The 72,089-nt window shown below is 37.7% G+C and overlaps 4 protein-coding genes and 1 long non-coding RNA gene across 6 annotated transcripts; 1 reads left to right on the top strand and 4 right to left on the bottom strand.

Annotated features, from left to right (window-relative positions):
• Positions 1–5,990: 5,990 nt before the first annotated feature.
• Positions 5,991–7,760, bottom strand: LOC107766169 (uncharacterized). Its single transcript, XM_016584914.2, has 2 exons — positions 7,351–7,760; positions 5,991–6,677 (listed from the first exon to the last, which is right to left on the bottom strand). Exons 1-2 carry the CDS (start codon positions 7,619–7,621, stop codon positions 6,337–6,339), a joined length of 612 nt encoding a protein of 203 aa, XP_016440400.2. The 5' UTR covers positions 7,622–7,760; the 3' UTR covers positions 5,991–6,336.
• A 20,825-nt stretch (positions 7,761–28,585) lies between these two features.
• On the bottom strand, positions 28,586–40,706 carry LOC107790090 (uncharacterized). Of its 2 annotated transcripts, XR_012704416.1 has the most exons (5): positions 40,474–40,706; positions 38,247–38,482; positions 36,929–37,017; positions 29,109–29,141; positions 28,586–28,994 (listed from the first exon to the last, which is right to left on the bottom strand). It is a non-coding gene; the product is annotated as an uncharacterized LOC107790090 (long non-coding RNA). The 2 variants fall into 2 exon arrangements; XR_012704415.1 differs by lacking the exon at positions 29,109–29,141.
• Positions 40,707–42,492: 1,786 nt separating this feature from the next.
• Positions 42,493–44,208, bottom strand: LOC107790089 (chlorophyll a-b binding protein 13, chloroplastic). The gene is made up of 3 exons (NM_001325487.1): positions 44,083–44,208; positions 43,220–43,381; positions 42,493–43,002 (listed from the first exon to the last, which is right to left on the bottom strand). The coding sequence occupies exons 1-3, from the start codon at positions 44,206–44,208 to the stop codon at positions 42,493–42,495; spliced, it is 798 nt and encodes a 265-aa protein (NP_001312416.1).
• Positions 44,209–50,014: 5,806 nt separating this feature from the next.
• On the bottom strand, positions 50,015–53,348 carry LOC107790088 (large ribosomal subunit protein eL20z-like). Its single transcript, XM_016611989.2, has 4 exons — positions 52,961–53,348; positions 52,041–52,122; positions 50,628–50,742; positions 50,015–50,305 (listed from the first exon to the last, which is right to left on the bottom strand). The coding sequence occupies exons 1-4, from the start codon at positions 53,196–53,198 to the stop codon at positions 50,258–50,260; spliced, it is 483 nt and encodes a 160-aa protein (XP_016467475.1). The 5' UTR covers positions 53,199–53,348; the 3' UTR covers positions 50,015–50,257.
• A 12,682-nt stretch (positions 53,349–66,030) lies between these two features.
• On the top strand, positions 66,031–66,366 carry LOC107783446 (large ribosomal subunit protein eL30-like). The gene has a single exon (XM_016604412.2). It carries the CDS (start codon positions 66,031–66,033, stop codon positions 66,364–66,366), a length of 336 nt encoding a protein of 111 aa, XP_016459898.1.
• Positions 66,367–72,089: the final 5,723 nt, after the last annotated feature.

The raw sequence follows: 72,089 nt of genomic DNA on the forward strand, positions 1-72,089 counted from the left end.
GTTAAACCAATGAATTGAAAATGGCACGGCATAACCCTTCGTGTTTTTACTCTCGTCCTCACCATATAATGATGATATAAGAAAAATAAAATGGCACGGCATCACCCTTCGTGCTTTTACCCTCATCCTCACCATGCAACAATGAATAAATGAGATGAATGGCACGACATCACCCTTTGTGCTTGTACTCTCTTTCTCACCATGTAATAATCAATAAATGGAATAAATGGCATGGAATGAACCATTCGTTCTTTTACTCTCGACCTCACCATGTAATAATAAAAATGTAAATGCAATTGCAAAGCTTTTACTCTCTTCCTCGCTATGTAATGATGATAATATGAATTCGAGTAATAAATAATGCGGAGAATATATTTAATGTCAAACATGATGCCAAGTATCCAAACTTTAACTTCCGAAAATATTTGCTAATCATAAAAGAACAATAATTACGAAACGGATAATCAAAGAAATAATAATCTAACCTAAACATGGATATCATAAGTAACAAAGCAATAAAATACAAGGAAACAAGTTTCACTTGCATGCTTTAACCCAATAACAACGCATAAGTACTTGTCACCTCACATATAAATTGTTCCAACACATAAAACACGTAGCAAATAGTCTAACAAGTCTCAATCCCTCAAGTCAAGGTTAACCACGACACTTACCTCGCTCCGCAATCAAATCAAAGCTCAACGGTGCTTTGCCTCTAGAATTAGCCTCCAAACTCATCAAATCTAACCAAATAAAGTTCTAACAATTAAAAATAAGCTTTAAAAACTACCTACGAGTGAAAAAGATTCAATCTTTAATGATTTTGAAAAAAGTCAACAAAAGTCAACCCCGAGCTCGCTTACTCAAAATCCGAAAGTCGGATCAAAACCCGATTACCCATCCCCCCCCCCCTTCCCCCCCGAGCCCGGTTATGTGATTAGTTTCGAAGTCTGACCTCAATTTTAGGTCTAAATCTCGATTTCTCCAAATCCTCATTTTTTACCTAAATCCCTAATTCTACCATGAAAAGGCTTAGATTAAAGGTTAGAAACCATTGGGTGTTGATAAAAATGGAAGAAAACGAGTTAAAATCTACTAACATATGAAGTTGGGATGAAATTTCTCTTCAAAATCGCCTGTAGGCTGAGCTCAAACGTGGAAATGGTGAAAAGTGAAGAAAATCCCGACATTTGGAAGTTTTAAATCACTAGCGTCGGGTCTTCTTCGCGTTCGCGAAGGACCTAATGCGATCGCGAAGCACTGCAGCCCAATTGGCCTTTCGCGTTCGCGATGGCCCTTCCCCCTGTCCTTCGCGTTCATGACCCTTGGTTTGTGTTGCGTAGAATAGCCAACAAATCCCCTCTGAGGCCCAATACCCATCGCGTCCGCGTGGTCTTGGTCGCGTTCGCGAAGGACGATCCCACCACTGCTTCACGTTCGCGAAGGACCATCCCACCACTGCTTCACGTTCGTGACCTCACCCACGCGTTCGCATAGAAGAAATCCCATCTCATCCTAGGTTACCCTTAGCGATCGCGAAGAACAACGCACCAGACACTAGAAATCACTAAAAACCAGCAATCTCCTAAGTCCGAAATGGTCTGTAGCTTATACGAAACTCACCCGAGCCCCTCGGGCTCCAAACCAAATATGCACACTAGTGTAATAATATCATACGAACTCGCTCGAGCGATCGAAACACCAAAATAACACCTAGAACTATGAATCAGACATCAAAATGTATGAAATTTTTAAAGAAACTTAAGAAGTTTCAAATTTACAACCGGACAATCTGAATCACGTCAAATCAACTATGTTTTGTACCAAATTTTACAAACAAGTCATAAATAGTGAAATGCACATATACCAAGTTCCGGAATAGAAATCCAAACCTGATAGCAATAAAATCAACCGACGGTCAAACTTAGGAATTCTTTAAACCTTCAAATTACTAGTTTTCAACAAATCACGTTAAATCGAGTTAGGGACTTCCAAATTTAATTCTGGGCATATGCCCAAATCCCAAATTACGATACGAACCTACCGGGACCATCAAAATACTGATTCAGTTCCGTTTACATAAAATATTAATTGTAGTCAACTCAAATCATTTTCAAGGCTAAAATTTATATTTTCTTTATTTTTCACATAAAACATTTCTGAAAAAACACGGATTGCGCACACGAATCAAGAAACGCTAAACGAAGCTATTTAAGTCTCAAAATACAAAAATAAAGGTTAAAACTCAAAATGACCTATCAGGTCACCACATACCTAACCTGACCCCCTAGGCAAGCCAAACAACATATAATACAACTCAAACATGAAATCATAAATAATCAATAAATAAGATTGCGAAAATTCACATAATTATCCCAAGGACTGGTAGTACAAGTCATAAGCGATTAGGAGTAAGAATATGAATATAACTTTGATATGAAGAAAATCTACATCATCTGTTTGAATATAAGTCATAAACACTCACGAACAAGTGGTAGCTTGTAATTGGAATGATGGTGCATCTTCAATGCTAGCCTTCGTCGTCCAAGCAGCTCAGCTCCAAAAATCTGCACGCAGGGTGCAGAAGTGTAGTATGAGTATCACCGATCTCATGTACTCATGAGTAAATATCTTGACTAACCTCAATGAAGTAGTGACGAGGTTTTAAGTCAAAAAGATACTCACTTTATATAACATGTGCAGCTCAAAAGCATAGATATTACAAAGAAGCATCCAAAAATAGTTATAGAACAACAAATATCAACAATGAAAATGCATAATAGAAGAAGAAATAATACCCATGATTTTCCAATTAAACAGGCCGAGGTAGATACAACGTGCACGAAAAAAGTAGTTACTCAAATATTCCATATGAATGTAAAGTGTCTGATCTGATTCCTTATCAATTTCTAAAGGTCATTTATATGAAAATCTTTACATGAGTACAACATGTTAATGTACAATGATGACTCTCCATTTACATCAATCCGACACTCTCCAAGTATCCAACAACTCACTAGCAAGTCTTGTACATATGTATAATGCTTCAACTAACATATATAAAAGATATGCATGAATAAATCATGTAAAATGCATGAATATGTACAAAGGATTCACTTGAATAGTCAAAACTTTTATCTTTGTGCTTAATAACTCATCACATAGGATCCCACATCACGATCAACAAGAAACATGTCGGTTTCTCACAACATGCTTGTATGCCATCAAGAGAGAAATATGAAAGTGCGATCCTAGGGAGATGTATCCATACCCACAAGATGCATGGCCGAACCCTCGTGCATTGCACGGTAGAAACCTCATGCTATAATAATATTAATACCATCATAATCGCATGACGGAGACCTCGTGCCACATCATTAACTATATCACAATAACCCTACTATAGAAACCTCGTGTCTTAGCGATAACAATATATGCACGATAAAGACCTCATGTCATAACCCCGGTCTATATCAGAGAACCATATGCATGAATATATGCATATGAATATGAGATAAACATATATAATGTACATGGACGGAGGAATAACCATGCATAAGTGTATGCATGTCTACAAGAGATAATCTCAAGATAGGATGTATGTATGTATGTATGACTATGGACCAAACATGTAATATGTCATCCAAATAATCATCGTGCCCAAATAAACATCAAAAGTTAAATCATAGTCTTTAATGTGGGTAAAGAAACTCAAGCAGTCATACAACAGTTTAAGGCATAACACAAGAATAACAAAAATGGGTATATGTTCATAATATTCGGGTGACTACGTCTAAATCAATTATGTTAGGAATCTCAAGAATAGCTCCTCATGTTCAAAATAAGGTATCACTAACCTAAAAATTAACTCTAGCATGGCTCATTGAGCTCACATAATCATTCAATCAAGTAAAGCATAGAACACACAACCAAACAAGGGATAAAGTAATCTAGAATCTACCCCGAGCATGAATAACCATCGCACATGCATATGCGCTGGTCACCTTATACATCACCCCCGCATGTAGCAAACAATATCATTTAATAGGAAAATTTTTTCAAACCAAAGTTGGCAAGATACTTATCTCTTCTAGGCTATAAAGCTTTAAAATCACTTTTTTCCTTGAGAAATCACCTCTAACCGGCTCGAATCTAATCAAACATCATCCAAGGAAGTCAACTAATTCTAAAGGAAGCAATTCCAATCAATAACACTTCCATCTTTAAAGAATTCATAAAAAGTCAACAAAAGCTCGTGCCCGCATACTCGAAATCCAATACCAATACTAAATTTTGATGATGATCTTTCAAGTTCAAATATGTGATTAGATTCTAAAATCGAGTTCCAATCGACCCTCAAATCCCCAAAATATACTCTCTTAAGTTGTATACAAAAACTCTAATTTTCTCTTCAAAAATCCATGTTTTAAGTGTATAAATCCATGGGGAATCAAGATATATAATTAAATCCAAATATAAATTACTTATCCACAAAGTAGTAGTAAAAATCTTCTCCAAAATTACCTTTTTCCGTACTCCAAAACTCAAAATAGTAAAAAATGAACAAAACTCTTGAAATAAGTAATCTGAAAGTCAATAGAGCATCTGCGACAAAAGCCTCGCACTTGTAGCCTTGCATTTGCGAAAGATATCTCGCTTCTGCGAGAACCCTACACTCACCTCACGCCCACATCTGCGACATAAACCACGCATTTATGACTCCGCAGATGCGACACCATACACGCAGGTATGATCCTGCCTCGCCCGATCAAATCTCGGAGAAGCGCAAACTTCACCGCAGAAGTGCCTTCGCATTTGCGCCTCCTTCATTGCAGGTGTGACCAACCACTGGACTAGCAACACTCGCAGAAGCAGCCTCCTTCTCGCATGTGCGACTTTGCTCCTGCGCTCCGATTTTCGCAGGTGCGATACACAGTACCAGCCATACCCAAACACACCCGAGCCTCCGGGCTCCCGTTCAACCATACAAACAAGTACGAATATATTATTCAAACTTATTCAAATACCCGAAATACCACAAATAATATCAAAACCAAGAATTGAAGATCAAAATTCATTCCTTAACTTCTAAACTCATTGTTTTCTCTATTTTCTTTCCCGGGTTTCCCTATGTAATTAAAAGGGTTTAAAGAAAAATAATGTAGCCCAACCATATTTTCAGGCTATGCTACTAAAATAGATAAGGATAGTTTATCTACAGAATGTCTTGGGTTAATCTAGCGAATAAGTTATGAGTTCATTTAAATTTAATAGTTTCAGCTTAAACCATATATGTGCATTAAAAATATCTATATCTAATTCCGCCGTTTCAAATTTATATAAATCTATTTGACTGAAAATGGAATTTTAACAAAACAAAGACTTTAAAACTTAATGATTACAAACATGTCATAACATTTGTGTAACTATAAATCTTTTGAAACTTATGAGGTAAAATGACATACCATTTGTGGCGTGAAAACTTCTCGTTAAAGGTAATATTGAAATACTAAAATTAAGATTTTCCTTATTAGGAAAAGATTCTAACTGACTAAAAAGGATATTGAGACGTAGATTAGTATTAGATAAGTATAAATAAGAGATTTTGAACTTAGTAAATTAAATGGGATGCGGTAAACTTCAGAAATTCAAATCTATAAAGTTGAAATCATAAATCCGTAAATTAGATGGGATGTGGTAAATTTTCGAAATTCAAATCTGTCTATGTACTTGCATGCTTAAGCTCAAATTGCAATTTCTAATTCTTGCCATTTGTGCATGAAAAATCGAACCTCAAGCAAGTCAACACAAACATATTTTCCAGCATAGCTAACAAGGAAAAGGACTGGCCTCTATTGAGATTTGAACTCATGATACTCCAGTTCAAATTTTTTACCCTTTGTAGAGGCATCTATATAGCTCGCTTCCCATCATGTGAATTTCAAATGAAACACAACAAATCGATACCTCAAATCTAAATTACAAGCATATTCAAACTCGTGATACTATAGTCCATATCACATCACCGTCATAGACGCATCCATAAATTTGCTTCCCACCATGAGAACTTCAAGGGGAAGGAATAAAAGAGGTACTTAGATCTAATTACAAGCATATTCAAACCCATCATAATGTTGCGGAGGCATCTATAAAGTTCGCTGCCCATCACGCGAAATTCAAAGGAAACAAAACATAGAGGTAATTTAGATCTATTTACAATGCATAAACTACTAGCAGAGCAATTAACACGAACACATATGAGATTTCAGATACATACTTAGAATTAAACTCTGCTGCATGCGTTTAGTTCGTGATTCCAGGTATGTTTGCTGCAAATTACGGCTTCTTCTTCTGTTGTCGATGATCAGGAACCAATAAATTGTCGAGATAACGAGTGCCCATAAATTCCTTCATCATGAAGACTCTTAGGACATCTTCAGGTGTTTGATGTGCAAATGAATCAGCCTCAACTCTATTTTCAGAACCTAACTTCAGCTCTCTGCTTTCCAGCATCTTTTCCCCATCTAGCAATCTCAGAGCATCACTACGAACAGTGGTACTCGTACTTGAATTAGTACCAATGTTTTCCTTGATACATGACTTGTCTTGTTTCTTTTGACACTCAGTTTCCATTTCACGAACTGTGTCGGAGTAAATTTTGGCAACTGCCTTCCCACCTGCACATGAGAAAATAGCTTGGACATTATACAAATTTCACCATGAGTTTTATGTAACAATTCAACACGTTTTCATTTTTCCCAATTTCACTTTAGAGTTTGCTAGTACTTTATTTTCAAGTGCTTGCAATCTATGTTGAGCAGACTCTCCAAAATGTTGTTGCACCCGTATCGAATCATTAAAAATAAACATTACTTACCACATATGTTTTTGAAGTGAGTTTGTGCGTGCTTGAACGACCCTCTTGTTTTGCACCTACTCCATTTTGTCTCATTTTACATTGCAACTCTTTATTTAGAAGTAAAGAACTCTTTGATTATAATTGTAAAACTATGACTTAGGCTAGTCTTTCTTTCTTTCCTTTTTTTTTTTTTTTTTTGGGAGGGGAGGGGAGGGGGCGAGACAAATAGTCAATATAACTTCTAGATGCTGTCTATAATATCTCTGCTAATCACTTGTCATCGAGGGGAATGAGACTTTTGCCGATTTGATATGTATCAACAATGATGGTAGCCTAACTTATGTGATTGGAGATCCTATGGAATAAGTTCATATGGGTAATAACAAGTCATTAGTTGATCAAATATGCACTATTAAATTACGTCCCGTCTATGATGTGTGTGTGTGTATATAGTGCACGGCAGCAAGGAATGTGAGGTTGAGTTGGCAAACCAGGAATGAAGATGTTAGCTGCTTCTTTGACGGCAAAAAATGAAGCATTTTTGACGAATTTCGTGCTGAAACTAACGATCTTAGCTCGACCTTCATCATCGGGTATGTACTGACCCAGCTTCTGTATGCCGTTAACTCTAACGATGTCGTCGATCTTTCTAACGGCAGCATCACTGTAATAATAGGTAGTATTATAGACCTTCTTCACCGGATCCGGTGTGTATCCTTTCACCGTTTCTTTGCCGGAATTAATGAAGTCCCAGATTCCCATTTTTTCCCCTTGCTACTTACCTCGGAAACTAGGGAAGACTAGAAAAATGGTAATGGTATTACTACACTGGAAAGGAGAGCCAACTTTTGTGCTTTTTAGTGGGGCTTTTAGTCATTGTCTCCTGGTAGTCTTGGAAAATTGCAACACTAGTCTCTCGGTTATTACTATTCTGTATGTTACATTAATACTCCTTTCATGTGATATTTGACTAGAGTCAAAAACTCCAAGGTGTCTGATTGAGAAATAAGTTATTAATTATTTCGGGAATAACTATTACATTCTCTTATGAGAATAAAAAATATTATAATTTTAGTTAATTAATTTCGGAATTAGTTATTTAACGATTTCATCACAATCAAACGTGGTATAAACTCATCTCAAATTTAATTTCGAAATTAATTATCCCTTATTCTGCGTATCAAACGAGTCCTAAAATTTCCTCATAGTTTATTTGGATGGTTGTTATTTATTGTATTGTATTGTATCATATTATTATTATTATTTTAAATATGATATTTATTTTAATTATTATTTAAATTTTATTGTATCGTATTATTAAATTCGTTGTTATGTAACGATTAAAAGATCCCTTTTATATAACTACCAATTTGGTTTAATTGGGTTGTTACCTTAAAAAAATTCATCTGTCCATTATTATAATTCTATTTTACTCTTTACCCTATCTTTTTTAATAATTGCTCTTTACCCGTAAAATAATACGGTTGAATTTGTAATGTGGTTTATAGACACGCGAATTAGTTTGATCAAGAATATTAAAATAATAAGAACAGAAATAAGATTATTGAAATAACTTAAAGAAAATACAATCCTGGCTGTGAACTAAGCTTCTCCGGAAGCGAAAAAAAAAAAGCAATGTTAGGAACAAAAGAAAGAAAATAATTTGATATAGTAAGAGCAAATGTTAGATTTTGAGTAAAGATAATTTTGTGTCCAACTATGAATACAAATTTTTCTATTTATAGCTTTATTCAGGGAGACAAGATCCTCAAATCAAACTCTTCTTTAATGAGAATCAAATCCTTCTTAACGACTGCATAACGGTCAATTCTTTGTAACGGATGCTCATTAAATGCTATCTTTTCCAACCGATGTCTTCCTTCCAAATCTTCGTTCTCGGTTCTCATGCCTTCGGAATTTATTCAATACCGATCACATATTTGCATCTGGTGTCAACTATTCACTGACTCATATCTGATCTGTCTCCAGTTTCACGTGTCATCTCATAATTCATACACCGGTCGCTAATCAATCTTACCACATACATGCTCTACCTATATACTCTACTTTTTTGTAATATTCTACGCTTATTGTCGGTGTGTGACATTATAAAACGATGAAAAATAAAATAATCCATCCAAATATTATATTTATTAAAATAATACAATACAATATTATACAATACATCAAAAAGAATACGTAACAACCATCCAAACCCAAAATTGTCATGCTTTGGTATAATGGCATATAATGCAGTGTCTGCGACTAATTCCTTTTCAAGGACAACCAATGAATGAGTTTTTTTGTTCGTGACTAAAGATTACATCTAAATTAGTTTGTAAGGCTAACCACTCTACATAACATAAGAATTTCAAAATTTTGGGCTTATCAGGTTTTTCAGACTTCTCACCCACTCTTTATCGTCTTATTGTAGAGGCATCTATATATAAAGTCTGCTTCCAAGTCCCAATAAAGTCAGAGTAATTCATAAATTAAATATGATTGCTAACGACAAAAAAAAATTAATAGGAGTACAATTTATGCATTTTTACCTTTGGTAACAGGTAATTATACCATTTGACCTCTTTTGTAAGTTAACAATTCAAATTCGCTATCAAACACTACGGTTACTTTTCACTGTGAATATGCTATTTAACTTTAAGCAATATTTACAACATACTCTCTTGTTCTATACTTTTTCATACAGTACTACTATCACTATATCAAGCAATTCCTTTATGCCCCTCCTTTTTGATCAGTAAGACTGCATAGATTGAGGGCAATTCTGAAACAAATGGTGCGGGAAGCGAGGCTTAGATGGTTCAGACATGTTCAAATGAGAAGCCTAGATACTCCGGTACGGAGGTGTGAGCGGCTGGTTGTGGAGGGCACGAGAAGAGGTAGAGGGCGGCCTAAGAAGTATTGGGGAGAGGTGATCAGACAGGATATGGCGAGGCTCCAGATTTTCGAGGACATGACACTTGATAGGAAGATGTGGAGGTCGAGTATTAGAGTTGTAGGTTAGGATGTAGTTGAGTCTTGACTTACTTCGTACCATTGTGGGACTGGCCACGTAGGGTTTTTGTCTAGGGTAGCTAGTGACAATGTTGTGTTTTACTACTTCGCTTTTCAGTGCATGTCCTATTTACTAGCTATCATTTTTGCTTTGCATCTTTCTTCTGCATTTCATGGTGTTCCTATTTTTTCTATGATTGTTGTGGTGATACTAATGTTGTCTCCTCTTGTCGTTTTATCTTTTTGTTTTCTTGAGCCGAGGGTCTTTCGGAAACAGCCTTTCTACTCCTTTGGGGTAGGGGTAAGGTCTGCGTACACACTACCCTCCCCAAACTTTATTAGTGGGATTCTACTGGGTTATTGTTGTTGTTGTTATTGTTGTTGTTGTTGTTGTTGTTTATTTATTTTTTGGCAAAATGGCCTCCTGACCACTTAAACTTACACCTAATTGCCAACCCGGTAAATAAACTTATAATTTTTTCATTTGAACACTTCTACTTGATCATAACCCATATTTTAAACACCTTTATCAGAGCGTGAACCTCAACTGCGCTGACAAGGATTACACATCACATACTAACCCTTTTATTGTTTGACATGTGTAATTAGTGAGTCCCACTTTTAATATTTTTAATTAATTTATCAAATTTTTAAATTCATTATCTTTCTCTTCTTCTCCACCTCTATCAAAACAATTCCATGGTGAACCAAAGCACCACCAGAAGATCCGGAACCACCAACTTCGTCTATCACCACCATAATTTATAGGTCCCACTTTTTAATTTCAATTTATCAAATTTTTAACATATTTTTTTCATCTTCTCCTCCACCACAACTGGGACCAGCAAGAATCATAAACCAACAAAAAGATTAGAAATTCCATTTCACTCTGCGGCGATCATATCGGAAAGCTTCTAATAGCGACCTCAGCCATAAACTACCACCACCCCCTTCATTGACAAAAATCATACTCCAAACACTTAAAATGTGAAGAAGAGAGCCTTTTTCGCCAGAACTTCATAACGAAATCAACCATCGCCATCAGAGTAATGCCCAGATCGAAGAATCGATGCGATTTTCTTCACCCGAAATTCGAGTTATGAGTTACCTTCTTCTCTCTAGATCTTTATACTAAATTTAAAAAAAACTCTAATTCCTTTTAGCCAAAATATAATAACGAAAAGAATGAAGAGGGGATGGAGAGGAAAGGTTGGGGTGAGCGATGGGGTAAGAACGAAAAGAATGGGGCGGGGGGAACGACGGAGATGGAGAGTCTGGGAACGAAGGAGATGAAAGAAAGTGTTGGGATCTTAAATTGTTTTAATTATTTTTTATCTTATGTTATTATTTAAATATTTTTATTTATTTTATTATTTTTCTATCATAACTACTACATTCACGCGACATTTAAGTGTGAGTTGTACTTAGTTTGGCCATGTCAGCAATGTTTCTTCTACGTATGCATAGTCAACAATCAGAGGTGTTTATTACTCTTCACTTTGTAAAGTAAAGGTGCTAAATTGGGAAAATTATAATTTTATTTACCGGGTTGACAATTGGGTGCAAGCTTAAGTGGTCTCCATTTTGCCTTCATTTTTTACATGTGACTTAGTCTGTAAATTACAAATATTAATATAATCCATGTCCTATTTTACGATACTATGAAATTAGATATTTTGAACATTGTTCTCAAATCCCTCTTCTTTTTTTTTCTTTTTTTCTTTTTGGCATTGCAATGCAAAGAACTTTACTTGGAGACAGAGAAGGAGAGTAATATGCAATACCTCTGCTTGCAAGCTAGGAATTTATAAAAGGGAATTAAAGAAAAAAAAAAAAGAATAGAATATCATATATGGGAATTGAACATGTGATCTAAAACAATTTTTGAACCTCCTATGCCACTTCAATATAATAGACCTTTAGGATTTAACAATTTATATATAAACAAAAGAATTTGTTTTTGCACTATTTATATAAGTACAATTTTTCAACAAGGGGATCCCCCCACTCAACTTAGCTCCGCTACAGGCTGCTTGGTATTGTTTATTAGAATAATATTTGTATTCATCCAACCAAAAACCACATCTAATTTCAATTTGTATTTGTATATGGATTAAAGAAAGCTTACAAGTGTGTCCTACAAGTAGACAGAGTTAGCCGACATATGCAATGTTGATATATTTGAGGATTGAGGTGACAGGTTGACCGGATAACACCATATTTAAATAATTTTGAGAATTAATCACTTGCTATCACAATAATATTTATTTACCCGAAAAATCAGATATAGTTAAATTTATAAGTAGTTCTAAGGATATGTGATATAACTTAACATAAATCATACGTAGAAGTGAAAATATTTAGATTCTTGGCTATAAAAATGGGATATAAATTATTTGACTAGAAGAGCGAGTGTGCTGAGTAAAACAAGCTTAAGAGATTTATTTTTCAATAAATAGAAGTAGTCTTTTCTTACAATGTGTCAACTTACTTGTGCTTACAAGGATTTTCTCCTTTTATAGTAGAGAGATCTTACTTTATTTATAATAAAAAAATATATAGTGAAGAACCCATGATGAATTATCTCTTCCTAGATTCCTGCCAAGATTCCCTCCCCTAGTACGGTTGCAACGGCTCATGTCTGCGAGCTCGATACTGGCTCGAGCTCGGTATTGGGTCGAGCCCTCGGCCTCGAGTTCGAGTTCGACATTCGGGGTGAGTGTCAATCGGTCTGTGCATCTCCGACAACCTTCTCTTTTCCTAGTGGTTCGATTCGGTCATGGGCTTGATAATGATACCGAGCCGATTCCTCGATCGGTCTTGGAGCTCGAGGCTTGTTTGTACTATCCTCGGAACTCGTCTCGAGCTCTCACTTCGATCGCTTACCATTCGAACTCGATCAAACGTACGGAGGCCGAAATTTATTTCGACCGTATATAGATAGTCCCCTCGTTTCTCAGGAAGAATGTGGTGAGAAGCGATATGATTTTTGACGGCTCAATCGGATTATAAGCTGACGTTTTCACTGGGCTCGATCATGACGTACATGATAGTTGTCCCGTCGATTTAGTTTTTCAAGGTATTTAATGCACGTCAGACGGCGGTTGGCCACCGCTGATACTGAACCGCCAAGGTATAAACCTATAATTAACCCTTCCATTTATCATTTACCACTTTTACATCTTCAATCTCCTAAAATTTCTTACTCTTTTTGCCTCTATTTCGCCGCTTGTAGAGCCACCTTCATCAGCGTTAGGCACCATCAACCTTTCATCTTTCTTCGCTTTTCTTTCTTACATCAATGGCAAAAAATTCAAAAACCATACCTTAAAAGGAGAAAGCTTCCTCATTAAGGCCGTCCGACGATAAGACGCCGGTGGAGCCGCCTCCCCATGAGTATGTTCCTGGCTCGTGTACTCTGAAGATCGATTTTAAGGTTGAAAATCCTTCGTCTGTTCCGGGTCGATGTGAGCATGTGTCGATGTATATGTGCTCGATAATAGAGGGCCATCTCGAGGATGTGAGGAAAGACTGCAACTGGGGTCCCGAGGTTGTGTTGCAAATTCACTCTCCCGAAGAGAGCGTCATCACTCATGTAGAGGGGTTTTTAAATATTTATACTTACCCCTTCACGTTGGGTCCCGTCGACCCAGTGATAATTGATTTTTGCAAAAGATATCAGGTCACCCTCGGTCAAATTCATCCTTCTCTATGGCGTATAGTAACCTTACTTCGCTTCTTCTCCAACAAGGCCGGGGGGCTGGATTTTACCCTAATTCACCTCATACGATTGTATCGGCCTCAAATTTTTCGAGGATTAATCAGGCTTCATCGTCGGGCATCGAAAGCTTTAATGTTGAGCATTGACGAAGACAAGGATCGGGGTTGGATGTGCCATTATATTCAGGTGAATACCTGTGACCTCATTCCGGAAGAGAAGATGTCGTTCTCCGAGGAATGGAATTTCAACCGTAAGTGGTTTTCATAAGGCGTTGCTTTTCGTATCTTTCTCCGATTCTATCTGATATCTTTCTCCGATATACAGCTGCCCCTTGGATGCCACAAGCGGTTCCCGACCTCGAGGATTGAGTTCGGAAGTTAGCATCGACTTCCTCTTATGCCGAACGCGCTTGGCGTGATTTGGCAAAAGGTAGTTGGGAGGCCAAGAATCACGGTAAGGGTCACTTCTCGTGTTCTTCGAAATATTTTTTTATGCTCCATTCGTTATCGATTTCCTTTCATGCAGGTGTAACCAAGGATACCGTTTTGAGGCCTTCGAGTGGTGAGGAAGGAACCAAGTCCCCTGTCCCGAAACCGGGGAAAGATAAGAAGTGAAAAGCTGTCTCTCGGACAAAGGACCCCAAGCCCAAAACTCGAAGGGTGAGGAGGAAGGCAATCGCTCTTTCGACGGACTCGGTCCAACGACTGAGAGAAGAAGAAGAAGAAGAAGAAGAAGAAAATGATGCCTCGACTTTGGTGATCCGATCTGTGAAAGCTATCGAGGTTGCCATACCTTCTGAGCCGATGATGGCTATACCGGTCGGGGTCGGTTCTGATACCCCGAGTCTTGATCAGAGCGTCCCGAGCGATTTGCTTGGGACTATGACAATGGGTCATTTGCCTTCTCTTCTGACCTTTTCCGAGGAGGCGTTAAAGGAAGCTCGAGAATTGAAGACCCCCGATATGGGCAGAGGCACTAGTGTAGGGGACCCTTTTCGGGATTGCTTTACTGGAGTCGATGATGCCTCTGACATTAGTGACGTTTCTCTTCTCCTAGAAGAGGCCCAACGTTTCATTTCTCGGGTAACGACTTTACTGTGCTTGGTTTCTTCGTTCTTTTCTAAACTTGACTTGTGTTTTTTCCCTACTGTGCAGGCCATTTGAAGGTTTCGAGTCGACCTCAGCCAGTGTGAGGTTGAGTTTCGGAAGGTCTCAGGGGAAGGTCTCAGGGGAGAGAGATGCTATGCGGTTTCTTTGCAGCCAAAAGGACGAGGCTATAAAGGACCTCCAAGTAGATTTGGCTAAGGCTCGTGATGAAGAGGCTGAACTAGATAAGCAGGTGAGTCTCGTTCTGTTAGAGTATGGGTTTGACCCAACTGTGGAAGCTAACCCTTCGTTATCTCAGCTGCAGCAAAAGGTTGAAAAGATCGGGTTGCTTCGGGAAGAAGTCAATCAGATCAAGGCCGAATGTAACCGGTGGAAGGAGACTATCGACCGTCTGGCTGCAGAAAAAGAAACCATCTTGGCCAAATTACAGTTTCAACTAAAACTGAGTTGAGCTAAAACTTAATCTTCTATCATTCCATATTTATACTAGCTAAAAAGTACCATACTTTGGTCATTTCATGTTACTACTAAAAAGTATATATATACTAAGTGTATAGTATATAAGTACTTTTTAGTATATATATACTTTTTAGTAGTAACATGAAATGACCAAAGTATGGTACGTTTTAGCTAGTATAAATATGGAATGATAGAAGATCAAGTTTTAGCTCAACTCAGTTTTAGTTGAAACTGTAATTTGAGTTGAGCTAAAACTTGATCTTCTATCGTTCCATATTTATACCAGATAAGAAGTACCATACTTTGGTCATTTCATGTTACTACTAAAAAGTATATATATATATATATATATATATATATATATATATATATATATATATATATATATATATATATATAGAGAGAGAGAGAGAGAGAGAGAGAGAGAGAGAGAGAGAGAGAGAGAGAGAGAGAGATCATAGGACCGGCCCACGAGACCGGCTCAGGCCCACTAAAACCGGGCCAAACGGTCCTGGCCCGCTTAGCCCATTTGGCCCGTTTGGTCCGCGGTCCTGGGCCGGTCCCGGGCCTGGACCGGCCCACTTGTCACCCTTAATATAGTATAGTATAGTATATATACTAAATGTATAATATATAAGCTATATATATATATATATATATATATATATATATATATATATATATATATCGAATATAGCTTATATATTATACACTTAGTAATAATAAAGTAAATAATAGTAGCAATTATAGAAGAAAATTAGAGAGAGATTGTGATAGATTGATGATTTTGTAAGAAAATATGAAAGAATGATGGGGTATTTATAGTTGAAAATAGGGAAAAAATATAATTATAAAAAGTTTGGGATTAAAACAAAGTTTGGGAGGTTAAATGGCTATCAGCCCAACGGCTATTTTAAATTATAAAAAAAATAGCCGTTGGGACTGTTTTGTCCCGCTAAGGGACCGATCCGGTCCCGGACCGGTCCCTGGCTAGCTAAATGGTCCCGGACCTAGCGGGCCCAAATCATAGGACCGGCCCACGAGACTGGCCCAGGCCCACTAAAACCAGGCCAAACGATCCTGACCCGTTTAGCCCGTTTGGCCCGCGGTCCCGGGCCTGGACCGGCCCACTTGTCACCCTTAGTCCCGGTCCCTGGTGGGCTAAATGGTCCCGGCCTGACGGGCCCAAATCATAGGACCGGCCTACGAGACCGGCCCAGACCCACTAAAATCGGGCCAAACGATCATGACCCGTTTAGCCTGTTTGGTCCGCGGTCTCGGGCCGATCCCGGACCTGGACAGGCCCACTTGTCAACCTTATATGGGAATTTAACATATAATCTACAACAACTTTTGAACCTCCTGTGCCACTTCAATATAATAGACCTTTTGTATTTAACAATTTATATATAAACAAAAGAATTTGTTTTTGCACTATTTACATAAGTACAATTTTTCAACAAGGGGATCCCCCACTCAACTTAGCTCCGCTACAGGCTGCTTGGTATTGTTTATTAGAATAATATTTGTAGTCATCCAACCAAAAAACACATCTAGTTTCAATTCGTATTTGTATATGGATTAAAGAAAGCTTACAAGTGTGTCCTACAAGTAGACAGAGTTAGCCGACATATGCAATGTTGAAATATTTGAGGATTGAGATGACAGGTTGACCAGACGTCAACAACACCATATTTAAATAATTTTGAGAATTAATCACTTGTTATCACAACAATATTTAAAAGAAAGAAGACAAAAGGAGAAACAGTTGTTTTAGGATGTGCGGAAATGAGAAGGGAGCAAATTACCAGGAATAAATATGTAGCCGATATGACATTCCTTATTCCCATCTTCCCTTCATTGTCTCGCACTAAAACGTTTCTTAATTGGAAAGCGTTTTGTGTACGGTCAAAATCGATTCTCAGTCATAAAAATCGGCCGAGACAATGACGTTTCAATCGAAAGGTATCCGCATGGCGAGCTCAGACGAATTCCGAAGTAGAGACGTCCAACTTCGAGCTATAAGACCAATCAACCGCAAAATTCGATATCATTATCGAACCCGCGTCCGAATCGGACTAGGGGTAATGACGACCAACACATGCCCCGAATATCGGTGCTCCAAGGTAGAACCGAGCTCGAACTAAGACTGGGGATTCGATCTAGCACCAAGCTCGAGTCAGTGCCAAGCTCGCAGACAAGAGCCGTTACAACCGTACCAAGGGAGAGAATCTTGGCGAGAATCAAGGGAGAGACAAACCATCATGAGTTCTCTACTATATGTATTATTTTATGTTGTTACAAATAAAGTAGTGACTCTCTACTATAAAAAGGGAGATAGACTGCAATAGGGAAGGGGACATTAAGATTTCATTGTGCTTGTTCTTCTAATATTTTTCAGTCTTCCCGTCCATCATTTCCCATTTCATAGCAAAAAATACCTGTATCGTCATTTTGTATCAAAGAAATTTGCATACCTTTAGAACCATATCTAAATTTAACGTTATCCGATTTTTCGGGTAAATAGTTTGGCGCCCACCGTGGGGCTAAGGGTAACGGTGATTGTTTGATATAAATCTACAGTACACTCCAGCTTACAACTTCGAATCAGCCATGGCTCTACTTATCGACCTCCAAGCCGGCCTTCAAGATGAAATCAACAACTTGGTGCCCGGGGCCGGAAGGCTACCTGACAACGGCAACGAGGCTCGAATCGAAGAGCCCGAATTCGAGCCGAAGTACCACTGGATATCAATTCGCAAATAGCTCTAGAAGTGAATCAGCGTTCTGAACCGGAGAGGAGCGTTCAGGGCGGTGCTCGATCCATAGCCCGAGACACCTACAGCACGAGGGAAATCGGGGTCAGCTTGCGTATGATTTTCGAAATGTTGCAAGTCCAACAAGCAGGAATAGCTCAGTTGCAGAACCGAAATCATACGCAAAGCGGGCCGAACTCCAATCCGCTTCTTCGAGAAGTCACCCCCCAGAACGGAACCCGCTGTAGTGAAATCAAACGAGCAGGAATCGGGGACTGCTCCTGAAATTGCTAAATTGCTCGAGGAACTCACAAAGCGAGTTGAAGCCAACGACAAAAAAAGTAGAAACGTATAACGCTAGGGTCGATCAAATTCCGGGGGCTCCGCCAATGATAAAATGGCTCGATTCGAAAAAATTCATACAAAAGCCTTTTCCCTCGAGCGCGGCCCCAAAACCAATCCCCAAAAAATTCCGTATGCCCGAAATTCCCAAATATAACGGTACGACAGATCCTAACGAACACGTCACCTCCTACACATGTGCCATCAAAGGCAACGATTTGGAGGATGATGAAATCGAATCCGTGTTGTTGGAAAAGTTCGGAGAGACCCTCGCAAAAGGAGCGATGATCTTATATCCCAACTTACCACCGAATTCCATTGATTCTTTCGCCATGTTAGCAGACTCGTTTGTAAAAGCACATGCTGGTGCCATAAAGGTTGCAACAAGAAAATCGGACCTCTTCAAAGTAAAGCAAAGGGGTAACGAGATGTTGAGGGAATTCGTATCCCGATTTCAAATAGAGCATATGGACTTGCCACCGGTCACAGACGATTGGGCCGTACAAGCTTTCACCCAAGGACTGAACGGGCTAAGATCGACAGCGTCACGTCGGCTGAAATAAAATTTGATCGAGTACCCAGCAATAACTTGGGCAGATGTACACAACCGGTACCAATCAAAAATCAAGGTCGAAGATGATCAATTGGGAGCTTCGTATGGGCCCGTACGTCAGAACCACACAACCACTAAAAATCAAAGGGAAACCAACAGAGAACAAAGGTCGAACAGAGATCGATACCAATCGTATGACACAGATCAGATGAACAAAGGTTCAGCACGTGACACGGTTGGGAACAACCGAAGGATTGATCGGGGGCAAAATTCTCGGGGACTTATGAGCAAGAGCGGCTTTGATAAATATACAGATCCTATAGAAATCCCTCGACTATCGGAGTATAACTTCAACATTGGTACATCCGCCATCGTATCGGCCATCGGATGCATCAAAGACACTAGATGGCCTCGACCCATGCAAACCGATCCTGCCCAAAGGAATCCTAATCAAATGTGTGAATATCATGGCACCCATGGTCACAAAACGGAAGATTGCAGGCAACTAAGAGAGGAAGTGGCCCGCTTATTTAACAAAGGGCACCTTCGGGAATTTCTGAGCGATAGGGCGAAGAACCATTTTAGAGACAAGGAATTCGGTAAGCGAAACGAGTTAGAAGAACCGCAACACGTCATTCACATGATCGTCGGCGGCGTCGATGCCCCCCAGGGACCGATGCTTAAACACGCTAAAACGTCGATTGTGAAGCGATCTCGAACTCAAGATCATACACCCACAGGGACTTTATCCTTCAGTGATGAAGATACAGAGGGAATCATCCAACCCCATAACGACGCGCTGGTAATATCCGTACTCATGAATAAAATTAAAATTAAGCGTGTGTTAATTGATACAGGTAGCTCGGCCAATATCATCAGATCGAAGGTCGTAGAACAGCTCGGCCTACAGGATCAGGTCGTACCCGCAACTCTGGTTCTAAATGGATTTAATATGGCATGTAAAACCACTAAAGGCGAGATTACCCTACCGATAAACGTGGCCGGAACCATCCAGCAAACAAAGTTTCACGTGATCGAAGGTGATATGAGATATAACGCCCTCTTCGGAAGGTCATGGATCCACAGCATGAGAGTCGTACCCTCGACCCTACACCAGGTCCTCAAATTCCCAACATCAGGACGTGTCAAAATAGTGTACGGGGAACAACCGGCCACAAAGGAAATGTTCTCCGTCGAAGAAGCAAAATCAATATCCTCACCTTCACCAATAAAAGGATCAGGTTCAAAGCAGAGCGCTAAATAGCAATCACAGACATCGGCTTCGACCCGGCCAGGTAAGCAAAACGTTGAAGAGGATGATGATGATCGATGGATCCCTCGATCCTTCTTAACCCCTGATGATTTCGATGCCACCAAATCAACAATTGAGGAACTGGAGCAAATCGTACTGATCGAACACTGGCCCGAACAAAAGATATACCTGGGAACGGGTTTGAGTCCCGAACTCAGGAAGAAACTCATTCAATTTCTTATCAATAACATTGATTGTTTTGCCTGGTCCCATCTAGATATAACAGGGATCCCGCCGGATATAACGGCGCACCAGTTAAGCTTGAACCCTATGTTCAGACTGGTGAAGCAAAAAAGAAGGCCCCAGTCCGAGGAAAAACACGCATTCATAAAGGACGAGGTAACCAAACTTCTCAAGATAGGGTCCATTCGGGAAGTAAAATATCCCGAATGGTTAGCCAATGTGGTTGTTGTATCTAAAAAAGGAAACAAACTTAGAATGTGTGTGGACTATAAAGATTTGAACAAAGCATGCCCCAAAGATTCCTTTCCACTGCCCAACATCGATCGTATGATCAATGCCATGGCCGGCCACGAGATTATCACCTTTCTCGACGCCTATTCCGGGTATAATCAAATTCAGATGAACCCGGACGACCGGTAAAAGACTTCATTTGTGACCCGATATGGAACATATTGTTATAACGTAATGCCCTTCGGGCTAAAGAATGCAGGAGCTACTTATCAACGCCTAGTAAACAGAATGTTCGAAGAACAAATAGGCAAAAACGATAGAAGTCTATATTGATGACATGCTAGTTAAGTCCCTGCGCGCAGAGGACCATCTGGCCCATTTGCAGGAAACGTTCAAGATTCTGAGAAAATTCAACATGAAGCTCAACCCCGAAAAATATGCTTTCGGGGTCGGGTCAGGCAAGTTCCTCGGCTTCATGGTCTCAAATCGGGGAATTGAGATCAACCCCGACAAAATCAAGGCCATCAAAGACATCACCATCGTGGACAACGTGAAAGCTGTACAAAGGTTAACGGGAAGAATTGCAGCCTTAGGCCGGTTCATTTCAAGATCATCGGATCGAAGTCACAAATATTTCTCCCTACTCAAAAAGAAGAACGACTTCGCCTGGACGCCGGAATGCCAACAAACGTTACAGGAATTGAAACGATACCTCTCGAGCCCGCCACTACTTCATACTCCGAAAGCGGACGAGCAGCTCTACCTGTACTTGGCGGTATCGAAAGTCGCCGTAAGCAGCGTCCTAGTTCGAGAAGAGCAAGGTATGCAATTTTTCGTTTATTACGTGAGTCGGACCTTAGGAGAAGTGGAAACTAGGTATCCGCACTTAGAAAAATTGGCACTTGCCCTGGTAAGCGCGTCTAGAAAGTTAAGGCCGTATTTCCAATGTCACCCCATAAGCGCATTAACCACCTACCCACTCTGAAATATCTTACATAGGCCCGAACTATCAGGCCGATTGGCCAAATGGGCCATCGAACTCAGTGGATACGCTATCGAATATCAATCCCGCACGGCCATCAAGTCTCAAATTTTGGCAGACTTCGTGGTCGACTTCACGCCAACCCTCATACCCGAAGTCGAATCCTTTTGAAATTAGGTATATCGTCTGGGGTATGGATCCTTTTTACGGACGGTGCTTCGAATATAAAGGGGTCCGGGTTAGGCATAGTTTTAAAACCCCCCACGGGTAACATTATTAGGCAATCTATTAAAACTATCAGGTTAACCAACAACGAGGCCGAGTATGAAGCCATGATTGCAGGTCTCGAACTAGCTAGAAACTTGGGAGCAGAAGTCATTGAGGCGCACTGTGACTCTTTGTTGGTGGTGAGTCAAGTAAACAAAACCTTCGAAATTCGAGAAGGTAGGATGCAAAGGTATCTGGACAAACTGCTTATCACCTTACACCATTTCAAAAAATGGATCCTACGGCATGTCCCACGAGAACGGAATAATGAGGCCAATGCTCTAGCAAATTTGGGATCGTCGGTCGAGGTAGGTTATTTGAGCTCGGGGACTGTCATCCAACTTTCAAGATCGGTAATCGAAGAAGGGCACGCCAAAATAAATTCTACTAGCTTATCCTGGGATTGGAGAAACAAGTATATTGAGTACTCAAAAAACGAAAAGCTCCCTTCAGACCCTAAAAATTCCAGGGCCCTACGGACTAAAGCTGCTCGATTTACGTTGGCTACGGACGGAACACTATATCGAAGAACATTCAATGGACCGATGGCAGTATGTGTGGGTCCGGGAGATACCAATTATATCCTCTGGGATGTACACTAGGGCACTTGTGGTAATCACTCCGGCGCCGACATATTAGTCCGAAAAGTGATCAGAGCGGGGTATTATTGGATCGATATGGGCAAAGATGCGAAAGAATTTGTTCATAAATGTGATAAATGTCAGAGGTTTGCGCCAATGATCCATCAAGCCGGGGAGCAACTTCACTCGGTCCTATCCCCATGGCCATTCATGAAATGGGGGATGGACATCGTTGACCCTCTGCCGTCGACCCCAGGTAAAGCCAAATTTATTTTATTTATGACTGACTATTTTTCTAAGTGGGTTGAAGCGCAGGCGTTCGAGAAAATAAGAGAGAAAGAAGTCATAGACTTTATTTGGGATCATATCATATGCCGATTCGGGATACCTACCGAAATAGTATGCGACAATGGGAAGCAATTCGTTGGCAGCAAAATCACAAAATTCCTCGAAGATCACAAAATAAGAAGGATATTATCAACACCATACCACCCCAGTGGGAACGGTCAAGCCGAATCAACGAACAAGACTATTCTTCAAAACCTGAAGAAGAGATTCAACGACGCGAAGGGAAAATGGAGAGAAATCCTGCCCGAAGTCCTTTGGGCATACCGAACAACGTCAAAATCCAGTACGGGGGCGACCCCGTTCTCCTTAGTATATGGTTCCGAAGCATTGATACCAGTCGAAGTCAGTGAACCTAGTCCCAGATTTCAATTCATGACAGAAGAATCAAATAACGAGGCTATGAACACCAGCCTTGAATTATCGGACGAAGGATGAGAAGCTGCCCTCATCCGACTGGTCGCCCAAAAGCAACGAATCGAAAGGTACTATAATCGAAGAACTAAACTCCACCATTTCAAGCCCGGGGACTTAGTGTTAAGAAAGGTCACCATCAATACTCGGAATCCGAACGAAGAAAAATTAGGACCAAATTGGGAAGGACCATACCAGGTGCTCGAGAACGTTGGAAAAGGATCATACAGGCTCGGCATCATAAATGGCAAACAGCTATCAAGCAGTTGGAATATATCACATCTAAAATGGTACTACTGCTAAGGCACGACCTTTCCATATTCATCTAACTAACCCATGCAGAAGTCCGAACAAGAGCTGAAGAAGATCTTTCGATCAAGAGCACGTGTTGCACTCTTTTTCCCTTAGACCGGTTTTCTCCCAAATGGATTTTTTGGTAAGGTTTTTAATAAGGCAACCATCGATCGTGCTGCACTTTCAACAATATCTGAGGCCTCTTTCCGACAGACCTCGAATATCGGGGGAGTATCAGGGCCCTCAAATTCATCGAGTTCAGATGCAAGATAGTCATCTCACAACAAGGTTCCAATAGGAAAAATTGTAAGAGCCAAATGGTTAAAATGAACCATGCTCATATAGATTGGCCTAAACATAAACACATGTGCAATGACTTGAGATTTATTGTGGAACCAGAATTAAGATTCACTCGACTATTAAGCCTACGGGCTACTATTATTCTGAGTTCGAGCAAAGCACTCACTCTACCATTTAAGCCTACGGGCTACTTACATTTCGAGTTCGAAACATTCACTCGACTATTAAGCCTACGGGCTACTATTATTCTGAGTTCGAGCAAAGCACTCGCTCTTCCATTTAAGCCTACGGACTACTTATATTTCGAGTTCGAAACATTCACTCGACTATTAAGCCTACGAGCTACTGTTATTCTGAGTTCGAGCAAAGCACTCACTCTACATTTAAGCCTACGGGCTACTTACATTTCGAGTTCGAAACATTCACTTGACTGTTAAGCCTATGGGCTACTATTATTCTGAGTTCGAGCAAAGCACTCACTATACTATTTAAGCCTATGGGCCACTTAAATTTCGAGTTCGAAACATTCACTCGACTATTAAGCCTACGGGCTACTTACATTCCGAGTTCGAAATAATCACTCGAATATTAAGCCTACGGGCTACTTAAATTTCGAGTTCGAAACATTCACTCGACTATTAAGCCTATGGGCTACTTACATTCCGAGTTCGAAATAATCACTCGAATATTAAGCCTACGGGCTACCTTTATCTCAAGTTGGAGCAAGCACGCACTCGACCATTACGCCTACGGGCTACAATATTTCAAGTTCCAAACATTCACTCGACGGCTAATAAGCTACTTTTTACATCTACGGATTATGTTCCTTCAAAGTGTGAATCATCGACTCAATAAGCAAATTCAGGGGCTACAAACTTGATCGATCAGAGAGACTACAAGGTCAACATTCGATTAAAAGTCTTCACAGAACAAAAACAAGTCGACCTGATTATACATATATATACGAAAATTGCCTACGAGATTAATGTACAAACATGAAGAATTCGAAACTAAGCTTCCTGGTCGAGCTCTTCCCCGTCCTCGAACCGCTTTCGCTACCATCATCATCATCGTCATCAGAAGCCAAGGCTTCAGCTTCTGCTTCGAGCTGTTTTGCCCTTTTCACCTCTTCGGTAAGGTCGAAACCTCGAGCGTGTATCTCCTCGAGGGTCTCCCTCCGAGACCTACACTTAGCAAGTTCGGCAACCCAATGAGCTCGAGTATCGGCGACCTTCGCCGCTGCCCGGGCCTCCATCTGAGCAGCCTCAGCATCAGCCCGATATACAATAATGGACTTATCTACCAAGACTTTCGACGACTCAACCTCCGCCTTAGCCTCAGCAAGTCGTGTTTCAAGCTCCTCAATATTCTTATCTTGAACCGACCCCTTTTGCTTGACACTTCGAAGTTGAACGTCAGCCGATAATAATTTTGTCAAAATGGTCTCTTTTTCCGCTGCCAGGCGGTCGAGGGTCTCTTTCCACCGATTGCATTCAGCTCGGATTTGATCGACTTCTTCTCGAAGTAACCCGATCTTTTCGATCTTCTGCTGCAACTGAGACAACGAAGGGTTCTCCACCTTAAAATCGGTTTTCAAAATGCACGGGCCAGGAACATAGTCATGAACTGACGGCTCCACCGGCGCCTTATCATCAGACGGCCGTGAGGAAGAGGCTTTTTCCTTCTGAGGTACAGTTTTGAAAATTTTCGCCATTGATATGAAAGGAAAGAGTGCAAAGGAAGAAATAGACAGCACCAAAATTCTGGTATGAACGGCCCCGTAGCAGCAAAGTAGCGAGGATAAATAGGAAAGTCTGGAAGAAAAGAAGGCACAAAAATGGTAAAAGTTGTGTGGAAAGATTATTTATAGACTAAGGCCTGACGGTTCGGTATCAGCGGTGGCCGACCACCGTCTGACAAATATTAAATGCCTCGGTAAAACCGAGCCGATGGGACAGCCATCACATACGTCAAGATCGGGTTTGATAGAAACGTCGGCATAAATTTGATCGAGCCGCAGGGAAATCATATCGTTCCTCGCCACATCCTTTTCGAGAAACGAGGGGACTATCTGTGTACGGTCAAAACCGATTCTCAGTCATAAAGACCGGTCGAGACAATGACGTTTCAATCGAAGGGTAACCGCATGGCGAGCTCGGACGAATTCCGAAGTAGAGACGTCGAGCTTCGAGCTATAAGACCAATCAACCGCAAAACTCGATATCATTATCGAGCCCGCGTCCGAATCGGACTACGTGGTAACGACGACCGACACAGGTCCCGAATATTGGTGCTCCAAGGTAGAACCGAGCTCGAACTAAGACTGGGGATTCGATCTAGCACCAAGCTCGAGTCAGTGCCAAGCTCGCAGACAAGAGCCGTTACAACCGTACCAAGGGAGAGAATCTTGGCGAGAATCAAGGGAGATACAAACCATCATGAGTTCTCTACTATATGTATTATTTTATGTTGTTACAAATAAAGTAGTGACCCTCTACTATAAAAAGGGAGATAGACTGCAATAGGGAAGGGGACATTAAGATTTCATTGTGCTTGTTCTTCTAATATTTTTCAGTCTTCCCGTCCATCATTTCCCATTTCATAGCAAAAAATATCTGTATCGTCATTTTGTATCAAAGAAATTTGCATACCCTTAGAACCATATCTAAATTTAACGTTATCCGATTTTTCGGGTAAACACCATTAAAGAATATAAAAGTCTATTAGAATTAGATCGCCGTAATTACGTATTGTGTAATTACTAGACTGTGTAATTATTACCCTAGTAATTATATCAGTTTCAATTATCGGGTGATTTTCCAAACATACCCTAAAGGGATCATTTTATCTGGGTACTGCTCAACTTGACCCCATGCACACCTCAACTATTTTTGTAACTTTCGATATTGCATGCACTAAGCACATTTAATTTTACTCTTACTTTTTTTTAATCTTTTAGCAAACAAATTTTCACAAATGTAATGAACTTTTAAATTAGTAAAACACGTAACTGGTCAATTTAGCGCTTTCTGATACTAACATTACACATTGCACGCTAAGAAAGAACAGAATTTCTTCCATTGTCCACGGTCTTTCACTAAAAAAACAGCTAAACGATTTAAGTTTCGATAGTTGAGAAAAATGGAAAGAAAAAAGAGATAATTGTACTGGTAAAAAAAATGAATTTGTATGAATAACATTATTATATTGTAACCATTTCGATTATTGGTGGTTCAACCTATAAAGTGCGAAAATGATGCCTACAACCTAGTTGAAGAAAATGATACATAAAAGAAAGATTGAAGTTATATTGACAACTAATTTACGTCACTCAAAAGACAACATACTTTGGGTGTGTTTGGTACTTACAAAATGTTTTTATGAAAAATGAATGGGTTTATCTCTTATTTTCTCTTATTTGGTAGGTGAGCGGAAAACTTTTTCCGAAAAATATTTTTTAGTGTTTGGTTAGAGTTAAAAATAACTTTTTAGGAAAATATTTTTTTATGGTAATCTCCCCATCCCCCTTCCCCCAAGTCCACATGTTTCCTTGCTTCCCCCCCCCCCAGTGTCCAATATTTTCAGGACTCTATTTTCTTCAAGAATTTAATTATTCATCTAAAAATTCACACAAAACCAAAGGAAGTAAGGTGCTGCTTTAGTTTTTTACGCAAAAACAACGTTGAAATTTGTGCTACATAGCTAAAAAGAACTCTTTTTTTGGTTGGAAAAAAGTACTCTTTCTACAACATGAAAATAAAATACTCATTTTATTGAAATAAAAGAAAATACTTTTTCTACATCATTAAAAGAGAATACTCATTTTGTTGAAATGAAAAAAAAATACTTTCTTGAAATGAAAGAAAATACTTATTCTACATAATAAAAAGAAAATACTCGTTTTGTTGAAATGAAATAAAATACTTTTTTTATATCATGAAAAGAAAATACTCTTTTTATTGAAATGATAGAAAAATACTTTTTTTACATCATGAAAAGAAAGTAATTGTTTTTGTTAAAATAAAAAAAAAATACCTTTTTATATCATGGAACGAAGATATTCATTTGTTGAAATGAAAAAAAAAACTATCTATAACATAAAAAAGAATGTACTATTAATAATATTTTTATTTAGGGTTGGGGGTTGGGTGAAGGTGAGGTAGGGTGGGCGGGGTGGGGTCGGTAGCTGGGGTGTAGGGGCAGGGTGGGGTCGGTAGCTGGGGTGTGGGGGCGGGTTGGTGGGGATTGGTAGGGATGGGGAATAGGGTGGAAAAGTTGAAAAAGAGTTTTGGAAAATATTTTCCCTTCTCTTGAGAGGGAGAACAAAATGAGTTCATGAGTAAAATATTTTTTAAAATATTTAAACTAACCAAACATGAAAAAATTAAAAAACATTTTCCTTCCTTCCAAACACACCCTTTATGTCAAAGCAAACGCAATCTACGTATAATTTAATGGAAAAGAAAAATCATTTTTTCCATTTTCTTCGTGCAGAATTGCTTCGACTCACTAAGCCCTAAATGTTTAGGAATCATGAACTCAACAATGAACAAAGTGAAATTACAAAATCAGAAGATAAAATAATAATTATTCATCTTTCTTTAATGTAAAGATATGAAGACAATAAAAGGAAAGAAGTTTCAACTCAAAATGCACCACAGGTGTTTGTGGCTCAGTTCGAATAAGGGGAAAAAAGGAAAAAGAAAAAGAACCATTTCCATATCTATACATCAAAACTTCATATATACTTATTTGCTACTACCCACTCAGGTGTTTTAGGTTCAGTTTGAATCCATTTATGTAAAACAAAAACTACATCAATGTACTAATTTATGAACCAAATCAAACAAAACATAGAACTGAACTTTTATATAATTTTAAAAGGATACGCCTTTTTATTGAATTTATTATATAATATAGTAGGACCCATAGTCAACTGGCTCACGAATGCAAGACTAAACATTGCCTAGTTACAATAGGGGCAGTGTTTTTGATAATAAAACATAACAGCAAATAACGATGTGTTGAAAAATGCATTAACAACAACACAACTATATATGATACGAGCCTGAGAAACCTTTCCTGCATATATACACCTCCTAAAGCCAAACCAACAGAAACCTTTTTTCCTTTTCCCGCTCGTACACCATTGGAGGCTATACATGTAAAGGCAGGATAAAGGATGACCATCAGATTTGAAACCACAACCACTCTTCAATGCTCAACTTCCAGACCAACCAAAAGTTTAAGCAGCATTACAATTTACAGATGCACCTGCAACAGATTGAAGCAATTCTAGTCACACCTACAAGAAGAATATATAACAGCAGAGGCAAAAGAAACACACGCTCAAGTAGGCAGCGGAACCAAATACCCAAGAAAGGTTACCTGAAATGCTTGATCAGACGAACCAAAAAACTTCTGTAAATCGAAGGATGTTTTAGTTAAAAAGTCATCAAATGAATTCATCATGAAAAGCCAGGGCCACTATCTATTTGGATTTGGACCCTAAAGTAAACAACAAAATCAGAGGGAATTCAGATCATTATCAAAATTAAGACATCGCAGACATGTCAACCCTCCCTCTGCCTACTTATGAAGCTGATACTCAACATGTAGGATGCTGGCTAGTCATAGCTTTAATAATTCACTAGCTTTCCTGAACTAACCAAATATACACATGTATTTGATGCCAGAAAACCAGTGTTTGGGGGTCAGACTCGGCTGCATTTTATTGCTTTGGCATTCCTCCAAACTTGCATAGCAAGACTAACACTAAGCTATCCATAAGGGTTAAGGATTATAATGCAGAGCAACTTAGCCATAATTGGGAAATAATGATGACACTAAATAAATGAAATTGACAAGGATTAGCATAATTTTGTAGGCCGGTAAATAGGCAAAAAGAATTGTCTGTCAAAACTCTGATTCCCTAAAAATTTTCATGCTTTGACATTTTGGAATATTACAGAGTGTTTGCGACTCATTTTATATGAAATTATTCGAGGGAAACCAATGAGATTATTTTTGAAATATTGTAACTAAAGATTACATCTAATAAGGTATAGAATCCATGATCATCAAATCATTTTCTAAGGCTACAAATCCAAACAAAAAATTCCAACAATTTGAGCTTCTCAGGGTTTTCATGCCTCTCATTCATTTGTTAACTTATTAATTCTTCATGGAAAAACTAAATTTTCAAGACATTCAATAAAATAAAGGAAGAAACTAAATAAACAATAAAGACGAGACGCCAATCCCAAACTAGTTGATATAGGTTATACGAATCTTCTAAATCCGTTCCTATACTTGGAACAGTTTCATTTTACAACACGATAATTGTCTACCATGTTAGAGGTACTCTAAATCCACGAATTATCAAAATGCCAAACCTATCTTGCCACTGTACAATCTTTTAACAAACTAAAAGGACTCATGTAAAACACCAGACTTAATGTAAATATGCCTAGCAAATAATTGCTTACGATATAATGGCATTCCCCCGATACTTTCATCATTTATGGCATCCACATATTTTTTGTCATCATCCAATAGGCCAAGTGCATAATATGCATCTTTAAAAGTTAGATCGTTATAATTATTGATTCTTTTTAAGATCCAAAGCATATTGGACCTAATGACATTTAACAATAATTTCAGATAATATTAGCTCGCTAGTCCCGAGCGAAATAAAGAAAAGCCTCCCAACAAAAAATACAAAAATTTGTTTCCACAGAAACTTAAGAGGAAATTCTACATAAGTTAATTCTCTTGCTTCAGACAATGTTTTATTTGCTCAAACCAGCTTAAAATATTGATTCCTTTACACTCGGTCTATTAGCAACATTATTGAAGAACAGAAAATATGACATGTTGTTCATCAGGAAGATGAAATGCTAGTCCTCCATAGGAGGTTCACTATTGTGAATTAGAAAGCCAAATATTTTTCAGTGATATATATATATATATATATCAATAATTATGATACACATTTCATCATCACTTGATGAATTTCCTCATGTACACTTTGAGAAAAAAGTAGCAGTGACACGATCATATCCTTTATTAACATACTTAGATAAGTAATTAATCGATCTTGATTGATTGCATCATTCCACATTAATATGAGCATCATACTTTAATAATCTGAACCAACCCTACGGCACCACATACATGTTGCTATCCAAGTCAATACCATATTTTCTTATAGTTTTACCATTATCTGTCTTCTTTTATAAACAAAATACTCATCTTCATCAATTGTGGTTGACTCAATAGACTTATTTGAAAGTGTTTTGTACATCTCCCATTATACACTCAAAGAGAAGATTTCTAACAGAACAACATGAATCATGCATCGTGAAATTTTTTACAACCTTATAAAAATAAGGATCATGCAATTCATCTAGTATTTCTTTCGTAATTATTCAACTAATATCTGCAATGGTTGATATTTATTATGCTCATGAAGAAAAATCAAGATATGAGGCCCTCTACAAATCTACGAGTCTAAGGCCACTTTGGGTTGCAAGTAAGCATATTAGGAAATCTAACCCATTTGCATATTGCCAAAGAATCTTGATATTTTTTAAGCATGTTCCATGCACCCCTGTGAAGCTGGCTGGTAAAACTATCCTTGAGAAAAAGGATTAATTTTCCATGTAAAACTACTCAGCTAACCTTTAAACACGAGATCTCTCAACTGTTTTTGATAAATCCTAATACACCTCAATTGAGAAGATTCAATAATTGTATATGCATAAACCAAGAATTGCTTAAATAATCTTCGGGAACACAAAATCATTGGAAGTTCATTCTCCCTTTCTTAAATTCTGTAAGCAAATTATTCTCGCATGTTAACACATTGTTTTTTCTCAAATTGATTCATCATCTCCCTCGAAAGGAATGTCCTCTCTGTAGCAATCCTCACCATATAGAAAAAGTAAAGGATATTGCGGACTTAAATAGGCACCATTCAATTCATTTATCCTTTGCAAACTTATTATTCGGGAATGATAAAATACTAACTTCATAGCATGAGTTCTATTTTCCATTTCATTTTTTATATCGTAAATATATAATTATGCAAACTCGGGTGGATCCCTAGGGGCAATAAACTTTCAATTTAATGATAATTCTACCTAGACATCTTGAATGTTTTTGGTCCCCATGTTTGATGACAGAAACATAAACTTTTCCCCGCATTGATGTAAAAGAAAATATAGAATAGTAACTCTTAATACTCTCTCGAAAATGGTCAATTTCGAGACCAACATAAAATAAGAGTTGGAGAATAATAAACTATATATGAAATGTGGCTATTCTTTTCATAAGACAAAATAGATGTTTCCTCTAGTCCGATCCAAACAACATAAAATGCTACATCTACAAGAAATTATATGAGATACTTTAGTCAAATAATTTAATTTCTAGCAAGTAATTTTTTACATGAACCAGAAGTAATTTGTAGTTGTATTTTTGTTTGTCGTCTGGAATCATGACTATAGTCCGAAGTGACTTAATTCATTGTATTATTGTTTTAAATTGACTATTAAATTTTTGATTCATTCACTAAACTTACATAAAGCATTCACAAATTCCTTCTTATCGTTATTTATAGAATATAGCAGCATAAAGGTTCAAATACGTAGTTCTCGGATATTTCAAAATTTTCCAATAACTTTTCTACTATCAACTCAATACAATAACACAAGGAATTAAGTCAGTTCAGATTATAATCATGATTCCAAAACACAAAAACAAAAAATACAACTAAAAGTTAGTTCTATTTCAAAACAAAAACTACTTGCTAGAGCAAACATATCTTAAAACTTATTAAAAGAATATTCGCATTCATATATAGTTTATCATTCCCCAACTCTTAGTTTACCCATGTCCTAAAAGTGACCATTTTCAAGAGGATATTAGAAGTTATAATTCTATATTCTCATTTACATCAATAGGGGGAAAGGTTGATGTCTCTATCAATCAAGGTGACCAAGAACATTCAATTTGTCTCTGCATAATTATCATCAAAATGAAAGTTTATTGCCACCTGAAGGATCCACCCCAAAGTTTGTGCAGAAAATGAAAAATAAAATCATGTTATGAGGATAGTATTTTATAATTCCTGAATAATAATTTGTAAATAAGATTTTAAATCAAAAGACAGGGATATTAGTTTCATAAACTATTTTCTTCGTAATCATGGTCAAATCATTAAAAAAAGATTTCCTAAGATTGTTGATGATATGAAGCAAATGTTTGAAGGCCACAATATTTTGGCTAAGACATTTAGAATGGTAAGTAATAGATTTCAAGAAAACATAAGCTCCAATGTTAGACTTAGATTGATAGGGTAAAGGGGCACCGACAGAAGAAGATACAACTTACCGACGATTTTTGAGGTTGTGTTGGTGGCGGGAGGATTTGAACTATCTAGATTACAAAAATATCATTATTGAAACCTAAAGGATAAATGAATTGAATGTTTCGTATTTAGGTCTGCAATATCCTTTACTTTTCGTATGATGAAAATGGCTACAGAGAGGGTATTAATTCCTTCAACAAAGATAATGAATCAATTCTAGGAAGACAATGTGTTAGCATGCGAGAATATTTTGTTTACAATCTTTAAGAAAGAAAGGATGAAGTGTTCTCCGAAAGATTATTTCAGCAATGCTCGGTTGATGCATATACAATGATCAGATCTTCTTGATTGAGGTTAATAGGATTCATCAAAAACAGTTAAGAGCTCACATGTACAAAGAATTAGCAGATGCAGTTTTGCATACAGAAATTAATCCTTCTTCTCAAGGAAATGATAATTCTCTTGTCCAACTTCACATTGGGTGCACAACACATGCTTCAAAATTATCAAAATGTTATGGCAATATGCAAACGGACGGCTACCCTGATTTTTTCATCACGTTTACTTGCAACCCAAAGTGGCTTATGATTAGTAGATTTGTAAAGAGTAGGGTCTTAAATTTTAGGATCGTCCGGACATTTTATTTAGGGTTTTCAAAATCAATTAGATCGCGTAATAAAGGAGGGAGAGTAAAAGCAGGTGTACAATTCAACTTCTAAAATAATAATTAATTTTTTAATTTATTTTACATAAGCTAATGTTTTTAAAATATAGATTCAACTATTTATTTATCTAATAAATTCTTTCGGTGCAGTGATTTATAAGGTTGAGTTCCAAAAACCAGGGCAGCCTCATGCTCACATTTTGTTTTTCCTTCATGAGCATAATAAATATCTCACTGCTGCAGATATTGAATGAATAGTTTCAGAAGAAATACTAGATGAATTGGATGATCCTCATTATTATAAGGCAGTGTAAAATTTCATGATGCATGACCCATGTGGTTCTGCTAGAAAATCTTCTCACTGCATGCAGAATAAGAGATGTACAAAGCACTTTGCACAAAAGTTTGTTAAGTCAACCACAATTTATGAAGATGGATATCATGTTTATAAAAAGAAAAGATAATGGTAAAAATATCAAGAAAGATAGTATTGACTTGGATAGCAGGGATGTGGTGCCACACAACCGATTTTTATTATCAAAGTATGATGCTCATATTAATATGGAATGGTGCAATCAATCAAGATCAATTAAGTACTATTTAAGTATGTTAATAAAGGATATGATTATGTCACCGTTGTTTTTTCTTACATGAATCAAATATTCAAATGTTGATGAAATCAATATGTATTATGATTGTCGATATATATCACCATGTAAAGTTGTTTGGAGAATATTTAGATTTCCAAATTCACCACAGAAAACTTCTTCTGGTAAGATTAGCATTTTATCTTTCAGATGAACAGAATGTCATATTCTCATGATGATGCAATTGATGATATTGTCATATTCATAAAGGAATCAAAGTTTTATGTTGGTTTGAGGCAAATAAGACATTGCCTGAAACAAAAGAATTAAATTATGCAGAATTTTCTCTTTAAGCTTGTGTGGAAATAAAAATTGAAAAGATGTAGAAGAGAAAAACTTATGTATTTTCTATTGGGAGGATTTTTCTTTGTTTCGCCGGGAACTAACGAGCTATATTATCTCACATTACTGTTGTATGTCATTAAAGGTCCAACATGTTATGAGGACCTTAAAAAGTCAACAATTATGACCATCCCACTTTTAGAAATGCATGTTACGCACTTGGCTTATTGGATGATGACAAAGAATATGTGGATGCCATAAAGGAAGCAAGTACTCCAAAATGCTATCGCATCTTAGGCAATTATTTGTTGTGCTGTTGTTATCTAAATATAAATATGTCTAATGTATAACTTAATTTGCATGTATTCCAAGAAAAAGTAGGCCTTCTAAGACTTCGCTCCTAGTGAATTTAGGTATACTTGTCCTAATTTAACACTTTCAAACAGTGTTACATCTAAAGGCTAGTGCATTGGAAGGTCAACATAGAACATGCATAAACATTCCCAAGCAAATGTCTCATATTTATTCTCCACCTGATACCTCACCCCATGTCGTATGTGATCATTTCTGATCTTGTCTAACTTTGTACGACAGTACACCCACCTTAAAATCTACATTTATATAACACTTTTCTCGTGGATATGTTGGGACTTACGCTCCTATATAACATATTTTGTCTCTCAACCGTTCTGTAAAACTTGCAGCTCACTTTGGTAGTTTGGTAGGTATGTTCCTGTTGTATAACACTCCGCAACACTCCTTCATTTCAGAAATCATATTTCAAATTTAAGTGCTACATCTTCATTTTTCCTGGCATTCTCCTAAAAGACATAGCCAAGATATGTGACATATAGTTCAAGTTCTTGGTCAACTCCTTCGGTGGTTTCATCATAAACTTAGGGCAAACAACACTCAACTTCATAATAGCTGCAAGGTAATCAAGCTAAGTCAATCTTTCTAAAGGTTCTTATAAATAAAATAAAGAACTTAGACGAGAGTTGCAAATTTTCACACAACTAGGAACTCATCAATAAGATAAGACTTTCCATTTTTGTAGTGAATCACCAACCTGCTATTGTCTTGTCAATTGGATAAATATGAAAGCAATATAGTGAGGAAAGGGGAAACAAAAGCAAAAGCAAATTATTTTGCTAGTTACCCATCATTAACTGTAAAACCAAAATATTTTCCATCTTGATTTCCTTTTAACAACAATGATAGCAAATCATAGACAAAGAGCACATATAAATAATCCGTCCAATCAAAAACATGAAAGAAGAAAGAAGCAAGAGAGAAAGGCGACCCATTCACGTAGTTTTTTTCAAAGTCGCTTTAGAACATAAAATGGACTTCATGAATTCAAGCTGGCTCTCTTAGCCAGCTGCTGATCTCTATCATGCATCTTTCTCAAGGTTATTTGACTAGAAAGATAGATGGGAAAGACCAAAAAGAGGGAGGTAGCAACAATGCATTTTCCAGCATAGCGTGACACACTAAGGGAGGGAAGTAATCAAGCTTGAGCATTTAATCGGAAAGAATTATTTCCTCTCCTTCTTGTTTATAGCTGGGAATCATCTTCAATGAAAAAACAGTTATTTATATTTTATACTTCTGAACTTTCATGAAAAGATGTATGCATACTACAGATGATACAATATTTTTCCTGTGAAAGGGTACATGAAGCACTTTTTATTAATAGAAACAGCCAATAAAGCAATCAGCAATAAACTAGATAAGCAGCTCAATCTTTCAATTAATTTGCTGATTTGGACAAGCTAAGGAGCTCAATAAACAAACTTAGCAATAGAGTAGTGATTGTGCCCTGGTACTTTCAGCATTAATTCACCTGGAACCTGCTCAATCTTTCAATTAATTTGCTGATTTGGACAAGCTAAGGAGCTCAATAAACAAACTTAGCAATAGAGTAGTGATTGTGCCCTGGTACTTTCAGCATTAATTCACCTGGAACCAAAGGTTCCAGGTAAAAGTTCAAGGTAAAATCAACTGCCGGAATTTGACTTGGTAGATTATGCACTAGATAATTGAGATAACAAGTCTAATTACAGACTTACTATGTAACAAGTATAATTCATTTAACAACCATAACAACATCTACTGTTAATGTGCTAAATGTTTCAAAAAGAAAATAGAAAGATACATTGAAAAGAGACCAAAGATGCGATCAAATCCTAAGATGAAGTAAGCAACATAATGGAACCACTGAATAATCTGATAAACTAACCGTGGGAATATGAAGTTTGCTTCTTATCATCATCCTAGAGAGAGCCCAGAAAATAGCAATTCCAACTCCTCATCCTGTGAAGTGGTTCTCTGCATAAAATGTGAGACAACAAAAACATGAAAACCCCATATGTTTAAAAAAAAAACATAAAGCCATAAGAAATCTATGATACACTTATAAGATAGAATGTCCACTAGCAAGGAGTCAAGTGACTGTAGAGATACATGTTTACTTCCTTCTAAAAATAAAATTGCTCTTGTACAAATCATGATTGTGAAACAAAGCATGAAAGACCAGAAAACATCAGAGGAATTCTATACCGGTTTCTCCAACAATTACCCTATAAGCAAATAGCGCTAGCATTGTATGCCCACCGAATAACTGCTTGACTAGAACTGACTACTGATCAGACAATATGCCAAAATTTTCACGTGGGCAAAAGGGAACAACAGCCACAAGCAGATATACATATTGGGTCTGGTATGAATTTCAATCAAACCAATTCTTCTCTGATAGGAGCTGAAAGGGTGATATTCTTTAACTGAGTATGTTAAAGGAAGAGGAGAACACAAATAGGCCAATCTGTTTTGAAGGATCAAGAGGATTCCTAAAACTAGCAAGAGACAATCTCTATTATATGAGGCAAAATCCATACTTGTTCAGGAAAATTTACTTTTCCTTCGTGCATAAACAACTATTAATCTGCGGTGGTAGCAAATTCATACTGTTTTTTTGAATACACAAAATCGAGTTAGCAATTTTTAATGCTAATCAACTGATATAGAGCAGAATTCATTCAGGAAATATCTCTTTCTACTGCCTTGAATTTACCCAAAATTATAAGAAGATCCAAATGCCAAGAATCCGACAACTTTAGGTGATACTTATGCATGGAGTACATTGAGAAAGTAAATCGCAAGGCATTTTCCCCATACACGAAGTCTCAGCCCTCTAAGTATTTTCTACTGAATAAATCTATAAGATAGCAGTAGAAGTCAGTAATAAGCCATGCTGAAGACCACATATCAAATGCTTGAGACACTCCAGATAAATGACAATAGGCCGTTATCAGTGAATTCAACCCTGGATAGTGTAGAATTGCAGAAATGAACATCAAGCAAGACATGAGATGTGCTCGAATAAGAAGTTTAAACAAGTCTCCTTTTCCCATAGTGTACAACAGTAAAGTACAACTACTATAAAATAAGAGAAAGAGATCTCAGTGACCATATATCCTATACATGCATATCTCCCCCCCCCCCCAAACCAAAAATATTTTTTTTTGGGGGGGGGGGGGGGAGTTGTATGCACCATGTACCTGAATAGAAAGAAGTTGCAGGATTTTGTTTAGGACACGCATTCGATGAGTGGCATATGCACTGCTAGGTGGAAGTCTGCTCATTCTCTTCATTTCTTCATGAACTGCTTCCGTTTTCTCTTCAGACCCCATCTGCTTCAGTGAATTTTTAGAAGATTGGGTGCTAGGGAGGCCACCTTCAGGGTGATTTAGGGCAATGTTTTGATTAACTTGATAGAAATGATCCATTGAACCACCTATAGATAAAAAGACAGATTAATGCAAGGATAAATCAGAACCTCAAAAGAGAATATTGAAGAAGGCAAAGTTTCACCCCTCTATGCTACTTAAGTTGCCTATATATGTACAGAACAGAGACAGTAAATGCACTTTAGCAAACCATGCTACTGAGGTTTTGAAATTACACATCAACTAGCTATAATTTTAAGAAAACAACTACTACACATCAGTTCTAAACGAGTTGAGATCGGCATATAGGACGTAAAGTAAAGTGCTAACATGACTAAAACATATTCTTAACGAATAGGTATCATCTATATAGATCTTTTCTTCGTGCACTACATTTTGCTAAATCAGCACGGATTCCAAGAGATTGTAGGTCATTCAAGACAACTTACTTCCAAGTGATTTCAGGTCTATCTCGGTCCTTTTTATCACCTTCACACTCACCATGATTTCCATCTACGGACCAGTCCATTTAACAGTCGATGCAAAACATGATCAAACCATCTTATGCGACATTTTCTTATTTTATCCTTGATGTGTGCTACTTAAACCTTCTCGCAAATATGGTCATTTCTACTCTTGGTTAGTCTCTCATCTCTGTGACACTCATATTGTGGATGTGCTGGACTTAAACTGCCCAAGATTCACTCTCATATAATATTGTTAGTCAAAATACTATTTGACAGAACTTATCTTCCCTTTTTCTGACATGCATCATTTTATCACATAACACTCTGGTAGAACTTCTCCATTTCAACCATTCGATTTTGATCTATGTAAAACATATTCATCTATCATTTTATTCACTTAAAACAACGAGCCTAAATATCTAAATGTTTGTATTTACTATTTAGGAACTACAATCCCGTCTAATCTAACCTCGACTTTGCTATTCTTATGTTGACTAAACTTGTGGTGCATATATTTAATCTACTTCTGCTTATCATAAACCCTTTACTCTCTATAATGCTTCTCCATAATTCAAGCTTTTGGTTGACACTTTTACTGGTATTGTCAATAAGCACTATATGTCAGCAAATAGCATACACAATGGCACCTCATCTCGTACTGTGTTGGGTTGGTAAACAAGTATGGCCTCAATGGCGACCCCTAGTGTCTAGTGTAAATCCACGGTTATGTGAAACTCCTTTATATCTCCTACTATTATGCTCACACTAGTCCTTTATGGCATTTATAAATTTAATATAAGTTCCTTTCTTCTCCAACACCCACCAAAGGACCTTTCTAGGTACTCTATCATATGTTTTCTCTAGGTCAATGATTATTATAAGCTCCTTTCTTCCTCTCATGATAAACTTCCATCAATCTCCTTAGCAAAAATATAACCTCTGTTGTGGACAACCAAGCATAAATCCGAACTGGTTCTCTATCACTCTTGTAGTGTCCCTAAGTATACGTTCTATCACTCTTCAGAAACTTGAAAGCTAAAAACCTTTTCTCTTTATTCTTCTATTATATACAACATAAGAAATAAAAGCTAGAGAAAGGTAGGTAGTACAAATGCATGACTAAAAGGTAATAATTAAATACACAAACATAGTCAGAGGTACCATTAAAATTGAATATAACCTTCAATACAATTGCATTAATCTTCTTAACCTTTAAGTGGTCATGCATTCGAAAGTCTTTTTTTATCTCGTTTTTCGCCAAAATTTCCTAAATCAATTGATTAATTTGTTAAACTCAATCTCCTAAGTGATAAATAGATAATTTGCGTTTTGCTAAATTGTGGTTACGTAGAGAACTATGATATACAACTACAACACATGTCTGATAGGTATGCAACCATCCATAATTCAACTTTACCCCTTCAATACAAAAGCAAATAATAAATTACATTCATTCAAAATTCGAAATATTAGCAAAGGAAAAACCGCTAATCAATATGTATCAGATACATGAAATCAAAGCCTCAACTAGTAGTAAAAAAAAACTAGAAAAGATAAAAGAAAATAGAAATTCAGAAAAATAAATTAAATACCTGTACGAAAATAATCTGCAGCAATCCACGAGAAAACAATGGATACAGAGACCTCTTCGGCAGAATTTCTTGTGGACACAAAAAGAGTACGAAACTCACTATCGTCTCTAACTGCCGATCGCAAAACCTACGTTTCCAGATTACTTAGAAGGGACGGTATCTTGAATCCACGGTATCTTGAATCTACAATTGATAATACCTCTGCTTATAAAGCAGATATTCCCTGGAGATTTGGACTTGCAAGAAAACGCTCAAAATTTTAAAGAGAATGTCACAGTGACCCCTTTAGAATTGTTATTATCTCATACATACCCCTTATTTTGTGAGCAAAATATATTGGATTGATCAATTCCACGAGAGTGTGACAAAAATGGTCCCTTATGCTTGGGGTAGGTTAAAATTAGTCCCTTAAACCTACCTTTGAGAAGTTTTGGTCCTTAGCTTTTCCTAAAAGTGAGCATTGTTTTTTTTTTTTTTTGCTTATCTAATAGTAGTATACTTTAGTTGTTAAATTTAACGGGAACAATAAAAAAATTAATAGCAACTCACATCTAGAGGCGCACTTTTTGTCTAATTTTAGTGCACGATGAAGTTTCTTGAGGTGCAATTTCAACTATTTTTGGTGTTGAAATATTTAGAATTTGACGGAATCTTTTTGGTGTTTTTTATTTTTTTTTCATAACTATCGCTAAATCTTATAGATAAAGTTTGTTAATGTATTCCATAGAGACCAAAAAAACAAAAACTCCATATTTAAAAGATTACTTATTCGTAACCATAAGGGAGAACTTTATTATTTTCTCATCAATTCTACCTTATTTTTAGTGATAAATTATACTTATCCGTTTCAATTTATGTGATCATATTTTCCTTTTAGTCCGTGCCAAAAAAAATGACTCATTTCCATATTTGGAAATAATTTTCTTTATGCAATAATTTATAGTCACACAAAATATATGTGCCTCACTTTGTACCACAAGTTCAAAAATCTTCTCTTTTTTCTTAAGCTCCCTACTCAGTCAAATAGGTTCATATAAATTGAAATGGAGGGAGTACTCTTTTTGTTTTTCCATACGAATTCAACAATGGAGAGAAAACTCAATGTGACACTAATAGCCATTAACTCATCAATTAATTATGCATATAAAGAAAACAAATAAATTTTAGTCATAGAGTAAAATTGAGATTAAACAGATAAGTTAAGCAGTAATATACCCTTATTTGTATAATAAAGTAATAGGAGTATAAAATATAAAGCATCAGTAAATAAGCACGAATATATGATAATTGAGTTAACAAAAAAAACATATAGTGTAGTATTACTTATTTGTTAAAATTTGTTTATATTAAATCATGAAGGGGAAGTATTAAACAGGAAAGACCTATTAATAATCAAACCTAACAAGAAGGTTCAAAATGAAAATTATTGTTATCAACTTGTCGCAATTATTTTGCTTACTAAGAGAGAGGGAGGGGTCAATAGAAAATAGAGTTTAATGAGGGACAAAATTCTGAACAAACTAACAAATCTGAAGGAGATAAATTGACGGTACTCTTGATCTTGATATGATTTACATTATATGCACGGGGCAAGGTCCTTGAGGAACAAATATATTAAATAAAGAGGTCACTTGACTGTGTAGCATAGTTTTTTTTCTCTACGCAATATTTGCTCCAAATTGGCCTATTGTGTTTGTGTGAATCAGTGCACTCCTAAAATGTTATTTGCAAGAGAAAAACAAAAAAGAAACATAGCATCTAATAGTGATGCTGCTTGGTCATATTTGGAGGTTTTATAACACGGTAATTAACTGATTTAAATTATTCTCCATAAAGAATTTTTACACAATGATGATGCCATGTTATTTAACTCATAAATAAGCTGATAGTGTGAAAAACGATTCGTCCATCAATGTATAACAATTAAAGTAAAAATAATTTCATCTACAACATATTTGCATTTCTGAAGATACAGTTACACAAAACACTAGAATTGAGACATACTAAGACATAATCATCTTAAGCTCCAGGAACAAATTTTGTGGCATAAACCCAAGCATTGTTAGCAACAGGGTTATCAAGGTGGTCCAACAAGTTCTCAAGAGGTCCTTTGCCAGTGACAATAGCTTGAACAAAGAATCCGAACATAGAGAACATTGCCAACCTTCCATTCTTGATCTCCTTCACCTTGAGCTCGGCAAAAGTTGTCGGGTCATCGGCTAGGCCAAGTGGGTCAAAATATTGACCACCAGGGTATAAATTGTTGCCTTCTCCAACTCCAGGAAGTCCATTAATTCTAAAACCTTCAACAAGTCCCATGAGTACAACTTGGAAACCTAGCACAGCTAGAATACTCTGAGCATGCACAAGGTTAGGGTTGCCTAAGTAGTCAAGTCCTCCTTCGCTGAAGATTTGAGCTCCTGCTTTGAACCATACTGGTTCTTTGAAGTCTACTTTCACCCATTTTTCAAGAACTTCTGGGGTGATGCAACCTAGTGCACCAAGCATTGCCCATCTCCCATGGATAACCTGGATTGTGCAATATTAATCAGCAAAAAGCCATAAATAAATTATAATGTAAATAAAAGCATATCTAGGCGTATTCTATTAGTTCAACTAAAGTCATTGCTTTTGGCCAAAAAAATGTTTATATGTGTGTGTGATAAGATTGCACTTACTTTGACACCACTAACTAGAAAATATGAATTTGCCTCTAATTGAAAAGGAAATAAGACTAGTAATGTACCTCAAGAGCTCTGTTCTTGGCAAAAGCTTCAGGATCAGCAGATAAACCAGCAGTGTCCCATCCATAATCACCAGGGAATTCTCCGGTCAAGTATGAAGGAGTTTGAGCAGAAAAGGGTCCTAAGTACTTGACACGATCTGGTCCATACCATAAATCATTTCCCTAACCATATCAAACGAAAAAGAGCAAGACAACATTCCGTCAGAATATACAAACAGAATTCAGGAGGGGAAGGGCTATATAGTGTGTATTTTATTAATTAGTTTGCTCCGTTTAAATAGCTCTGAGTATGCTATAAAGTTAGAGCAAAATCTAGGTGCTTTTGTGCTGCTTCTTTTTGGATGTGGATTCCCTTGTATTATTATACCTAGGTATATTGTGTAAGCCAGGGATAAATCTAATGTATCATCTAGTAATTGACTCTAATAATTCTAACTGTACCTATTATACTTAATACGTACAGTTTGGCTCTAGTTTTAAGTGATCAATATGAACAAGAGCTAGTATGAGTGTTTAAGCGAAAAAAATAGACAAGTTTAAGAGGCTGCTTATGTATTTGGCCTATGTCTTTCATGGCTATAGAGGACAAAGCATGTTTCTTTTCTCCTTACTTTGTACTCTTTTTATCAATTTAAGATTTTAACTAGGTGGTTTCTGTAAAAATAAAAAGAATTTTTAAGTTATATATGCTCGCAATATAAAACTTTTGATATCATTAGTAAACTTAACTAGTGATAACATGTTACTACTATTTTATCACGTATTAATATTGTGTATATCATTAGTGCATAAAAAGTTAAACTCAGATAAAATCTTAAAACAGGGAAGAGAAGGGGGCAATGGGGATGGATGAGAATATATACCATGGTAAATTTGGCAGAGCCCATGGGAACAACATCTCTAAGAGGGTTAGCATTCTTGGTTTGACCCAAAAATGGGGTTGCTCTAACAACTGTGGTGGAGCTTGCTGTTGCTGCCATTGATGCCATTTTCTCTTAATCTAGTCTTGAAATTCACAGTTGATTAATTAAAATATACTGCTGGAGAAATTTGGATGATTTGAAAGAGGAAACTGGTTCTTATTTATATAGAGAGTGAGAATCCTACGTAGGTGGCTAGAATTGCACAGATGGAAATTGTGGTTGGAGATGCTTTAAGTTTTGCTGATTAACCAATCAGAAGGCTTGAGAAGATTTGAAGTATATCTCCAAGTCATATCATCCTATCCTGATTTTTATCTTTTTCTGGGCAAATAACCAATGACTGAGGCTTAAAATGGAGCACAATTTGGGGTAGGCAAATATATAGAAAGGGAATTGGTTCTTGAAATTTTGAAGGAAACAAAATATTTTTGTAAAAAAAAAAAAAAAAAAAAGAAAAATCTCCCACTATCTGAAATGTTTAATTCGACTCTCAAGTTTCAAAATTTTTATTGAGAAATGAAGAAGAAAACGTTGACTAATATTTTTCTGTATGTCCTTTTTATGCATTTTAATGTGAGGGAAAATATAACCTCATTCTTTTCATATAATTTCAGAATATGAAACTTTTATTTTAAAACTGAAATAAATCTAGTCAGATTTAATGCAGAGAATTAGCTAGCGTTTGGCCATAGATTCCCAAATTTGTTTTGAAAAATCTGATTTGGGTGAAGTTTGGTTTGAAGATGAAAATGTGTTTGGACATGATTTTTCAAAACATATTTCACTTTTTATTTGAAAAAACATGAAACATGACTTATACCCACAAGTTCTAAAAACTATCACAAATACCCAATAGTACCAAACAAACAAACTTGCTATCTTGTATATACAAAACCTTCATCAATACCATTCATTATCATTATCACAAACCATAGTTCTGAACATAAATAAGTTTAATGAGAGGCAAGTGAGCAAATATGGTTTAGTTGGTCGTAATAAATGTGGGCTCTTTTATAAACTATAAAAGTTTGGGGTAATATTTAAAAATTTTAAAAAATGACCGTGTAATATTTTGGCCCAAAATCATCAATTGAGGTGATGTGATAGTTTTGGGATTTGAGATTTGAAATTTAGGATTTTGTCAAAATGTGAGCAAAATCTATGGTCAAACATGTATTTGCCAAATAAATCCCAAATTTATTTTGGCAAAACTCATAACGGGTCCTTAATCCAGGGGACCTTTAATAACTGAAAAGTTGTCATCAATTTCTAATAGACGAACTAAACTAATAAGGTATTAATGTTAGTACAATACTTTTCTTTGCACCAGCAGACCGTGGAGGGAAAAAATCAGAAATAACAAGATTTATAATTGGTAATTGAAAAAGTTACAGTTTCAAAAATAATTGAAATTTAGTCATTATTTTCATGTAAAGATAAAATTTGAACAAAAACATCCTTAAAAATCCGAAAAAATTCAAGCATAATATACCGGAGTTCATTTTTTTTACATATGAGATTCCAGCATAATGTGTCGGAGTTTCATAAGTACTTGAGTTTCAACATAACATGCTCGAAGCTTCTACGCAGGAGCTTCATAATCCAGTATATTATGCTGAGACTTTCCGCGTACTGGAGTTGCAACATAATATGCTAGAAGTTTATACGCGGGAGCTTAATAATACAACATATTATGCTGGGACTTTCCGTACAACAACAACAACAACAATAACAACACAATATAATTCCACTATTGGGGTCTGTGGATGGTAGTGTGTACGCAGACCTTACCCCTACCCTGACTCAAACTCACAATCTCTTGGTTGGAAGTGGAGAGTGCTCACCACTAGAGCAACCCACTCTTGTCTATCTGGAACTTTTCGTGTTTTAATAAAATAGTGACTATTTTTCAATTACCACTCCGAAAAGCTATTTTCACGCAAATTCTTTGTCCAATTTCTGGGCTAGAATGAAAATAACGAGTTGCTGAATTGGGTAATATTTGAAATTTTTTCCTTCCTATACAATATATGAAACTTATTTACCAAAATTGTCCAAATATTCTATATTACCCGCTCTAGATAAGTTTTTGTTATAAATTATATACAATCCATTATTAATACCTTAAATAGATTCAGTTATACCATTTCCCCTTTTTTTTTCTCCTTCCTCTCTCCTTGTTTTTCTGATGCCTTAATTGCTTGTAATTTCCAGTTGATTCTCTGTATTTTTGTACCAAACACAAACTACACATCATTTCTCTTTGCTAAAGATACGAAATCTGAAAGTAGAATTTTCGTACCAATTCATCAAGTTTGTACTTTTCTTCTTGTTATTAATTCCGAGTATTATATTATTATTGTAATCCAGTAATTGGCTCTTGTCAAATAGAATAAAAGGAAATTGATCCTTTATTCTAAGTTAATGTAGAGTACAGATTCATCAAGCGGCTCACATCAGCAATCTCGACTTGCACCTTCTTCCGTTTTCGCCCCACAGATGAAGAATTCGCCGCTCATTACCTCAAGAAGAAAGCTGCTTCTATTCCTCTTCTCGTTGCTATTATTGTTGAAGTTGATCTTTACAAAATTGATCCCTGGGAACTCCTCGGTATATGTTTACTCCCTGATAACAAATTCAAAAATAAAATTCTTATAGAAAACACCGATTGCAGGTGAATGCGAAGCGTGATTAATCAGCTCTGAACATATAGCAGATTTCTATAAAATTTGACGATAATAATTTTTTTTCAAGTTTGAAATTGTTTCAACAATTGAATTTCAATGGCAACACTTGCGATTATGCTTCAACACAGAGGTCGCTGGGATAGCTTCAGGAGATATGTTGATTTCGATGTCGATGGAATTGTAATCAATGAAGATTCAAGTTACAGTGCTCTGAATGCAAATCGAGTAAGAAAAAATAATATATGGTACAACAACATACAAATTAAAAAGTAAATTTTCTATAATTTAATACAAATTTGATATATCTACAAAAACATACATACTAAAAATAAATTTCATACAACTAATTATATAATATACAACTTATTTACAACTTATCTACAACTTTCATACATCATATTTACCCAATTAAATACATCTATAACATCATACAATTTAAATACAATTTTCATACAAATTTTATACAATATGTCTTTTGTATGTATTTTGTATCTGATTTGTATATATTTTATATGTGGTGTGTTCTTCTTCCTCTATGAAATTTCAACCAAAACTTCATCTCTTAATACAATTTTGATATATATCAACAACTTTATGTAAAAAGATAGTATTAATAACTTAAATCCAAATTTCATACAACGATTCATACATTATACAACTATTTTTCAACTTTCATACAACATTCAAAAAAAAATATATAAACTTAAACATAATACAATTTGCATACAACTTTAATACAATTTCGTAACTATTGTATGACGTGTTCTTCCTATTCTTCTTCTTCTTCGAGTTTCAATATGAAATTCAGCCAAAATCAAGTCTAATCTTCACCAAATACCCTCAAATTTGAGATATTAGCTCCAAAGATTATTCCTAAGTGTTTGCAACAACACCCAATCCAAACAAATAATAGTTTTTGAAAACCCAAATTCGAATTCAAAACTTCAAAGCTTTTTAATGGTTGTCAATGGTGGAGAGTCAAACACCTTCAAAATTTATTGATTGATAATTTCAATTCAAACACCAATTGTGCAACATGAAAGAAAATTGCAAAGTTAAAACTATATATTAAAACAATTGAAATCATTGATGAATTCCTTGAAAAAAGAGAGGATAAAAAGCATAGAAAAATGAAGGAAGAAAAAATGGGGAAAGAACAGAGGAGGAGAGAAAGAGAGAGAGACGGAGAGTAGGGGTGTAAATAGGTCGGGTTGGTTCGGATTTTTTAATTATCAAACCAAACCAACGGCGTCGGATTTTTAAATTTTAAACCACACCACACCAACAAAGTCGGGTTTTTCAATCTCGATTTTTCTCGGATTTTTCGAATTTTCGGGTTTTTTCCCGGTAAAGTCTTCATAACATAAAATATGTTAAGTCATATTAAGATACAACTATATAATATATTTTCCAAGAAACTAACACAATAATATGAGATAAGTCATAGCATTATACTAAAATATTCAATAACAAAGATAATAAAATTACATAAAGCAAATATTATTAATTAATAAGCCATAATAAAAATTAATATAATCTAAAAATACAATATAGGTCATGCTAAAATAAGTATAGCTAATAAGTACTAATATTAATTATATAACTAAGTACTAAAGAAAAAGATAAACTAAGTTATGCATTTTTATTATAAACCAATGTAAAACTAAAATAATTATCCAACACTATTGTCATTCCTAGCGTTGAATTGAATTTCTTTTGTTAGCATTAATATTGATTTGAATTTTGTTTGAGTTACTACATTTATGGGTTATAAAATTTATTTACCATTCAAGAATATTAAGTCTAAAGTTGAAACAATACGTTAAAAGATTAAACTATGAAAAAGTTTAAAAAATATTTATAAATTATATTATAATAAATATTTATATGTATAAAATAATTTTTAAAAATTATATGAATGTACTATCGGGTTGGTTTGGTTTCGGTTTGACTTTTTTTAGTTAAAACCAAACCAAACCAATTACGACTGTGTTTTATTTTCCAATACCAAACCATATCGGTTTTGTTTTTCCGGTTTGACTCGAATTATCGGTTTGATGCGGTTTATCGATTTTTTTTGTACACCCCTAACAGGGGAGAGAGAAAGAGAGGCGCAGAGGGAGAGAGGGTAGGGATGGGAAATAACTGATTCCCTATTCAATTCCTAATATAAAGGAAAACTCATTACTAATTTGTATACAACAACAACAACAACCCAGTATAATCCCACTAGTGGGGTCTGGGGAGGGTAGTGTGTACGCAGACCTTATCCCTACCCTGGGGTAGAGAGGCTGTTTCCAATAGACCCTCGACATCCTTCCCTCCAAGAACTCCCACCTTACTCTTGGGGTGACTCGAACTCATTACTAATTTGTATATAAGTAGTAAATTGTATATGCCCATGTAATTAAGTTAAAACTTGGTTAGGGAGGGTAATAAAGTTTCATATATAGTATATGAAAGTAAAAATCCCTTATATTTTGACTTTCAAACTCATAAATTGTATTGGCCAGGTCAAAACTACTTGTTTGCATTTTTTTAAAACTATGCAAATGAGTAGCTAAAACATGATGTATTGAACAGGTTCATTATTTTTACAATCAAAATTATTTGTTTATCTTTGTGTTTTCTATGTTCTTGGCGAAATTCTTTTGTGGATTGATTTGAGCTAGCTATATAACCCAAGTTGACCAACCTTTTTGATATATTGATTTGATACACTCATTTAACATTTAAATGAAGGCGAGCAAAAATGTGAAGAAGAAATGATCAATCTCATATTAAAGTTCGATTTTAATGGGATGTCACAATTATTCTACCTGGTGGGGTCGCCCATATGACTCGTGATGGGCGTTTGATCATTCCAAGTCGAGATTGCAGTCTTCACATTATCGATCCAACTTTTTTTCTTTTTGAATAATTACACTTTTGATCAAATTACACGACATTCTCAAATACCAATGGTAGAAGAGATTAACTCCTACCTAAATACTGATAGGTTCTTTTTACCCCTTTTTCTGGACAAGAGTTTCTCTCAATATAGAGAATTAACTCAAATAGCCGCTCACCTAATCATTTAAACTAAAAATAGCCTGTATAATTCATGTATACTCAGCTATTTATGTAACAATCCCATATAATTACCCATCGGGTATACAAGTAACTTCACTATTCCTGGAGAGTTCTGATGCAATATATAATAAAATTCATTTGATTACCAGTAATTACAAATGCACTCTTTCCACTACTAAAATCACAATCACTCTTCACAAGCAGATCTTAAAAGAACATGACAATGTTCAAATCTTTCGCTCATATACAGAAAGAAATCAAAGATAAGCAATTTTTACAAGATATTCGAAAAAATACACGTCAATCAAGCCAGATAGCATACCGATTAGTCACACAGATTAGTCACATCTCGTGAGTCAAGTCTTCGACAGACCAAATATGAGGACAAAAGTAGCAAGAACAGCCTGCAATGTGCAATATATTACATTGTATTAAGCTAGAAGGAGATCATTGTTAGGTGCATGCCATTTCACTGATAACATTTTTAAGGCAAGTATCCCTGAACCAAGAGACCAAAAGAATATGCATTCTAATAGTGATCATAATCAACAAGGATTTAGAAAAGAAGAGGAAAAAGAATGCTCCTCTTCGCCTCAGTAGATAGAAAAGGTGTATTCAATTTTCAGCTTAAGAATCAAATTCCCCATTATCAAACCTGCTCACCCAGCGTGACACAAATTTATAAATAATTTAACGAAAGCTGAAACAATTGCGTAAGAGACTCACAGCAATGGTGCATGTAATATATCCTGGTTTCTCTCGAGGATCAATTTGTGCACAAAGTAGGACGAAAGCAGCAAGATACCAAGGGATTCCAGCAAGAAAGAAACCAATTATGAACCTTCAAAAATGAAAAGCTCATTAATCATTATTATCCTGTGAGACAGCCTTAGTAGTAGTACACATAAGGTCAAACTGCAGGATCATAGGGACCAAAATAAACTATGTTAATTAACTGACCAAGTAAGACAAGCTCTTTATCCTAACATCCACTCAACGATGTTCGCTAAACGTAAATAGATCTAGTATAACAACTATCAAGAAATCCAAATCTGACTACAAAGTTCAACAGAAGCTCTTGTATCATTTTCATCATTCTGAAACTATAGGTCCGATGGCTTGTTCTTTATCTCTACTGTGAATGATATCAGTATAAAAATGCTTTAATAATTTTATATTTCCTTCTTCCTAGAGGATGAGGCGTTTTGTCAAACGCTCCTTTCTAGAGAACGAAAGAAACAAGAATACTGCAGGAACTTTTTACTTTTTTCTTCTTTGAGGTTTTCCAACCAATAAATGGAGGAACATTTTTTTTTTTTTTTTTGAGGTTTTCCAACCAATAAATGGAGGTACATTTTACTTTATTTTTTTATTTTTTGAGGTTTTGCAACCAATAAATGGAATAGAAGAAAGAAGAAGGAGAAACTTCAGAGGGGAAATTAAAGGTATATCAAGCATCATTGAATAGTTTAATTCTTAGATTGTAATCAGTGGCGGATCTAGAGTGTTGTTACTGGGTTCCCGGGAACCCAGTAACTTTTGCATAGACGCTATATTTCTATTAAGAAATCTACTAAATATTTATAAATATCTAACTGTGAACCCGGTTATTAATGTATATTAATTTGAAATTACGGTAGGAACCCATAAACTTCAAATCCTATATCCGCCTCTGAATTTGATAGGTCAACCTTATGTTATAATTACTCTTTTCAAGCTGGACTTATTTCTCCTCAGAACATGTTGTCTTGGAGAGAGAAAACGACGTCATCACGAAATATTCACCATGTTTTCAAGGAATAGACGGAGCGATTAGTGACTTTACTTTCCATACACATATGAGCACCATACAGTACCAAGATAAGAAACACAAATGGTGTATCAACTTGAGGAGATAGAAGATCACAGAAGGAGAAAATACAAAGCTGGAGCAGAAGGATAGCAATGATATACCATGACTAAGCTTTCCATACACATAAAAGAAAGTCTATAGACTACAATTCCAAATTCTACCCCGGGATTAGTATCCTTATCCCGGTAACAAAACGACCCCTAAGTTGCTAAAAGCACAAAGCAATAACAGTTCAACCTGAAATGTGGTTAATGATTTGCAAGAGAAAAAATTAACTGGGAACTTACAAGAACCAGCCAAGACCAATACCGCAGCAAGGAAGACGATGCTCTCTTTCAGGTCTTCCCTCAGGATCAGGAGCAATATAACCTAAAATATCAAGAAAAGTAGCATAAAATTTTAAGTGACCATAGTTCAGAACTTCTGATAAACAAATAATAGTAATGATCCAAATGACAGAACTCACTATAGTCACACAGTGATTTAAAAGTTAACACTCTTGCAATGCAGTCTCACATCGCCTTAAAAGTATAATAGTCTCACAGAGCCTTCTGAATGTTTCAATACAACTGATTCTTTGCTTAAATGATAAAGTCAACAATAGTCCAAGAGTGCCTTATGTTGAAGTGTGCGACCATCTCATTTAAAAGCTTCAGCTATCAGAGAGGACACTTTTTTATTTACTTAATTATATCTGCAATACCTTAAAAATATACTAACAAAGTTACAATCCTGCAAGACTTATCCCTCGTAACAGGTTATAACAATTTCAGCAGTTGTAATGCAGGGATGAATCGCTCCAGCCAATCAATCAATCAATCAGTTACCTCCCAATCCCAAACTAGTTGGGTTTAAGAAATCAATCCTCTATATATTCTGTGGTGGATGTAGTGTATATATTACGGGTTCGTCCGAACCTAGTAGTTTTGGTTCAGACACTATTAATAAGTAAAAAAAATTACAGATTTCAAACCCAAATCAAACGTGTAGTGCTAGAATCCTGAACTAAAGTTTAAATCATGGATCTGCCATCTGTATATATTCAGATTCTATAAGAATTGATCATAATTTCATTATGTTAGCAATCTACTGCAAGATTCTTATCGACATCATAAAGTCAAACCACCTAAAAAATCATGAAAATGAAGTAATTTAAGGAAATGGCCACAGTAAAGGAACATAGAGTGAGGAGGTGTGGAAGAAGAACCTGGAACAGCCTGATAACCATGAGCATAATATTCAGGTGATGATGCGGTGGCGCCCGGCGGAGGGACTGGCTGAGGAAAACCGATCACCGGTTGAGGCGGTGGGTAATTGGAAGGTGCTTGAAAAGTTCCATATTCAGGGGGAGGAGGCGGTGGTTGGTCTCCTTCACGGTGGTGGTGGTGGTGGTGGGGTAGGAAGTGGTGGTGATGGTGATGACTGTCCTTGCTGTCTTCACTCATTTCCAATGATTGAATTCAGAAATTAGCTGTCGGAGTTTTCAAGAAAGTAGAAGTTGAACTTCTAGTAGTGGAAATTTCTACAAGGGAAAAAGGAGGAACATGTTTTGACTTTGGAATTTGGATTGATATCTGTGTTTTGCTTGCTTACTTGGTGACCTGGTATTCGTCTGTACTGGTGTAATAATTGACTAATCATGACCCTCCACGTGCACATGTGCAATTCCATCTCGAATAATATAATAATAAAAAGAGAAAAAGGAAACAAGAAAGTCACATTTAGATAAGTGTATTTTTATCAGCACGTTTGGATAAGTGTAGGCAATGTAGAAAATAAAAGACCTAGCAGATAGCAAAAGTAGAATTTTTGGGTGTTCAAAAATATTGTTGATGAAAACAGATCGTTCTTTATATTTGGGCAAAAGTCATTTTACTTTATAATTATCTCAACTTTTGAATTCATTTGTTGCTCTAATTGACACTTAATGTTGTATACGGGTAAAATCGAGCTCGATATCGAAGTTCGAAGTTCGATCTGATGTCCAGCATGGTCAGCCAAGATCGGAATATGATATTGTCGGACTCAAAAGAATCGTCAAAACCAGCCATCGAGACCATCAGATTTGCCTTCGAGTTTATCGAAGGCATAACCGGTCCTGTTTCTAACGGCCTCGAAGAAAAGCTTTGCCAACTCATCCGACAGGGATCCGTAATTCTCACCATTAACCAATTATTATAGTAGAAATCACGGAATTAGTCAAAACATGAGTCAACGGTCTTCAAAATCAAGGACTTATGTTTCTTATAAAATAATGTCTTAAAAGGTAGATCTCCCTTAATATATAAAGGGAACTTAGTAATTTATAAACACACATTGTAACATATATCAAAAGGCAATATACTGTTATTTCTAGCTTTGTCACAACTCATTTTACTCCGAGCATCCACAATATCATTTCTAGCTCGAGGGAGATTAACCTCACAAGGCTAAAGATTGCTCAATTTGCGTGGGTTGTATTTATCTTTCTGTTGTTTACTTCCACATTAATCTCATTTCTCACTTTGTATCAAATTAGATCACGTATCCATAAAATCGCGTATAAATTCAATTGTTATCCAATTTTGAGGGTAAACAGTTTGGCGCCCACCGTGAGGCTAAGGATAATAATGGTTATTTGATACAAATCTCCATAACACACACTGCTTTACACTTGCTCTTTGAAGTGCCTTTGATTTCAGGCTAAAAATGACAAACTCTCAATTAGCACCCCTACATATCGACAATGAGTCCGGTCATCAAGGTGAGAATAACAACATGGCGCCCGGTAACGTAGGGCCACCCCCTGATGTCGTTGGAATGTGGACAGCAGATCTGATTGATGTAAATTCGCATGTAGCCATCGACGCAAACTTGCCTACCGACCCTAAAAATAACATCTGTGGTGGAGCCCGATCGACAACTCGAAACACATAAAATATTAAAGAAGACGGAATCAACCTACACATGATTTTCGAAATACTGCAAGCTTATCAGGTGGAGATAACTCAGTTGCAGAGCCAAAGCCAGGCACCGAGCAGAGTTGAACCCAGTCCGCCCCGAGAAGTCACCCGCAAAACTGAACTGGCCGTGGTAAGGTCGAATGAACAAGAGTCGGGCGCTAACCCCGAAAATATAAAGATGCTCAAGGAGCTAACAAAGCAGATAGAATTAGGAGAAAAGAAGATCGAAACGAACGACAAAAAGGTCGAAACCTATAATTCCAGGGTAGATCAAATCCTAGGAGCACCCCCGATATTTAAAGGACTAGATTCCACGAAGTTCGTGCAAAAACCTTTTCCTCCAAGCGCAACCCCAAAGCCGATCCCCAAGAAATTTCGTATGCCCGAAATACCTAAGTACAATGGAACGACCGATCTAGACGAATATGTAACCTTTTATACATGTGCCATCAAAGGAAACGACTTGAAAAACGACGAGATCGAGTCCGTTCTACTGAAAATATTTGGGGAGACCCTGTCAAAGGGAGCCATGATATGGTATCATAACTTACCTCCTAATTTTGTTGACTCATTTGTTATGCTTGCAGACTCTTTCGTAAAAGCACATGTTGGTGCCATCAAGGTCGAAACTAGGAAATCAGACCTTTTCAAAGTCAAACAGAAGGATAACGAGATGCTCAGTGAGTTCGTGTCCCGTTTTCAAATGGAACGAATGGATTTGTCGCCGGTCGCCGATGATTGGGTTGTTCAAGCTTTCACTCAGGGACTCAATATTTGAAGCTCGGTGGCTTCACAGCAATTAAAACAAAATCTGATAGAATACCCTGCCGTTACCTGGGCCGACGTACACAATTGGTATCATCAAAAATCTGAGTCGAAAATGATCAACTCGGGGCCCCTTCGGAGCCTATCTACCCCGCCAGTACCCTCGACAGAGTCAAAAGAGACATCGATCGTGAACCAGGATCAAACAGGGATCGATATCGGCCATATAATAGAGATCAGAGGAGCACTGGGTCCGGGCGGAACCCCATAAGAAATGAAAGGAGAAATGACCAAGGTCGAAGCAACCGGGGACTCATGACCAAAAACTGCTTCGACATGTCCATTCTGCCTTAAGAAGCACCGAGGCTATCGGAGTACAACTTTAATATTGATATTGCCGCCATCGTATCAGCTATTGGACAAATCAAGGATACCAAATGGCCTCGACCTCTACAATCCGATCCAGCTCAAAGGGATCCCAATCAGGCATGCAAATATCATGGAACTCACGGTCATAGAACGGAAGATTGTCAACAACTGAGAGAGGAAGTAGCCCGACTATTCAACAAAGGGCACCTTCGAGAGTTCTTGAGCGACCGGGCCAAGAATTATTTCAGGAACGTGGATTCTAACGGACAGACAGAACAAGAAGATACCGAACCTCAACACGTCATTAATATGATCATCGGTTGAGTCGATATCCTACAAGAGCCAGTGTGGAAACGCACCAGAGTGTCCATCACCAGGGAGAAATAAACTCGAGACTACATACCAGAAGGAGTCTTATCTTTTAGTGACAAGGATGTGAAAGGGATCATACAACCTTACAATGATGCACCGGTAATATTTGCACTCGTAACTAAAACTAGTGTGAGCACCTAATTTTTTACCATTGATAGTAGGCTATATTTATGCAATTTAGACACTAGTTACACTCTAATTTAGCCGCACTTTATTGATATTTGAATGCTAAAAGATAACAAAATGCTCTAATTAAGAATTTGATGCTTTGCAGGAGTTACTCCGAGCTAGGAGGGAGCTAACGAGTATTTTGGAGTCAACATGGAGTGTGAAAGGCCAATCGAAGGTTAGCCCGGTCGAAAAGGAACGAGAAAAGCAAGCAAGACGACCCCTCCAGGTACGCGGCCACGAAGTGGGCCGCGAATTGGTCCGCGAACTCAAGGCAGTGAGGCAGTGGAAATCCGCGGCCGGATTCGCAGTCGAATCCGCGGCCGTGGACGGGCGGACGAAAGCCAAACACGCAGGGTTAATTATGTAATTTCTTAGGCGACTAACCTAAACCTATATGAAGCCTAAACTCGCCCAGAAGTCAGATATAACTGGTTTTAGAAGATTTTAGAGGCAAGAACAAGGGAGAGAAGACGGATAATTTCCTAAGAGTTTTCATCTTCTTATTCATACTTCTATTTGTTGATTATGAATTATTTTAGTGATTTGTTTTCCATTAGTATGAGTAGCTAAATCTATTATCTAGGGTTGATGGAACCAATTGTTGGATGGAGTCTTGACTTTATTTTGTTATAATTAAGCCGTGTTTGTTCTATGATTGTTCAACTATGTATTGTATTGTGGTTAATTGGAAGGGCCCTTGATTAATCATGTCTAGTTACCTTGTGTTGCTTGAGAAAGAACACTTGGTTAGATTGTTGTTGAACAATACCACTTTTGGGTAAGTTAAGAGATAATTACTTGAATTTAAAAGTGGGGTTAGAAATAACGAAGCTTTGGTGGGATAATTCTGAGTTGCATAAATTGTTAACTAGAGTAGTTCGAGAGAATGCTTCTAGTAAATTATCGTAATTGATCGAGAGATAATTACGGTAGCCCGGAACTCATAATCCTCATAGAGTATTATGGCGAGATTATAGCTAAAGAGTTAAGAATTAATCCGGCAATTGGGGAAATCAATAGCCCTAGATCCTTTTACCCTTGAATTCAATTTGAGTCTTGATTATTGCTAATTTTATTGTCATTTTTCCTTAGCTAAATAAATTCCACTGATTATTCATAAAACTCTTGCATCCGGAAGTTGTCTGAGCTTATCATTAGCATTATTTTAAAGTTGTAGTAAATAGGTTAGTTCCCTGTGGGATTCGACTCCGGACTTGAACCGGGTTATATTTGCAGCGACCACTTAGTCCTTTTTACAAGGCATAGTTGGGCGTGATCAAATTTTGGCTCCGTTGCCGGGAACTAACGGTGTTATTTATTACAACTTAGAAGAATTGCTAGGATTCTTAGTTTAGATCAATTTCTTACGATGTTTAAATTTTTTCCATTGCAATTCTCACGTTTGAATTCTCATGTGACTCAGGTGTATGCCTAGAAGCTCTTCGAGGACTGGTGAACTTTTTGAAGGTCTCTCAGACCCCGAGAAAGCATTCAGGGCATTAAATCAAGCCAACAAGAAGAACAAACAGTTACAACAAAAACACACACTCAAAATTGAAATGGACAACGTGGACGATGTCAACGAAAACAATCGGAATAATCGGGTTGACCCAAACAATGGAGTGGTGGCACCTATTGTGCCAGAAGCTGCTCTTTATGATTTGGCACAACCAACTGCTGATAACTTAGCCACCGCCATTGTTGTACCTCAGATACAAGCGGAGACATTCCAGATCACCAACAACATGCTGCATCTGTTGCAAAATAAGGGACTGTTCTCCGGGTCATACATTGAAGACCCACAACCACATCTGAAGAATTTCCTATCAATATGTGTGACCCAAAGACAGCCGAATGTGACTCCTGAAGCCATCAAGCTATTACTGTTTCCATTCTCTGTGACTGGAGAGGCTCAAACTTGGCTGAATTCGCTCCCAATAAACTCCATTGCCACTTGGGAAGAATTAGTCAAACAGTTATTAAACAAGTTTTATCCTCCCAACAAGACTGCAAGGCAGATTGATGAGATACTGCAGTTCAGGCAGAAATCAACTGAGACCTTGCAAGAAACCTGGGAGAGGTTCAAGGGTATGCTAGTGAAGTATCCATACCATGGCATTCCAGATCAGATGCTGGGACAGAGATTCTACATGGGTTTAGCAGATAGTTTGATGGCCAATGTAGATTGTTTAGCTGGGGGTGCATTTTTGAGCAAGACATTCATAGAGTGCAAGACTCTTCTTGACAAGATGGCTCAAAATTCAGGCTGGATGGCTAGAGGTATGACACGTAGACCAATAGTGCATTTTGTTGCTCTTGACCCAAACAATTCCCATGCAGAGAACATAGCCACTCTCATGACTCAGATGAGCATACTGACAAAGAAAATTGATGAGATGGGTACAAAGCAAGTGCATATTGTTGATTCAACAAATGGAGGATTGTGCACTCCTTGCATAAACCAGTCATATGTGTGCTCGTGGAGTGGAGAGAATGACAACCAGGGCTTCAGAGAAGACATAAATTATGTCAATAATTTTGGAGGTCAGAGGCAAGGTGGGCAACAATAGGGACCAGCACAACCAGGGCTTCAGAGAAGACATGAATTATGTCAATAATTTTGGAGGTCAGAGGCAAGGTGGGCAACAATGGGGACCAACACCAAACCAGCAGTACAGACCCAACCTGACACAACACAACCCCAATTCTGGAGGCGCACGACCACAAGGTCAAGTTTTTCCTTATCAAAGGCAGCAGGGCTATAATCAGCAGCACCAGCAACAGTTGGCCTACCAACCACCTTATCAACAACAGGACAACAACATGGTAGAAATCAGGGGTATGCTGCAACAACTCATTGGAACAAATGGTAAGATGCAAGAAATGTTAGCAGCACATGATTCAGCAATCAAAGGCATTGAAACTCAACTAGCACAGCTATCTATGGCCTTGAACAATCGCCCCTAAGGAACATTGCCTGCAGATACAAATATTAACCCAAAGGAGCAGAACCTAAATCAGCTAATGGCAGTGAGTCTCAGGAATGGAAGAGATTTAGACAGAGAGCAAGAAGTTGCTCAATTTATGAGAGAGACTACGCCAACTACATTAGAGGCAGATGAGTCAGCAGAGCTCACCGAGGTTGTAATTGAACAAGCACAGGTTGACAAGGGTAAGAAGAAGGACGGTGAACAAGTCTCAGAACAGGTGGCACCTCTTGTGCCAGAAGCTTCCAACAAAGAAAAGACATCAAGTAGTGGACAGAGGTTGACTCCTGCACCATTCCCTCAGAGATTGGCAAAACAAAAGAAAATGATCAATACAGGAAATTCATGGAAATGCTTCGATAGATTCAATTGAATATTCTACTGATGGATGCTTTGAGGGAAATGCCAGGGTATGCAAAAATGATGAAGGACCTGATGTCGCAGAAATTTGACTTCCAGGACCTGTCCACTGTAACTCTGACACAGACCTGCAGCGCGGTAGTGACAAGACTTATGGCCCAAAAGGTGTCTGATCCAGGTAGCTTCATTATCCCATGCACTATTAGGAGTTATGCTTTTGCTAAAGTATTGTGTGACTTGGGAGCCAGCATAAACTTGATGCCCTTGGCAATCTATACAAAATTGGGATTGGCAGAGCTAGACCGACCTCAATGTTGCTGCAACTGGCTGATCGCACAGTCAAAAGACTGACAGGAACTCTTGATGATGTGCTTGTGCAAGTGGGGAAATTTGTATTTCCTGCAGACTTTGTTATTCTTGACTGTCAGGTGGATGAAGAGATACCCATCATTCTGGGAAGGCCATTCTTAGCCATTGGGAGAGCATTAATTGATTATGAGACTGGAGAGTTGAAAATGAGGTTGAACAATGAAGAAATAATATTCAACGTTCAACAATCCATGAGGAGACCCAGTGAATTTGCAAACTGCTCACTAGTGGAGGCCGTGGATGTGATACTGCAAGAAGAGGATGAGACCCTTAATGTCAAGGATCCATTAGAAGCATGCTTGATGAATTTGGAAGAGATGGACGGTGAAGGGTTGGCAGAGTGGGTCATGGCTCTCGAAGGTCAAGGATTCTGGAAAAGGGAACCTCAGTTCGAGCCCCTACGCTTAGAAGAGAGAGTAACACCACCTGCAAAACCATCAATAGAGGAGCCACCACAGCTGGACTTGAAACCGCTTCCAGCCCACCTCAGGTACGCTTTCTTGGGGCCTAATTCTACTTTGCCTGTTATTATACCATCTGGTTTGCTAGTTTTGCAGGTAGAGCAACTATTACAGGTATTGCAAGAATGTAAGACTGCCATTGGTTGGACCATGGCAAACATAAAGGGTATCAGCCCAGCCTTTTGCATGCACAAGATTCTTCTGGAAGAGGGTCACAAACCTTTCAGGGAGCATAAATGACGGCTGGACCCGAATATGAAGGAAGTAGTAAAGAAGGAAGTGATCAAGTGGCTGGATGCGGGTATCATCTTAGCAATCTTTCATAGCAACTAGGTCAGTCCTGTCCAATGTGTGCCGAAAAAGGGAGGAATGACGGTCGTACAAAATGAGAATAATGAGTTGATCTCGACTCGTACAGTCACGGGGTGGCGGATTTGCATGGACTATCGGAAACTGAACACAGCCACTCGAAAGGACCATTTCCCATTGCCTTTCATTGACCAAATATTGTACAGGTTAGCTGGGCAGTCCCACTTTTGTTTCTTGGATGGATACTTAGGGTATAACCAGATCTCAATAGCCCCGGAAGACAGAGAGAAAACATCCTTCACTTGTCCATATGGCATCTTTGCCTTTTGGAGAATGCCCTTTGGACTTTGCAATGCACCGGCTACATTCCAACGATGCATGTTAGCCATTTTCACTGACATGGTAGAGGATATTATGGAGGTGTTTATGGATGATTTCTCCGTGGTGGGGGATTCATTTGAAGATTGTCTTCATAACTTAAGAAGAGTGCTCAAAAGATATGTGGAGACAAATCTAGTGCTAAAATGGGAAAAATGCCATTTATGGTACAAGAAGGAATAGTGTTGGGGCATCGAGTGTCCAGCAAGGGCATTGAAGTCGACCATGCCAAGGTTGATGTGATTGAGAAGCTGCCACCGCCCACTTCGGTAAAGGCAGCGAGAAGTTTCCTTGGGCACGCCGGGTTCTATAGGCGATTCATTAAAGATTTTTTCAAAATTGCTAACCCCTTATGTAAGCTGCTTAAAAAGGATCAGCCCTTTGAGTTTTCTAATGATTGCAGGTTGGTTTTTGAGGAGCTGAAGAAGAGATTGGTGACTGCACCCATCATAGTGGCACCCAACTGGGAGCAACCATTCAAGCTCATGTGCGACGCTAATGATTATGCTATAGGAGCAGTCTTGGGGCAACGCAAAGACAAGATGATGCACCCGATTTACTATGCAAGCAGGACGCTCAGCGGTGCACAGCTCAATTACACTGTAACGGAAAAGGAAATACTGGTTGTAGTGTTTGCCTTTGACAAATTCAGGTCGTACTTAATTGGTCCAAGTTATTGTTTATACTGACCATGCAGCAATTAGGTACTTGATTGCAAAGAAGGAGTCAAAGCCACGCTTGATTCGCTGGGTTCTTTTGCTACAAGAATTCGATCTAGAAATCCGTGACAGAAAGGGGACGGACAATCAAGTGGCAGACCACCTCTCAAGATTCGAAGGAGCCGAAAAGAGAATAGAGGTTGAAGACATAACAAAGACATTCCCGGATGAACAGTTACTTGTTGTGACAATGGAGGAGACGCCATGGTATGCTGATATTGCTAACTATTTAGCAAGTGGTATTGTACCTTATGAACTCTCCTCAATTCAAAAGAAAAATTTCTTCCGCGATTGTCGAGCCTATTATTGGGACGAACCTCTATTGTTTAAAATATGTGTAGATAACATGATCCGGAGGTGTATCCCCGAGAAAGATCAACCTTCTATTTTGCAGGCTTGCCATGCTTCACCACATGGTGGACACTTTGGAGGAATCCGAACAACAGCAAAAGTCTTGGAATCGGGATTGTATTGGCCTACCCTGTTCAAGGATGCCCATGCTTGGGTCAAAATTTACGATGAATGCCAAAGGGAAGGCAACATATCTCGCCGTCACGAGATGCTGATGACCAAAATTCAAGAGGTGGAGGTTTTTGATATTTGGGGGATCGACTTTATAGGGCCGTTCGTCAGCTTGTATGGTAACAAATATATATTGGTAGCGGTTGACTATGTCTCAAAGTGGGTCAAAGCGGTGGCTCTCCCAACCAATGATGTAAAAGGGGTAACAAGTTTCCTAAAGAAAAACATCTCCACACGTTTTGGCACCCCGAGAGCTATAATCAGTGATGGTGGAACCCATTTTTGCAATAGAGCGTTTGCACGTCTATTGGAAAAGTATGGAGTTTGCCACAAAGTAGCCACACCGTACCACCCACAGACGAGCGGGCAAGTTGAAGTGTCCAATAGAGAAATTAAAAGTGTCCTGACAAAGATAGTGAATGCAACAAGGACTGATTGGGCGAAGAAGCTGGATGATGCATTATGGGCGTACTGCACATCATTCAAAACTCCAATTGGTATGTCACCATACAAGTTGGTGTTTGGAAAGGCATGCCACCTTCCGGTAGAGCTCGAACATAAAGCACTTTGGGCACTGCGGCAGTTGAATCTGGATATAGAAATCGCAGGCACCAACAAAGTCACTGAGTTACATGAGCTCGAGGAATTCAGGTTCCATGCATTTGAGAATGCTAGATTATACAAAGAAAATATGAAAATGATCCATGATAAGCACATCTTATATCGGAACTTCAAGCCCGGAGATCTAGTGTTGTTATACAACTCGAGATTGAGATTGTTTCTAGGTAAGTTGAAGTCCCGATGGTCAGGACCCTTCAGAATGGTGCAAGTGTTCTCAAGTGGAGCTGTAGAGATTGAATCCGAAGATGGGACAAACAAGTTCACGGTAAATGGGCAAAGGTTGAAACATTACCTTGGAATGGTCGAAGAGAAAAGGGATAGAGTGGTGATAACTTTGGAAGAGCCCCAGTACGCGAACGAGGAGTGATAATGAAAGCCTGCATCGTGCCGCGAATTTAAATTAGGTGCTTCCTTGGAGGCAACCCATGGTTTGTTGTAAATCGTTGTGCCGCGATATTAACTTAAGCGCTTTTTGGGAGGCAACCCATTATTTTCTTACTTTGGTTGTTGTAATTGATTTTGAATGACTTTGACCGATCTACTAGTGTGCAGGGCAAAAGTTATGCGCATCGGAAGGATTCGTGGGTCGAAATTAACCCGAGAATAGGTAAAAATACGGCAAAGACAAAAATTGGCTGGAGACGGAGATCCGCGACCATGGATTGGGCCACGGATATGGCCGCGTATTTTGGCCTGTGTTCTGCCCCCCGTCCGCGGCCGCGGATTGGGGAGAGGATTTTTTGTCCCCCTCTGCCCAGAATCCGCGGCCGCGAATTGGACCGCAGATCCGGGGCGTGTCTAGGCAATTGTTTTTTAATTTTTAGTCAATTTTTTTTATGTTCTATAACTTAACCCTACTTCCCTTCCCACTTCCCCTACTTCTCGTCTTTCCTTCCTAACTTCAAGTCCCCAAACCCTTCTCCTCCCCCCCCCAACTAAAACACCCCCTCCCTTCCCCCATATTTTCCTTTAAACACCAGACTCTTCTCCTTCCTTCTCTTCTCCACTCAACCAATCTCCAACCTCCGTTCTTCTCAAGATCTCCAAGTAAGTACATGATTTTATTCCTCTTTCTTAGTATTTAATTTTTTTTCTTTTCAGTGATTTTTTTTCAATCTTTTCCCTTGCTATTGTATGGATAGGGTAGTAAAATCATAGGTGCTTTTGTCTGGGATTCGGATTGTGGTTTATATGTAGTATATGGAGGCTATTTGAATATGTTAATTTGGGGGAAGCCATTGTTGGGTTTGTGAGGAATGGTAGTCTAATTGGGTTTTTGGGTGACTTGGGGGGACATATGCACACTACTTGTTTGTTGATTTGCCTTAATGAGTGTTGAATATAAATTGTGACCAATTGTGCGAGTGAAGTCTGAGTAACCGCCATTGGGTCACATATTCCGCTCTCCACTGATAGTAGTATTTATTGTGTAGGTAACATGCAACCTTCAAGGAAGAGACGTGCTACCGGAGCCTCATCAAGTGGTCATGGAGGCTCATCTCGGGGACGGGCACCGGCCAGTGCAGCTTAGTTTGATCGTACCAGGTTTGTCTCCAGAGTTGCCCAAGACCATTTCAGTTTGAAGGCCACTAAAAAACCTGTACCGGAAAGGGGTATTGATAGGGTGTCCCTCCAGGATGAGTGCCTTAATATGTATCAGGAGTTGATCAGGCACAGATTGGACAGCTTTTTCGAAAAGCCGGAGGAGGGTAACTTGATGCTTGTCCGGGATTTCTATGCCAACTGCCCCGAACATGAGGATAGAATATGCATTGTGCGACACACGAGGGTGGATGCCTCGATAGAATCCATCAGGAGAGTGTATCGATTGCCTGAATTCAATGGGGAGGAGGATTTCTATGATACTTACAAGAGAGAACCCATCACATGGAACAATTTTGTCAAAACTATCTGTGCACCAGACAAATAGGTAGTGTGGGTTGTGATGGGATCGAAGCTACACTCTGCCTCACTCACTTTTGAAGGAAAGTGCTGGTTGTACATCATCAACAGTCTCTTGCTGCCGTCCCACAACACCACAAAGGTAAATGGTCCGAGAGCTGCCTTGATCTGGTGCTTCGTGAATGGCCACGACTTTGAAGTGGCCAAGGTTATTCAGATGTTCATCCGTTCACCACAGAAGAGGTATGGTTTCTTTTTCCCCTCTCTGATCACTAGATTGTGCCGGGCAGCAAGGGTGACTGAGAACCCAAATACGGATGGCATGGTAAAGAAAGAAGCAAAGTTTCGGGCAGACAAAGTAACCATCGGGAAAGACCCGGTGGCACCAGGGGCAACTCAAAGTGACGATTCTAATGAGTCAGAAGAGGGCGATGAAAGGCAGGAGGAGGTTGAACCTGCCTCACCCCCACAGGAACAAGCTGCAGCGGCTGAAGGACCATCCCAGGTCAAACAGAGTACACGGATGACAACCTTAGAACAAGACATGGCAGGACTGCGCACTTCCGACACGGAGTTGGGGGCTAGAGTTGATACTTTGGCCACCCAAAATGCGAAGTCAGAAAAGAAAATCATGGGATGGCTGCGTGCGCTGGGGAGAGCATGTCATCTCGAACCTGGCACTGTCTCCGATCAAGACTGATCCACCAGGAAAGTTCTTTTACCTCGCATTACTTTACTTTGTATGACATGGGTACATGCCATCTTTTTAAGTGTGGGGTGGGAGATACTTTGTTGTATGTTGTATGCAGATAGTTTCGTAGTTTATTTGTCTAAATCAATTTCGACTTGGCCCGACGATGGATATCATTCGACGGGTTTCTTGAGGGACTAAAGTCGAAAGAAAAAAAAACCAAAAATATTTTCTTTTGTAGTAGGGTATCAATTCCCCCTTGGAAGGGTTCGCTCGCCACCGTCGACGCATTTGCTTCTTCTAATTTTCTCCGGCTCCGATTCCACACCAGAATACAACATGGTTGCCGCCAAGAAAACCAAGAAGGCTCATAAGAGTATTAACAATAGGCTGGCTCTGGTTATGAAGAGCGGCAAATATACATTGGGATACAAAACTGTACTCAAGACTATTAGAAGCTCCAAAGCAAAACTTGTTATCATTGCCAACAACTGCCCTCTTATCAGGAAGTCTGATATAGAGTACTATGCTATGTTGGCAAAGGTTGGAGTTCATCACTACAACGGAAACAACGTAGATTTTGGGACTGCCTGTGGTAAATACTTCAGGGTTTGTTGCCTCAGCATTATCGACCCAGGTGATTCTGATATTATAAAGAGTTTGCCTGGCGATTAGTGAGAGGCTGTGTTAGATTCGATGTTGTTATGAATCTTAGTGGAAAGTTGCCCATTGTATTGTGAAAAATGGCTTATAGATGAGTTTTGGAAACTTCATTGATCATTTTGAAAGGAAGTTTTGATGATGTTGAATCTGAGTAACAATTCTCCTGAGTTGTCTTTCAATCTTATTCCCTGTGGACTTTGATCTACTATGCCTGTGCTCACTTTAATTATGTATGTTGAATTCCCACATTCCTATGCCACTTTCTGCAATTTTATGATGAAAAAAAATCCCCTTGGTTTTTCTTTAAACCATTGTTCTTTTCTAAGGGTTTTGTTTGAACCGGGTGTAGTTAGCTTTTTATTTTTAGTTAGGAACTTATGGGTTATGGGCAGAATTAGAATAGGATCCCTTAATTTCGTAATGCCTTGAATATAACAGTTACTTTAGTGTGACGCTTAGGCTCATTTGTTGACTCTTGTAAGAAGGCCTTAAAATGTATGTTCTTAATTTGGTTTAAGTACCCTGATCTGAGTATTTGATGATCTAATCTGGAATGAGTCATGTGCCATGTGTGTGTGAGGCTTGTTATATTCTGTGCACGACATTTAACACCTAGAACTTACCCCGTATGTCTGTAAAGATAAATGGTAGTCTTGTTTAGTCTGGGAAGTGATATATGCATTTCTTTGTTGAACCATATATATATACACATACTCCACCCACCTATTTGCTATGTACCATAGTTAACCCCGTTGAGCCTGTAATCCTGCTTCCTTGGCAACCACATTACAAGCCCTATCCCTTGTTTGAATTGACCATCTTTTTGAACCCTTTGCCTCTCGTAAGCACTTGAAATACTATGAATTTACAAAGGATAAAGTGTGGGGTAGTTGGTGGAGCTTTTGAGTGGAACTAGGAAAATAAGGAGAAAGGTATATCTTGTTGGAAAAGCCACTTGTGAAAAAAAAAAAGAACATTGTTAATAGTGTATCATGTTGATTGGTAATAATTCTTTGGTGGCTTTTAAGGTGATTGTGCTCAAAGAAGAAGTGTGGGGTGGTATATGTGGTGTTAAAGATGAAAATATTGGTTTAACTTAGGTGTGGACTTGATTGTAAAATAAATGTATTAAAGTGCTTAGGGAGGTATAGTCACTATTATATCCAAATATATCCTACCCAAACTGCAGCCTACATTACATCCAAATAAAGTCCTATTTGATCCTAGACTAAGTGAGCTCAATTAGTAGAGTCATACACTACGGGCAAGCCTATGGTGCATTTTCTGTGGCACAAGAATGTCATTTCTGAGGGTGAGTGAATTTTATTCCTTTTTAAAATTCCTCAGTGTGTGTGAATTTTATTGATTGTGAAATGAGTCTCTTTTGTTGTGAGCAGGCACTTGATTCATGAAGGAGAGGTAATTCTGGACCTATGAATTAAAGTAAGTAAGCCGGTTAGGAACATTGCGTGGCTAGAGGGAGTCAACTCTTGAGGTGTAGATGTTGCACTAATGTCCTCAATTTATGTGAAATATTTTTGGTGTGACAAGTAGGGAATTCGCTCAGTGAAGTTAGGCCTCTTAGAGTGTGGTTTGATTGCTCGAGGACGAGCAATAGTTTTAAGTGTGGGGTGTTGATATGAGGCTATATTTATGCAATTTAGACACTAGTTACACTCTAATTTAGCCGCACTTTATTGATATTTGAATGCTAAAATATAACAAAATGCTCTAATTAAGAATTTGATGCTTTGTAGGAGCTACTCCGAGCTAGGAGGGAGCTAACGAGTGTTTTGGAGTCAACATGGAGTGTGAAAGGCCAATCGAAGGTTAGCCCGGTCGAAAAGGAGCGAGAAAAGCAAGCGAGACGACCCCTCCAGGTGCGCGGCCGCGAATTGGTCCGCAAGCTCAAGGCAGTGAGGCAGTGGAAATCCGCGGCCGGATCCGCAATCCGCGGCCGCGGACGGGCGAACGAAAGCCAAACACGCAGGGTTAATTATGTAATTTCTCAGGCGACTAACCTAAACCTAAATAAAGCATAAACTCGCCCAGAAGTCAGATATAGCTGGTTTTAGAAGATTTTAGAGGCAAAAACAAGGGAGAGAAGACGGATAATTTCCTAAGAGTTTTCATCTTCTTCTTCATACTTCTATTTGTTGATTATGAATTATTTTAGGGATTTATTTTCCATTAGTATGAGTAGCTAAATCTATTATCTAGGGTTGATGGAACCAATTGTTGGATGAAGTCTTGACTCTATTTTGTTATAATTGAGCCATGTTTGTTCTATGATTGTTCAACTACGTATTGTATTGTGGTTAATTGGAAGGGCCCTTGATTAATCGTGTCTAGTTACCTTGTGTTGCTTGAGAAAGAACACTTGGTTAGATTGTTGTTGGACTACACCACTTTTGGGTAAGTTAAGAGATTAATTACTTGAATTTAAAAGTGAGGTTAGAAATAACGAAACTTTGGTGGGATAATTCTGAGTTGCATAAATTGTTAACTAGAGTAGTTCGAGAGAATGCTTCTAGTAAATCATCGCAATTAATCGAGAGATAATTACGGTAGCCCGGAACTCATAATCCTCATAGAGTATTACGACGAGATTATAGCTAAAGAGTTAAGAATTAATCCGGCAATTGGGGAAATCAATAGCCCTAGATCCTTTTACCCTTGAATTCAATTTTATTCTTGATTATTTCTAATTTTATTGTCATTTTTTCTTAGCTAAATAAATTCCACTGATTATTCATAAAACTCTTGCATCCGGAAGTTGTCTGAGATTATCATTAGCATTATTTAAAGTTGTAGTAAATAGGTTAGTTCCCTTTGGGATTCGACTCCGGACTTGAACCGAGTTATATTTGCAGCGACCGCTTAGTCCTTTTTACAAGGCATAGTTGGGCGCGATCAACCATGCTTGAATTTTTTCCCACTCATCTCACTAATACCTCACTTTTCACTCCATCATTCTCGCTCCCATTTTCCCCACACGTGTTTTCACTCCACTTTCCCACTCATTCCCTCACTCATGTCCCCCATTCCTTGTCCCCTACTCATGTCGCCCACTCTTTGTCCCCGCTCATGTCCCCCACTCAAAACTCCCATCTCCCCAAATACACAAAAAAGACGTACACATACTCAAAAAAATATAATACACGAAGATGAGGTGAACACAAGATCAATGAGAGAAGCAGCAGCTAAGAACAAAAAATAATGGCCACATCCTTTATTCTTCCTCCTCGCAATTCTATCACACAAAAACCTCATCAACTGATCATAATCTTCACCTCCAAAAATATTAGTTGAAACGCCCATCTAAACACATCGAAACCAGCTCCTAATTCACCAACAAAAAAGAAGAAGCTCCAAACCACCAGCAAAACAACCACAAAAACCATTCACTCTTTTGTCTAAAATTGTTTGATTCAAGTTCGATCTTTCTCATCCAAAGCGAGAGTTTCGAGAGATAGGTTCTGGCACGGTTTCTGGTCAGGTCTGCTCCTGTTTAGTTTCGTCTACGTGCTCTTTTGTCAACTGGCAGAAAGCTCTTTAATAAATTGAAAGTTATAAAATGTCCATTCTTGATCTTTATTGCTTTCCAACTCATCATTTAGTGGGTCCGTGCCAATGGATATATGCTGATTCATATTTTACGTGTTCTTCTCCGATTATTTTGTAATTGTTTGCCATATCTCTTAATTTTAAGTGTTGTCCATGTTTGAATATTCATATCATTCTGTTTTGTGCTCAAATAATTTTAAGACTATTAATTTTTAGTTTAGTTAAATAAGCATGAGTGGGATGATTGAAAAGTCAGTTGAATACTATGTTCCAATTCTTACTTTATTTTTATTTTTAGGTTTCACTATGCGTACTTACTAATTTGAGAAGTTATACAAGTATGATTATCTTCCCTTGTTACCATTTGTCCAGAATTTTATTTAAATAGTTTTTATTAAATATTTTCTTGTTTTAGTCATAATTTTCGTTAAATAATGTCATTTTAATCGGTTCATTAATTTGATAACAGTATGGAACAAAAAGAGTGTAATAAATTAGTTTAAAGGACGCAGTTGAAAAAGGTTACTAAAATCTTATTATGGTTACGGATTTGTTTACGTGGCGTGATCATTAAATTAAGAGGCACATCATAACCCCAATAATTATATTTTTGTCCAAAATTAATTCAAGCCAAGTTTAAGTCAATAAAGCGATCGTGCTAGAACCACATGACTCGGGGAATGCCTTACACCTTCTCTCCGGTCAACAGAATTCCTTACCCGGACTTTATTTTCGCAGAGCAATAATAAAAGAGTCAAATCTTCTTTTGAATAAGGATTCAAATAAAATGTGACTTGGAACACCCAAAACTCAATTTCAAGTGACGACTCTATAAATAAAATAATTCCTACTCAAATTTGTCACTTTAATTGGAAAAACTCTTTAACCCACAACAATCCATAAAACACATATATCTTTTGGGGGGAGGGGGGGAGGGGAGGGAGGTGGGTAAAAAGGGGTGTGACAGCTCTGGCGACTCCGCTAGGAAAAACTAGAATTCAAGCTTGTACATGTTGACTTTCATTTGGCTTTATTAATTTTGTATATACTGTGATTTATTTGGGCCTAATGTGCTACTTTCCTGCTTTTTACCGCTTTGATATTGTTGAACTGTACATATAAACAGTCTTCTCACGCACCCTCTCTGAGTCTTCTTGAAATTAAAATTGGGCATTTGTTTGACATAGCCCGTTTTCTTTGAGATAGCCGAGGTGCTTGTCATCCGGTGACGGATTTTAGTCACATATATTTTAGGCGGGGAGCACCACCAGCTAAGCCGGAAAGCAATGCTACCGGTACGCTAACCCTCCTCGACTCGGGTTATCCGCCCGAGTAAGCCAGTCTAGATACCTTCTCCACTAGAATTTAAACCTAAGAGAACAAACCTCATGTCGGATATCCCTAGTAGGTTCGCTTTATTTGTATCACGTGCATTTGACTTAGCGAAACTCGGCACATGGGCCGGGTCCGTATAAGACAGGTATTCTGTTTGAGACCATCATGTTCACTTATGTGCTACTTGCTACATCATTTGGAAGGCTTGTTTGCATTGTTGGCCGGTAGAAAATTAGTTGAGTGGAATTATTAAAAAAAAATCATTCTCCTAGTTTGGTACAAATAATCTTTTTTTACTATGATTTTGTAGTAGTCTAGCGTGAGATGTAAAGATTAATTTCATAAAAATCAAAAAGAGAAAAATAGTTAGTTTTACCGAACTATGCGGGTCTGATTCTCACCAGATGTGAGATACGTAGGCAAACCTCATCGGTTCCAGCCCCCAACTTTCAAAAAATCCAAAAATATTTTTCTTTCCTTAATTCCCTCTCTAGAATTCTTTCCTTAGAAAATCCAAAAAAAACTAAATCCAAAAATATTTTCCTTCTTTTCCGAAGTCTTTCATTCGAAAAAAAAATCAAAAAATATATTTTTTCCTTCTTTAGAAATCTTTCTCCCAAAAATTCACACAAAAAAAAAAAATCAATGAAAATCCAAAAAAATATTTTCTTTTCCTTTAAGAAGTTTTATTTTCAAAAATTCCCAAAGAAAAAATAAAAAAAAAGGAGCTAGCTTATGTACTTTGTTCCCCTTATTCCCGAATTACGCAAGATCTGACTCATGCGACATCATGATACGTAGGCAATCCCATCGGATTCGATCATTGCCATCAA

The sequence above is a fragment of the Nicotiana tabacum genome, chromosome 21, assembly GCF_000715075.1.
Source record: "Nicotiana tabacum cultivar K326 chromosome 21, ASM71507v2, whole genome shotgun sequence".
NCBI classification, from domain to species: Eukaryota; Viridiplantae; Streptophyta; class Magnoliopsida; order Solanales; family Solanaceae; genus Nicotiana; species Nicotiana tabacum.

Bases quoted from the DNA above. Each gene is read 5' to 3' on its own strand.
- LOC107766169 (XM_016584914.2), bottom strand. From the start codon at position 7,621: ATGGGAATCTGGGACTTCATTAATTCCGGCAAAGAAACGGTGAAAGGA. The intron at 6,678-7,350 runs GTTTGCCAACTC...TCTCATGTGCAG, and splicing joins AGCTAACATCTTCATTCCTG to GTGGGAAGGCAGTTGCCAAA.
- LOC107790089 (NM_001325487.1), bottom strand. From the start codon at position 44,208: ATGGCATCAATGGCAGCAACAGCAAGCTCCACCACAGTTGTTAGAGCA. The intron at 43,382-44,082 runs GTATATATTCTC...TGATATGGTTAG, and splicing joins GCTCTGCCAAATTTACCATG to GGAAATGATTTATGGTATGG. The intron at 43,003-43,219 runs GTACATTACTAG...TGCACAATCCAG, and splicing joins CCAAGAACAGAGCTCTTGAG to GTTATCCATGGGAGATGGGC.
- LOC107790088 (XM_016611989.2), bottom strand. From the start codon at position 53,198: ATGAGTGAAGACAGCAAGGACAGTCATCACCATCACCACCACTTCCTA. The intron at 50,743-52,040 runs GTAAGTTCCCAG...TCATTTTTGAAG, and splicing joins ATTGGTCTTGGCTGGTTCTT to GTTCATAATTGGTTTCTTTC. The intron at 50,306-50,627 runs GTGAGTCTCTTA...TGCACATTGCAG, and splicing joins ATATTACATGCACCATTGCT to GCTGTTCTTGCTACTTTTGT.
- LOC107783446 (XM_016604412.2), top strand. From the start codon at position 66,031: ATGGTTGCCGCCAAGAAAACCAAGAAGGCTCATAAGAGTATTAACAAT.